At 38.7% G+C, this 72,089-nt stretch overlaps 2 protein-coding genes across 2 annotated transcripts; both read right to left on the bottom strand.

The window, feature by feature from the left end:
* Positions 1 to 17,413: 17,413 nt before the first annotated feature.
* Positions 17,414 to 18,223, bottom strand: LOC120628723. The gene has a single exon (XM_039897302.1). The coding sequence runs from the start codon at positions 18,221 to 18,223 to the stop codon at positions 17,414 to 17,416; it is 810 nt and encodes a 269-aa protein (XP_039753236.1).
* Positions 18,224 to 29,701: 11,478 nt separating this feature from the next.
* LOC120629011 (calcitonin gene-related peptide type 1 receptor) lies at positions 29,702 to 40,030 on the bottom strand. The gene is made up of 6 exons (XM_039897731.1): positions 39,892 to 40,030; positions 38,713 to 38,823; positions 38,172 to 38,272; positions 36,534 to 36,625; positions 35,587 to 36,349; positions 29,702 to 30,300 (listed from the first exon to the last, which is right to left on the bottom strand). Exons 1-6 carry the CDS (start codon positions 39,965 to 39,967, stop codon positions 30,256 to 30,258), a joined length of 1,188 nt encoding a protein of 395 aa, XP_039753665.1. The 5' UTR covers positions 39,968 to 40,030; the 3' UTR covers positions 29,702 to 30,255.
* Positions 40,031 to 72,089: the final 32,059 nt, after the last annotated feature.

The raw sequence follows: 72,089 nt of genomic DNA on the forward strand, positions 1-72,089 counted from the left end.
CTTTTTTCTCTTTTATTTTATTCTATTTTTTTTTTTATTTTATTTAATTTGTTTTTGTTTATTTTTTTTCTGTATGAGTATTTTGATATTTTTTTAATTAGATGCGTATGTGGCTGTATTTATATGCAAATATGTATAAGAACCGCCGATTAGAACATACATTTATTAGTGTTTGATAATTTAATGTGATTTAAGCGATTTCCTATTAGACTTGCTGGTGAATGGAAGAGTACTTATTTGTTTTTTTTTCCTTTTTTTCGCTTGTAAACTTCATATATTTTTTTATTTTTTTTCGTGTATATATATATATTTATTGTAAAATTGTATTTTATTTTATATATACGTATTCTTTTTTTTTTATTATATTTATTATTATATTAAGCATAATTATTATAAGTATGACTTCTTCTAACAATAACTCAGATAGTGAGGGTGTTTATTGTACAGGCTCCTCTTTATCCAGCGACAGCTTCCATAGCACAGATGTTCCACTTGGCTCTGTTTTAGACAATACGTTCACACCATTCCCTAAAAATTTTAATGTAGTTCATATCAATGCGCAGAGCATTCCCTCGCACTATTCAGATTTTTTATCTACGTTTGATAACAAAGCAATTCATGCTATCTTGGTGTCGGAGTCGTTTTTGAAACCTTGCCTTCCATCAACTTCCTATTCTTTGCCTGGCTACCATCTCATTAGAAATGATCGAACAGGCAAGGGAGGGGGTGGTGTCGCCATTTACCTACGTTGTCACATTCCTTTTCGTATTTTAAATAAGTCCCCATCTTTATACTCTGAATCATCTGAACACATACTAATTGAGGTTCAAAGTGGTCAAAAAAAACTTCTACTTGGGGTTTTTTATAGTCCCTCGCTTCATATTGATTATTTTGATACTTTAGAGACTATACTTGAAGAGTATTTAACAACAGTGGACCACTCTATCATTATGGGTGACTTTAATACGTGCCTTATTAAAAATGACTATCGTTCAAAACGTCTATTGTCTATTATTAACAGCTCTAATCTTGAAATATTACCTACGCATGCTACTCATTTTTTCCCCAACTGTTTTCCTTCCCAATTAGATCTCATGATTGTTTCTTCTCCAAATCTTGTAGACGCACATGGACAACTGCCGGCGGAGGCTTTTTCTTATCATGATTTGGTCTATGTTTCCTTTAGAATTCGTCCTCCTAAGGCAAAACCGACTATTGTTATGCGTCGTAGTTTTCGTAATTTTAATAATGATAAATTTATGGAAGATCTTAATAATATTGACTGGGATATTGTTTTTGACACGCCTTCTGTAGATGATAAGCTTAATATATTTAATTCACTTTTGACCCAACTTTTTGATATACACGCTCCGCTCCGGCCAATCAAAATTAAGCATCTTCCTGCACCATGGCTCACTAATGACATCAAGCTGCTTATGTCCAAACGCAATAAAGCAAAAAGTAAATATAAGTTAAATCCGACAGATGCCAACCTGACAAAATATAAAAAGCTACGGAATCGGTGTAGCAGAATTTGTCGAGATGCTCAGCGTGAATATATTCACTCATCAGTGGATCAAAAAAATGCCGACAAAGCTTGGAAATTTCTGGCTTCACTGGGAATCGGTCGTCAGCGTCAGCAAGATTCGCAAAGCATTGACTTGGAGAGCCTTAACAAACACTTTATAGCCAAATGTTCATTCAATGCGCTAATTAAACAAGGGACGCTTAATTATCTTTACTCATTGCCTACACACGAAAGACCTGAATTCCAGTTCAGTGATACAACCGTCGAGGAAGTTAAGAAGCATATTTTTGCTATTAAATCTGATGCGACTGGGGTTGATGGGATAAGTAGGAGAATGATAATTGCAGCGCTTGACGGTGTTTTGCCAGTATTGTCTCACATACTGAACTCATCACTTACTTCAGCTGCATTTCCCACCGTGTGGTGTAAAGCATATGTAGTTCCTATTCCTAAAGTTCGTAACCCTGTAAATCCTTCAAACTTTCGGCCTATCTCCATTCTTCCGTTTCTGTCTAAAGTTCTCGAACGTATTGTCCATCAGCAACTTAGCCTCTATCTTACCAGATATGATATTTTAAGCCCCCTCCAGTCCGGTTTTCGTCGTGGTCATAGCACAACAACAGCCTTGATCAAGGTCTGCGATGATATTCGTTTCGCTGTCGACAATAAACTCCTTACCGTATTAGTTCTCTTAGATTTCAGTAATGCGTTTAACAACGTAGACTTTGATCTACTTTTGGCTGTTCTAAAGACAGTCAGCATTTCACCTCACGTTGTCAACTGGTTCCGGTCTTACTTATGTAATCGTCAGCAATGTATTCGTTCGGACAGTAAACTATCTTCCTTTCTTCCACTTCTTTCCGGAGTACCTCAGGGTGGTGTTCTCTCTCCGCTTCTATTTTCAATTTTTATAAACTCAGTGTCATCTGTTTTATCTTCGTCCTATCATTTTTACGCTGATGATTTGCAGTTTTATGCATCGGCGGCTATTGATAATCTTGCCGTTGCCATTGATAATATTAATACTGATTTAAATAAAATTGCGGCTTGGTGTCGGTCATTTGGTCTCCAAGTAAATCCAGGTAAATCTCAAGTAACTATAATAGGCAGCTCTTATTTCCTTTCCTCTCTATCATATAACAGGTTACCACCTGTTCTATTTGAAGGTACTGTTATACCTTGGAATAGTGCAGTCAGAGACCTTGGGCTAATTTTGGACAATACAATGTCTTGGGTACCTCAAGTTTCTGAAATGAGTCGCAAAATTTTTGCCGCTGTTGGATACTTGAGACGGTGGAAGAAGTTTCTACCGTTAAAAACTAAAATTCTCTTAGCTAATTCTCTTCTATTACCTATTTTAGACTATGCTGATATTTGCTACTTGGATTTATCAGAGACCATGCTCGATAAACTGGAGAGGCTGCAGAACGTATGTATACGGTTTATCTTTGGTATACGTAAGTTTGATCATGTGTCCGAGTATCGTTCTCGGTTAAACTGGCTACCAATTCGATCACGTAGGAACTTGCACGCTCTTTGTCTTTTATATTCTATTTTATTTTATCCTCAGACGCCACCATATTTAAAAGAGCGATTCAACTTTCTTGGTAGCAATGTTCAGTGCTATTTGAGGGCTAAGGATGACAACAGGTTGCACGTTCCTGCCAGTCACTCGCATGCGTATGGAAATTCTTTTACAGTCAAGGTGGTTATACTCTGGAATGGATTGCCAAGAGACATAAGACAGTCTAAATCATTAAGCATCTTCAAAAGTCGTTTAAAAGAATATTATTTATCTACGGAGTCATAAACTAATATATTTGCTCTGTATGTATTTGTGTATATTTATATATATTTGTATATATGTTTATATGTGTATGTATTTATTTCTGTATTATTTGTATTTGTATTAGCTGTTTATGTATTATTGTTATATATAGTAGATGTAGTTTATGTTATATATTTTTAAAATTGCACTATCCCGTTTCCATACTCCTGTTCTTCTTTCATTAAGGGTTGTCTGGAGGAGATCGCTTAAAGCGATAAGACCGCCTTTGCGCATTGTTATTCTTCTTGTATTTATGTTTTCAATTTATATTATAAATTGTGTGCAATAAAGAATTTATCTATCTATCTATCTATGGTACCGGCCTGTGGCCGGGCACCCGTCTTATTCATGTTCTAACCTAACCTAACCTATACAAACCTTTTAAAACTAGTTTGGATTCCTTTAGACCTAAGCCCACCGGCAACTACGACTAACTAAACACTGATCTAGCTATCTGGCTTTCATCAGTGCATCAACAGCAGCATAACTAGTATTAAAATCGTAATGAGTTTTTATTAATGCATATATTCATATTAAAACTTGAATCTAAAGTCTAAAGGAATCAAAACTAGATTTAGGTTAGGTTAGGTTAGAACATGTATATGAGGGGTGGCCGGCCGCAGGCCGGGCACTTGGGTTCAGTTCAGTCAAAAATTATATATTATTTACTATTATTTATATTTGAATGAGAATGAAAAATAGCAATTATTTTGAATAGTTTTCAGAATGAGACAGACGGGTGTGGTAGGGTAAAATCTCCAATTTAAAGTTCCCTTATTGCGTATATGTTATGTGTGTTTGCATAGTACTTTACTATAATGGTAAGCGGTTCGTGTAACGATCTTGCGCGTCTATATTTACAAGTGTGTGGGCAGTTCGTGTATTGATTATTCGATGACGAGAACTCGTAAGAGTCCCGTATCGTTATTTTTCGTCACTACCTACCCGTACCTCCCCCCCCGTGCAGGGAGTGGGTAATTTGCGCGCCTGCTGCCTTCCTTGGAAGCGGTAGCAGTTTCTCAGGCTCCCTCACCGGAATCGAACCCTGATTCCCCGTTACCCGCGACAAACAATGGTAGTCGCAGAAACTCATTCCGATTACGAGACCTCGTAAGAGTCCCGTATCGTTATTTTTCGTCACTACCTACCCGTACCTCCCCCCCGTGCAGGGAGTGGGTAATTTGCGCGCCTGCTGCCTTCCTTGGAAGCGGCAGCAGTTTCTCAGGCTCCCTCACCGGAATCGAACCCTGATTCCCCGTTACCCGCGACAAACAATGGTAGTCGCAGAAACTCATTCCGATTACGAGACCTCGTAAGAGTCCCGTATCGTTATTTTTCGTCACTACCTACCCGTACCTCCCCCCCGTGCGGGGTACAATACTGATAGGTACCATTAATAAATAACATAATAAAAGACCACCACTTTTATAGAGACATAACGCCACTGTGTGGCGCCGCCATCAGACTCCTTAGACTCGGTACTTTGTCGTCGCCGTCGACTTCGCACCTTCGCCCCATATAGTAGTGGCGCGGCGCGACGGGCCTAATGTGTAAGTGAAAAAAAAAAAAAAAAAATTAAATTAATTGTTATTTTACAATATCTTCTAATATGAATAAGAGTACTTTGTATTGGTACGTTTTGTTTTTTGTTATTTTTTTTTTAAACAACGGAACTGAACCTATGGTACCGGCCTGTGGCCGGGCACCCGTCTTATTCATGTTCTAACCTAACCTAACCTATCCAAACCTTTTAAAACTACTACGACTAACTAAACACTGATCTAGCTATCTGGCTTTCATCAGTGCATCAACAGCAGCATAACTAGTATTAAAATAGTAATGAGTTTTTATTAATGCATATATTCATATTAAATCTTGAATCTAAAGTCTAAAGGAATCAAAACTAGATTTAGGTTAGGTTAGGTTAGAACATGTATATGAGGGATGGCCGGCCGCAGGCCGGGCACTTGGGTTCAGTTCAGTCAAAAATTATATATTATTTACTATTATTTATATTTGAATGAGAATGAAAAATAGCAATTATTTTGAATAGTTTTCAGAATGAGACAGACGGGTGTGGTAGGGTAAAATCTCCAATTTAAAGTTCCCTTATTGCGTATATGTTATGTGTGTTTGCATAGTACTTTGCTATAATGGTAAGCGGTTCGTGTAACGATCTTGCGCGTCTATATTTACAAGTGTGTGGGCAGTTCGTGTATTGATTATTCGATGACGAGAACTCGTAAGAGTCCCGTATCGTTATTTTTCGTCACTACCTACCCGTACCTCCCCCCCCGTGCAGGGAGTGGGTAATTTGCGCGCCTGCTGCCTTCCTTGGAAGCGGTAGCAGTTTCTCAGGCTCCCTCACCGGAATCGAACCCTGATTCCCCGTTACCCGCGACAAACAATGGTAGTCGCAGAAACTCATTCCGATTACGAGACCTCGTAAGAGTCCCGTATCGTTATTTTTCGTCACTACCTACCCGTACCTCCCCCCCCGTTCAGGGAGTGGGTAATTTGCGCGCCTGCTGCCTTCCTTGGAAGCGGTAGCAGTTTCTCAGGCTCCCTCACCGGAATCGAACCCTGATTCCCCGTTACCCGCGACAAACAATGGTAGTCGCAGAAACTCATTCCGATTACGAGACCTCGTAAGAGTCCCGTATCGTTATTTTTCGTCACTACCTACCCGTACCTCCCCCCCGTTCAGGGAGTGGGTAATTTGCGCGTGTTAGGAAATAGGGAATTACAGCACTTTATCTATGATAAACACGATGATTATATTAAATATATCAACAAATCATAGTTTGTATACTCATTGATAATGTATTGAAAATAGAATAATGGACTTTAGTAGACTGTCAAATAAAAGTATAGGATCTATGGCGGGAGACGCGAGTTTGACAAGTTAGATTGGCGGCAAAGAAAAGTGAGGACGGATTTAAAATGAATGAATTGAGAAAAGGAGATTAAGTAAAGTATTGTGGATAGAACGTTACAAATTGTGAATAGATGATTTATAATGGAAACGATAAACGTAACGAAATATTGTTGTGGCGGAACAAGAGTCGTATATACTGGTGATGGAGTTGAGATAAGTTGTTAAAAGTTGTTGGTACTATGGTTGTACCTGATGTTGCATCAGATAAGTATATCTCTTATATCCTTTGGGTTATTTAGGTATCATATATGGAGCCCTAGCATTATTTCATACAGATAGCTTATGTAGCAGAGGTTGCTCTGTACAAACAATTTGTTTCAAAAGTCCTGATGTTATAAGTGATCATAGTATTTATGTTTGACCTGTCTTATATGTCTTGTATCAAAGGGCCTAGCGTTATAACATATGATAATGTTGTAATTGTGTTTATAAGTCTTGTTTTAATTGATTGAATAAAAGAGCAACGGTAGAGTTTCTTGCCAGTGGTCTTCTCTGCCGAAGACAGCATTCCGAACTGGTAGTAGAGTCATTTGAAGGTAACAAGTAATATGAATTATAGAGAAGCCTAATATACAGTATTAGAGTCAGTCCAGTTGTTTTATTTCACTCCTTGGGAAGTCAGGTTTATAGAGTACAGACCCACAACACTGCTCTAAAGCAGGTTGGTGGGATTTAATGATGTCTTTTATAAATTTAATACTTTAATAGGAAGGAAGAATAATAGTCATGAGAATAAATAAGTACTGCTAAGAAACTAGGTATTTAGCTTCAATAATACTGTTAATTAATGAAAGATCTAAGTGCCATCCTGAACATTGTGGGTATTATAGTGAATATCTGATTACCTGGGCCTTCCATATCTTTATATTTTTTTAGCACGCGCCTGCTGCCTTCCTTGAAAGCGGTAGCAGTTTCTCAGGCTCCCTCACCGGAATCGAACCCTGATTCCCCGTTACCCGCGACAAACAATGGTAGTCGCAGAAACTCATTCCGATTACGAGACCTCGTAAGAGTCCCGTATCGTTATTTTTCGTCACTACCTACCCGTACCTCCCCCCCGTGCGGGGTACAATACTGATAGGTACCATTAATAAATAACATAATAAAAGACCACCACTTTTATAGAGACATAACGCCACTGTGTGGCGCCGCCATCAGACTCCTTAGACTCGGTACTTTGTCGTCGCCGTCGACTTCGCACCTTCGCCCCATATAGTAGTGGCGCGGCGCGACGGGCCTAATGTGTAAGTGAAAAAAAAAAAAAAAAATTAAATTAATTGTTATTTTACAATATCTTCTAATATGAATAAGAGTACTTTGTATTGGTACGTTTTGTTTTTTGTTATTTTTTTTTTAAACAACGGAACTGAACCTATGGTACCGGCCTGTGGCCGGGCACCCGTCTTATTCATGTTCTAACCTAACCTAACCTATCCAAACCTTTTAAAACTAGTTTGGATTCCTTTAGACCTAAGCCCACCGGCAACTACGACTAACTAAACACTGATCTAGCTATCTGGCTTTCATCAGTGCATCAACAGCAGCATAACTAGTATTAAAATAGTAATGAGTTTTTATTAATGCATATATTCATATTAAATCTTGAATCTAAAGTCTAAAGGAATCAAAACTAGATTTAGGTTAGGTTAGGTTAGAACATGTATATGAGGGGTGCCCGGCCGCAGGCCGGGCACTTGGGTTCAGTTCAGTCAAAAATTATATATTATTTACTATTATTTATATTTGAATGAGAATGAAAAATAGCAATTATTTTGAATAGTTTTCAGAATGAGACAGACGGGTGTGGTAGGGTAAAATCTCCAATTTAAAGTTCCCTTATTGCGTATATGTTATGTGTGTTTGCATAGTACTTTACTATAATGGTAAGCGGTTCGTGTAACGATCTTGCGCGTCTATATTTACAAGTGTGTGGGCAGTTCGTGTATTGATTATTCGATGACGAGAACTCGTAAGAGTCCCGTATCGTTATTTTTCGTCACTACCTACCCGTACCTCCCCCCCCCGTGCAGGGAGTGGGTAATTTGCGCGCCTGCTGCCTTCCTTGGAAGCGGTAGCAGTTTCTCAGGCTCCCTCACCGGAATCGAACCCTGATTCCCCGTTACCCGCGACAAACAATGGTAGTCGCAGAAACTCATTCCGATTACGAGACCTCGTAAGAGTCCCGTATCGTTATTTTTCGTCACTACCTACCCGTACCTCCCCCCCGTTCAGGGAGTGGGTAATTTGCGCGCCTGCTGCCTTCCTTGGAAGCGGTAGCAGTTTCTCAGGCTCCCTCACCGGAATCGAACCCTGATTCCCCGTTACCCGCGACAAACAATGGTAGTCGCAGAAACTCATTCCGATTACGAGACCTCGTAAGAGTCCCGTATCGTTATTTTTCGTCACTACCTACCCGTGCGGGGTACAATACTGATAGGTACCATTAATAAATAACATAATAAAAGACCACCACTTTTATAGAGACATAACGCCACTGTGTGGCGCCGCCATCAGACTCCTTAGACTCGGTACTTTGTCGTCGCCGTCGACTTCGCACCTTCGCCCCATATAGTAGTGGCGCGGCGCGACGGGCCTAATGTGTAAGTGAAAAAAAAAAAAAAAAATTAGATTAATTGTTATTTTACAATATCTTCTAATATGAATAAGAGTACTTTGTATTGGTACGTTTTGTTTTTTGTTATTTTTTTTTTAAACAACGGAACTGAACCTATGGTACCGGCCTGTGGCCGGGCACCCGTCTTATTCATGTTCTAACCTAACCTAACCTATCCAAACCTTTTAAAACTAGTTTGGATTCCTTTAGACCTAAGCCCACCGGCAACTACGACTAACTAAACACTGATCTAGCTATCTGGCTTTCATCAGTGCATCAACAGCAGCATAACTAGTATTAAAATAGTAATGAGTTTTTATTAATGCATATATTCATATTAAATCTTGAATCTAAAGTCTAAAGGAATCAAAACTAGATTTAGGTTAGGTTAGGTTAGAACATGTATATGAGGGGTGCCCGGCCGCAGGCCGGGCACTTGGGTTCAGTTCAGTCAAAAATTATATATTATTTACTATTATTTATATTTGAATGAGAATGAAAAATAGCAATTATTTTGAATAGTTTTCAGAATGAGACAGACGGGTGTGGTAGGGTAAAATCTCCAATTTAAAGTTCCCTTATTGCGTATATGTTATGTGTGTTTGCATAGTACTTTACTATAATGGTAAGCGGTTCGTGTAACGATCTTGCGCGTCTATATTTACAAGTGTGTGGGCAGTTCGTGTTTTGATTATTCGATGACGAGAACTCGTAAGAGTCCCGGTATCGTTATTTTTCGTCACTACCTACCCGTACCTCCCCCCCGTGCAGGGAGTGGGTAATTTGCGCGCCTGCTGCCTTCCTTGGAAGCGGTAGCAGTTTCTCAGGCTCCCTCACCGGAATCGAACCCTGATTCCCCGTTACCCGCGACAAACAATGGTAGTCGCAGAAACTCATTCCGATTACGAGACCTCGTAAGAGTCCCGTATCGTTATTTTTCGTCACTACCTACCCGTACCTCCCCCCCGTGCGGGGTACAATACTGATAGGTACCATTAATAAATAACATAATAAAAGACCACCACTTTTATAGAGACATAACGCCACTGTGTGGCGCCGCCATCAGACTCCTTAGACTCGGTACTTTGTCGTCGCCGTCGACTTCGCACCTTCGCCCCATATAGTAGTGGCGCGGCGCGACGGGCCTAATGTGTAAGTGAAAAAAAAAAAAAAAAATTAAATTAATTGTTATTTTACAATATCTTCTAATATGAATAAGAGTACTTTGTATTGGTACGTTTTGTTTTTTGTTATTTTTTTTTTTAAACAACGGAACTGAACCTATGGTACCGGCCTGTGGCCGGGCACCCGTCTTATTCATGTTCTAACCTAACCTAACCTATCCAAACCTTTTAAAACTAGTTTGGATTCCTTTAGACCTAAGCCCACCGGCAACTACGACTAACTAAACACTGATCTAGCTATCTGGCTTTCATCAGTGCATCAACAGCAGCATAACTAGTATTAAAATAGTAATGAGTTTTTATTAATGCATATATTCATATTAAATCTTGAATCTAAAGTCTAAAGGAATCAAAACTAGATTTAGGTTAGGTTAGGTTAGAACATGTATATGAGGGGTGCCCGGCCGCAGGCCGGGCACTTGGGTTCAGTTCAGTCAAAAATTATATATTATTTACTATTATTTATATTTGAATGAGAATGAAAAATAGCAATTATTTTGAATAGTTTTCAGAATGAGACAGACGGGTGTGGTAGGGTAAAATCTCCAATTTAAAGTTCCCTTATTGCGTATATGTTATGTGTGTTTGCATAGTACTTTACTATAATGGTAAGCGGTTCGTGTAACGATCTTGCGCGTCTATATTTACAAGTGTGTGGGCAGTTCGTGTATTGATTATTCGATGACGAGAACTCGTAAGAGTCCCGTATCGTTATTTTTCGTCACTACCTACCCGTACCTCCCCCCCCGTGCAGGGAGTGGGTAATTTGCGCGCCTGCTGCCTTCCTTGGAAGCGGTAGCAGTTTCTCAGGCTCCCTCACCGGAATCGAACCCTGATTCCCCGTTACCCGCGACAAACAATGGTAGTCGCAGAAACTCATTCCGATTACGAGACCTCGTAAGAGTCCCGTATCGTTATTTTTCGTCACTACCTACCCGTACCTCCCCCCCGTGCAGGGAGTGGGTAATTTGCGCGCCTGCTGCCTTCCTTGGAAGCGGTAGCAGTTTCTCAGGCTCCCTCACCGGAATCGAACCCTGATTCCCCGTTACCCGCGACAAACAATGGTAGTCGCAGAAACTCATTCCGATTACGAGACCTCGTAAGAGTCCCGTATCGTTATTTTTCGTCACTACCTACCCGTGCGGGGTACAATACTGATAGGTACCATTAATAAATAACATAATAAAAGACCACCACTTTTATAGAGACATAACGCCACTGTGTGGCGCCGCCATCAGACTCCTTAGACTCGGTACTTTGTCGTCGCCGTCGACTTCGCACCTTCGCCCCATATAGTAGTGGCGCGGCGCGACGGGCCTAATGTGTAAGTGAAAAAAAAAAAAAAAAAATTAGATTAATTGTTATTTTACAATATCTTCTAATATGAATAAGAGTACTTTGTATTGGTACGTTTTGTTTTTTGTTATTTTTTTTTTAAACAACGGAACTGAACCTATGGTACCGGCCTGTGGCCGGGCACCCGTCTTATTCATGTTCTAACCTAACCTAACCTATCCAAACCTTTTAAAACTAGTTTGGATTCCTTTAGACCTAAGCCCACCGGCAACTACGACTAACTAAACACTGATCTAGCTATCTGGCTTTCATCAGTGCATCAACAGCAGCATAACTAGTATTAAAATAGTAATGAGTTTTTATTAATGCATATATTCATATTAAATCTTGAATCTAAAGTCTAAAGGAATCAAAACTAGATTTAGGTTAGGTTAGGTTAGAACATGTATATGAGGGGTGCCCGGCCGCAGGCCGGGCACTTGGGTTCAGTTCAGTCAAAAATTATATATTATTTACTATTATTTATATTTGAATGAGAATGAAAAATAGCAATTATTTTGAATAGTTTTCAGAATGAGACAGACGGGTGTGGTAGGGTAAAATCTCCAATTTAAAGTTCCCTTATTGCGTATATGTTATGTGTGTTTGCATAGTACTTTACTATAATGGTAAGCGGTTCGTGTAACGATCTTGCGCGTCTATATTTACAAGTGTGTGGGCAGTTCGTGTTTTGATTATTCGATGACGAGAACTCGTAAGAGTCCCGTATCGTTATTTTTCGTCACTACCTACCCGTACCTCCCCCCCGTGCAGGGAGTGGGTAATTTGCGCGCCTGCTGCCTTCCTTGGAAGCGGTAGCAGTTTCTCAGGCTCCCTCACCGGAATCGAACCCTGATTCCCCGTTACCCGCGACAAACAATGGTAGTCGCAGAAACTCATTCCGATTACGAGACCTCGTAAGAGTCCCGTATCGTTATTTTTCGTCACTACCTACCCGTACCTCCCCCCCGTGCGGGGTACAATACTGATAGGTACCATTAATAAATAACATAATAAAAGACCACCACTTTTATAGAGACATAACGCCACTGTGTGGCGCCGCCATCAGACTCCTTAGACTCGGTACTTTGTCGTCGCCGTCGACTTCGCACCTTCGCCCCATATAGTAGTGGCGCGGCGCGACGGGCCTAATGTGTAAGTGAAAAAAAAAAAAAAAAATTAAATTAATTGTTATTTTACAATATCTTCTAATATGAATAAGAGTACTTTGTATTGGTACGTTTTGTTTTTTGTTATTTTTTTTTTAAACAACGGAACTGAACCTATGGTACCGGCCTGTGGCCGGGCACCCGTCTTATTCATGTTCTAACCTAACCTAACCTATCCAAACCTTTTAAAACTAGTTTGGATTCCTTTAGACCTAAGCCCACCGGCAACTACGACTAACTAAACACTGATCTAGCTATCTGGCTTTCATCAGTGCATCAACAGCAGCATAACTAGTATTAAAATAGTAATGAGTTTTTATTAATGCATATATTCATATTAAATCTTGAATCTAAAGTCTAAAGGAATCAAAACTAGATTTAGGTTAGGTTAGGTTAGAACATGTATATGAGGGGTGGCCGGCCGCAGGCCGGGCACTTGGGTTCAGTTCAGTCAAAAATTATATATTATTTACTATTATTTATATTTGAATGAGAATGAAAAATAGCAATTATTTTGAATAGTTTTCAGAATGAGACAGACGGGTGTGGTAGGGTAAAATCTCCAATTTAAAGTTCCCTTATTGCGTATATAGATAGATAGATAGATAGATAAATTCTTTATTGCACACAATTTATAATATAAATTGAAAACATAAATACAAGAAGAATAACAATGCGCAAAGGCGGTCTTATCGCTTTAAGCGATCTCCTCCAGACAACCCTTAATGAAAGAAGAACAGGAGTATGGAAACGGGATAGTGCAATTTTAAAAATATATAACATAAACTACATCTACTATATATAACAATAATACATAAACAGCTAATACAAATACAAATAATACATAAATAAATACATACACATATAAACATATATACAAATATATATATATATATATTTATATATATATAAATAAATATAAATATACACAAATACATACAGAGCAAATATATTAGTTTATGACTCCATAGATAAATAATATTCTTTTAAACGACTTTTGAAGATGCTTAATGATTTAGACTGTCTTATGTCTCTTGGCAATCCATTCCAGAGTATAACCACCTTGACTGTAAAAGAATTTCCATACGCATGCGAGTGACTGGCAGGAACATGCAACCTGTTGTCATCCTTAGCCCTCAAATAGCACTGAACATTGCTACCAAGAAAGTTGAATCGCTCTTTTAAATATGGTGGCGTCTGAGGATAAAATAAAATAGAATATAAAAGACAAAGAGCGTGCAAGTTCCTACGTGATCGAATTGGTAGCCAGTTTAACCGAGAACGATACTCGGACACATGATCAAACTTACGTATACCAAAGATAAACCGTATACATACGTTCTGCAGCCTCTCCAGTTTATCGAGCATGGTCTCTGATAAATCCAAGTAGCAAATATCAGCATAGTCTAAAATAGGTAATAGAAGAGAATTAGCTAAGAGAATTTTAGTTTTTAACGGTAGAAACTTCTTCCACCGTCTCAAGTATCCAACAGCGGCAAAAATTTTGCGACTCATTTCAGAAACTTGAGGTACCCAAGACATTGTATTGTCCAAAATTAGCCCAAGGTCTCTGACTGCACTATTCCAAGGTATAACAGTACCTTCAAATAGAACAGGTGGTAACCTGTTATATGATAGAGAGGAAAGGAAATAAGAGCTGCCTATTATAGTTACTTGAGATTTACCTGGATTTACTTGGAGACCAAATGACCGACACCAAGCCGCAATTTTATTTAAATCAGTATTAATATTATCAATGGCAACGGCAAGATTATCAATAGCCGCCGATGCATAAAACTGCAAATCATCAGCGTAAAAATGATAGGACGAAGATAAAACAGATGACACTGAGTTTATAAAAATTGAAAATAGAAGCGGAGAGAGAACACCACCCTGAGGTACTCCGGAAAGAAGTGGAAGAAAGGAAGATAGTTTACTGTCCGAACGAATACATTGCTGACGATTACATAAGTAAGACCGGAACCAGTTGACAACGTGAGGTGAAATGCTGACTGTCTTTAGAACAGCCAAAAGTAGATCAAAGTCTACGTTGTTAAACGCATTACTGAAATCTAAGAGAACTAATACGGTAAGGAGTTTATTGTCGACAGCGAAACGAATATCATCGCAGACCTTGATCAAGGCTGTTGTTGTGCTATGACCACGACGAAAACCGGACTGGAGGGGGCTTAAAATATCATATCTGGTAAGATAGAGGCTAAGTTGCTGATGGACAATACGTTCGAGAACTTTAGACAGAAACGGAAGAATGGAGATAGGCCGAAAGTTTGAAGGATTTACAGGGTTACGAACTTTAGGAATAGGAACTACATATGCTTTACACCACACGGTGGGAAATGCAGCTGAAGTAAGTGATGAGTTCAGTATGTGAGACAATACTGGCAAAACACCGTCAAGCGCTGCAATTATCATTCTCCTACTTATCCCATCAACCCCAGTCGCATCAGATTTAATAGCAAAAATATGCTTCTTAACTTCATCGACGGTTGTATCACTGAACTGGAATTCAGGTCTTTCGTGTGTAGGCAATGAGTAAAGATAATTAAGCGTCCCTTGTTTAATTAGCGCATTGAATGAACATTTGGCTATAAAGTGTTTGTTAAGGCTCTCCAAGTCAATGCTTTGCGAATCTTGCTGACGCTGACGACCGATTCCCAGTGAAGCCAGAAATTTCCAAGCTTTGTCGGCATTTTTTTGATCCACTGATGAGTGAATATATTCACGCTGAGCATCTCGACAAATTCTGCTACACCGATTCCGTAGCTTTTTATATTTTGTCAGGTTGGCATCTGTCGGATTTAACTTATATTTACTTTTTGCTTTATTGCGTTTGGACATAAGCAGCTTGATGTCATTAGTGAGCCATGGTGCAGGAAGATGCTTAATTTTGATTGGCCGGAGCGGAGCGTGTATATCAAAAAGTTGGGTCAAAAGTGAATTAAATATATTAAGCTTATCATCTACAGAAGGCGTGTCAAAAACAATATCCCAGTCAATATTATTAAGATCTTCCATAAATTTATCATTATTAAAATTACGAAAACTACGACGCATAACAATAGTCGGTTTTGCCTTAGGAGGACGAATTCTAAAGGAAACATAGACCAAATCATGATAAGAAAAAGCCTCCGCCGGCAGTTGTCCATGTGCGTCTACAAGATTTGGAGAAGAAACAATCATGAGATCTAATTGGGAAGGAAAACAGTTGGGGAAAAAATGAGTAGCATGCGTAGGTAATATTTCAAGATTAGAGCTGTTAATAATAGACAATAGACGTTTTGAACGATAGTCATTTTTAATAAGGCACGTATTAAAGTCACCCATAATGATAGAGTGGTCCACTGTTGTTAAATACTCTTCAAGTATAGTCTCTAAAGTATCAAAATAATCAATATGAAGCGAGGGACTATAAAAAACCCCAAGTAGAAGTTTTTTTTGACCACTTTGAACCTCAATTAGTATGTGTTCAGATGATTCAGAGTATAAAGATGGGGACTTATTTAAAATACGAAAAGGAATGTGACAACGTAGGTAAATGGCGACACCACCCCCTCCCTTGCCTGTTCGATCATTTCTAATGAGATGGTAGCCAGGCAAAGAATAGGAAGTTGATGGAAGGCAAGGTTTCAAAAACGACTCCGACACCAAGATAGCATGAATTGCTTTGTTATCAAACGTAGATAAAAAATCTGAATAGTGCGAGGGAATGCTCTGCGCATTGATATGAACTACATTAAAATTTTTAGGGAATGGTGTGAACGTATTGTCTAAAACAGAGCCAAGTGGAACATCTGTGCTATGGAAGCTGTCGCTGGATAAAGAGGAGCCTGTACAATAAACACCCTCACTATCTGAGTTATTGTTAGAAGAAGTCATACTTATAATAATTATGCTTAATATAATAATAAATATAATAAAAAAAAAAGAATACGTATATATAAAATAAAATACAATTTTACAATAAATATATATATATACACGAAAAAAAATAAAAAAATATATGAAGTTTACAAGCGAAAAAAAGGAAAAAAAAACAAATAAGTACTCTTCCATTCACCAGCAAGTCTAATAGGAAATCGCTTAAATCACATTAAATTATCAAACACTAATAAATGTATGTTCTAATCGGCGGTTCTTATACATATTTGCATATAAATACAGCCACATACGCATCTAATTAAAAAAATATCAAAATACTCATACAGAAAAAAAATAAACAAAAACAAATTAAATAAAATAAAAAAAAAAATAGAATAAAATAAAAGAGAAAAAAGCCCAAAAAATTATTTGTAAATCAAAAAATAAAAAAATTAAACTAAACAAGGAAATCAAAAAAAAGAAAAACCAAAATCTTAAAAATAAAAAAAAACTAATAGCTACACAATCAATATTTAAATTAATATGAGCGGTTAGTAATGGTACGCGATCGAACAAACCACAACTTAATGCTCTGCGGTAATGTTTATATACTCTTTGCTTTAAACGCAAACTGGATTGCAAAATCAAAACGTTTAGCTCGTCCTTGTCTGTGGTTGGAAATTGACAAAAAGACAAGATTGACATTGAACATTGTTGTGACTTGTGAATACAAAATGAAAATTGAAATAAAATTTATTGAGGGTACAATAGTCGAAAAAGAGGTTATGTCAAGTTTTAACTAAACGAGACTATAATTATTTAAGTACCTACACCAGTGCAAAATCAGCAAAGCAGACTTTCTGCAAAGGGAAGCAATAGTGAACAATACAATGTTTGAAACCAATTGAAGACTCTGGAAATCTCATAAAAGGCAGGCATTACCTTCTAACAGCTCGCCTAGGCTTTTCGACCTGAGGCTTGACTGTTTTAGACGAGGGAACTGCAGCATAAGAATGCACTGGCACAACACTTGCACTCGCTATAGCACTAGCTTGATCCGAAGCGGCAGACGTGGTTGCCATTGGGATATCACCGGACTTTACTCCAATCAATTTCACCTCTGCAACTGAAAAAACTCGATGGCGCTTACCATCAGCGCCAAGAACAATTATGGACCCATCCCGCGTCCAGCATCGAGAAACTCCAAACTTTTGCCTCGCTGCCTGAAAGGCGTCATGTCGTTCCTTCGTCAAAAACTCGGATAAAGTGACCCCAGTGCCTTTAAACTGTTTTTTTGAAAACCAAACTTGGTTACGGATAGACAAGTCACAAAACTTGATCAATACAACACGAGCCTTGCCATCCTTTAATTGGCCCAAACGCTTGCAATAACTGAGTTTGGCTTCGGTCAGTTCTGGCATGCTAAGATTGCTGGACAATGCCTCCGCAACTGTTGCGGGCAAACTCTCCTTTTGCACTTCAGGTACACCATGCAGCAGCAGCATTTTCCTCCTGGTTCGTGTCTCCATATTATCACACTGCTTAGAGAGCACCTGGACTTGTAATTGAAGGCTTTCAAGTGATGTCAAGACAAATACTCTAAATGCACCAAACTGTGCTGCAACATTGGAATTTGGACTGGTTGCTGGGATGGATGTCTGAATGACGCGCTGAAACTCAGCCATTCGTGCATTAAAGTGCTCAGTTAATGCAGAAATAGAGTGTTCAATGGATGCCAAATTCTCCATTTTCTTGTTGTAAATTCCGATTAGTGTTGATTACAATAAAATGTGAAGTTCTTAAGGATTTTTTATTTGGATTGCTTGCTGGTATGTGGAAGATATGTTAATATAACATTTCTAAGTTTAGATTACCTTTAAATTATATTTTAAACAAAATTAAAATCAGAGAACATTAAAAACACATGTGACGTTTTCTACACCTACCCGCTGCGTATATGTTATGTGTGTTTGCATAGTACTTTACTATAATGGTAAGCGGTTCGTGTAACGATCTTGCGCGTCTATATTTACAAGTGTGTGGGCAGTTCGTGTATTGATTATTCGATGACGAGAACTCGTAAGAGTCCCGTATCGTTATTTTTCGTCACTACCTACCAGTACCTCCCCCCCGTGCAGGGAGTGGGTAATTTGCGCGCCTGCTGCCTTCCTTGGAAGCGGTAGCAGTTTCTCAGGCTCCCTCACCGGAATCGAACCCTGATTCCCCGTTACCCGCGACAAACAATGGTAGTCGCAGAAACTCATTCCGATTACGAGACCTCGTAAGAGTCCCGTATCGTTATTTTTCGTCACTACCTACCCGTACCTCCCCCCCGTTCAGGGAGTGGGTAATTTGCGCGCCTGCTGCCTTCCTTGGAAGCGGTAGCAGTTTCTCAGGCTCCCTCACCGGAATCGAACCCTGATTCCCCGTTACCCGCGACAAACAATGGTAGTCGCAGAAACTCATTCCGATTACGAGACCTCGTAAGAGTCCCGTATCGTTATTTTTCGTCACTACCTACCCGTACCTCCCCCCCGTTCAGGGAGTGGGTAATTTGCGCGCCTGCTGCCTTCCTTGGAAGCGGTAGCAGTTTCTCAGGCTCCCTCACCGGAATCGAACCCTGATTCCCCGTTACCCGCGACAAACAATGGTAGTCGCAGAAACTCATTCCGATTACGAGACCTCGTAAGAGTCCCGTATCGTTATTTTTCGTCACTACCTACCCGTACCTCCCCCCCGTGCGGGGTACAATACTGATAGGTACCATTAATAAATAACATAATAAAAGACCACCACTTTTATAGAGACATAACGCCACTGTGTGGCACCGCCATCAGACTCCTTAGACTCGGTACTTTGTCGTCGCCGTCGACTTCGCACCTTCGCCCCATATAGTAGTGGCGCGGCGCGACGGGCCTAATGTGTAAGTGAAAAAAAAAAAAAAAAATTAAATTAATTGTTATTTTACAATATCTTCTAATATGAATAAGAGTACTTTGTATTGGTACGTTTTGTTTTTTGTTATTTTTTTTTTAAACAACGGAACTGAACCTATGGTACCGGCCTGTGGCCGGGCACCCGTCTTATTCATGTTCTAACCTAACCTAACCTATCCAAACCTTTTAAAACTAGTTTGGATTCCTTTAGACCTAAGCCCACCGGCAACTACGACTAACTAAACACTGATCTAGCTATCTGGCTTTCATCAGTGCATCAACAGCAGCATAACTAGTATTAAAATAGTAATGAGTTTTTATTAATGCATATATTCATATTAAATCTTGAATCTAAAGTCTAAAGGAATCAAAACTAGATTTAGGTTAGGTTAGGTTAGAACATGTATATGAGGGGTGCCCGGCCGCAGGCCGGGCACTTGGGTTCAGTTCAGTCAAAAATTATATATTATTTACTATTATTTATATTTGAATGAGAATGAAAAATAGCAATAATTTTGAATAGTTTTCAGAATGAGACAGACGGGTGTGGTAGGGTAAAATCTCCAATTTAAAGTTCCCTTATTGCGTATATGTTATGTGTGTTTGCATAGTACTTTACTATAATGGTAAGCGGTTCGTGTAACGATCTTGCGCGTCTATATTTACAAGTGTGTGGGCAGTTCGTGTATTGATTATTCGATGACGAGAACTCGTAAGAGTCCCGTATCGTTATTTTTCGTCACTACCTACCTGTACCTCCCCCCCCGTGCAGGGAGTGGGTAATTTGCGCGCCTGCTGCCTTCCTTGGAAGAGGTAGCAGTTTCTCAGGCTCCCTCACCGGAATCGAACCCTGATTCCCCGTTACCCGCGACAAACAATGGTAGTCGCAGAAACTCATTCCGATTACGAGACCTCGTAAGAGTCCCGTATCGTTATTTTTCGTCACTACCTACCCGTACCTCCCCCCCGTTCAGGGAGTGGGTAATTTGCGCGCCTGCTGCCTTCCTTGGAAGCGGTAGCAGTTTCTCAGGCTCCCTCACCGGAATCGAACCCTGATTCCCCGTTACCCGCGACAAACAATGGTAGTCGCAGAAACTCATTCCGATTACGAGACCTCGTAAGAGTCCCGTATCGTTATTTTTCGTCACTACCTACCCGTACCTCCCCCCCGTGCGGGGTACAATACTGATAGGTACCATTAATAAATAACATAATAAAAGACCACCACTTTTATAGAGACATAACGCCACTGTGTGGCGCCGCCATCAGACTCCTTAGACTCGGTACTTTGTCGTCGCCGTCGACTTCGCACCTTCGCCCCATATAGTAGTGGCGCGGCGCGACGGGCCTAATGTGTAAGTGAAAAAAAAAAAAAAAAAATTAGATTAATTGTTATTTTACAATATCTTCTAATATGAATAAGAGTACTTTGTATTGGTACGTTTTGTTTTTTGTTATTTTTTTTTTAAACAACGGAACTGAACCTATGGTACCGGCCTGTGGCCGGGCACCCGTCTTATTCATGTTCTAACCTAACCTAACCTATCCAAACCTTTTAAAACTAGTTTGGATTCCTTTAGACCTAAGCCCACCGGCAACTACGACTAACTAAACACTGATCTAGCTATCTGGCTTTCATCAGTGCATCAACAGCAGCATAACTAGTATTAAAATAGTAATGAGTTTTTATTAATGCATATATTCATATTAAATCTTGAATCTAAAGTCTAAAGGAATCAAAACTAGATTTAGGTTAGGTTAGGTTAGAACATGTATATGAGGGGTGCCCGGCCGCAGGCCGGGCACTTGGGTTCAGTTCAGTCAAAAATTATATATTATTTACTATTATTTATATTTGAATGAGAATGAAAAATAGCAATTATTTTGAATAGTTTTCAGAATGAGACAGACGGGTGTGGTAGGGTAAAATCTCCAATTTAAAGTTCCCTTATTGCGTATATGTTATGTGTGTTTGCATAGTACTTTACTATAATGGTAAGCGGTTCGTGTAACGATCTTGCGCGTCTATATTTACAAGTGTGTGGGCAGTTCGTGTATTGATTATTCGATGACGAGAACTCGTAAGAGTCCCGTATCGTTATTTTTCGTCACTACCTACCCGTACCTCCCCCCCCGTGCAGGGAGTGGGTAATTTGCGCGCCTGCTGCCTTCCTTGGAAGCGGTAGCAGTTTCTCAGGCTCCCTCACCGGAATCGAACCCTGATTCCCCGTTACCCGCGACAAACAATGGTAGTCGCAGAAACTCATTCCGATTACGAGACCTCGTAAGAGTCCCGTATCGTTATTTTTCGTCACTACCTACCCGTACCTCCCCCCCGTGCGGGGTACAATACTGATAGGTACCATTAATAAATAACATAATAAAAGACCACCACTTTTATAGAGACATAACGCCACTGTGTGGCGCCGCCATCAGACTCCTTAGACTCGGTACTTTGTCGTCGCCGTCGACTTCGCACCTTCGCCCCATATAGTAGTGGCGCGGCGCGACGGGCCTAATGTGTAAGTGAAAAAAAAAAAAAAAAAATTAAATTAATTGTTATTTTACAATATCTTCTAATATGAATAAGAGTACTTTGTATTGGTACGTTTTGTTTTTTGTTATTTTTTTTTTAAACAACGGAACTGAACCTATGGTACCGGCCTGTGGCCGGGCACCCGTCTTATTCATGTTCTAACCTAACCTAACCTATCCAAACCTTTTAAAACTAGTTTGGATTCCTTTAGACCTAAGCCCACCGGCAACTACGACTAACTAAACACTGATCTAGCTATCTGGCTTTCATCAGTGCATCAACAGCAGCATAACTAGTATTAAAATAGTAATGAGTTTTTATTAATGCATATATTCATATTAAATCTTGAATCTAAAGTCTAAAGGAATCAAAACTAGATTTAGGTTAGGTTAGGTTAGAACATGTATATGAGGGGTGCCCGGCCGCAGGCCGGGCACTTGGGTTCAGTTCAGTCAAAAATTATATATTATTTACTATTATTTATATTTGAATGAGAATGAAAAATAGCAATTATTTTGAATAGTTTTCAGAATGAGACAGACGGGTGTGGTAGGGTAAAATCTCCAATTTAAAGTTCCCTTATTGCGTATATGTTATGTGTGTTTGCATAGTACTTTACTATAATGGTAAGCGGTTCGTGTAACGATCTTGCGCGTCTATATTTACAAGTGTGTGGGCAGTTCGTGTATTGATTATTCGATGACGAGAACTCGTAAGAGTCCCGTATCGTTATTTTTCGTCACTACCTACCTGTACCTCCCCCCCCGTGCAGGGAGTGGGTAATTTGCGCGCCTGCTGCCTTCCTTGGAAGCGGTAGCAGTTTCTCAGGCTCCCTCACCGGAATCGAACCCTGATTCCCCGTTACCCGCGACAAACAATGGTAGTCGCAGAAACTCATTCCGATTACGAGACCTCGTAAGAGTCCCGTATCGTTATTTTTCGTCACTACCTACCCGTACCTCCCCCCCGTGCAGGGAGTGGGTAATTTGCGCGCCTGCTGCCTTCCTTGGAAGCGGTAGCAGTTTCTCAGGCTCCCTCACCGGAATCGAACCCTGATTCCCCGTTACCCGCGACAAACAATGGTAGTCGCAGAAACTCATTCCGATTACGAGACCTCGTAAGAGTCCCGTATCGTTATTTTTCGTCACTACCTACCCGTACCTCCCCCCCGTGCGGGGTACAATACTGATAGGTACCATTAATAAATAACATAATAAAAGACCACCACTTTTATAGAGACATAACGCCACTGTGTGGCGCCGCCATCAGACTCCTTAGACTCGGTACTTTGTCGTCGCCGTCGACTTCGCACCTTCGCCCCATATAGTAGTGGCGCGGCGCGACGGGCCTAATGTGTAAGTGAAAAAAAAAAAAAAAAAATTAGATTAATTGTTATTTTACAATATCTTCTAATATGAATAAGAGTACTTTGTATTGGTACGTTTTGTTTTTTGTTATTTTTTTTTTAAACAACGGAACTGAACCTATGGTACCGGCCTGTGGCCGGGCACCCGTCTTATTCATGTTCTAACCTAACCTAACCTATCCAAACCTTTTAAAACTAGTTTGGATTCCTTTAGACCTAAGCCCACCGGCAACTACGACTAACTAAACACTGATCTAGCTATCTGGCTTTCATCAGTGCATCAACAGCAGCATAACTAGTATTAAAATAGTAATGAGTTTTTATTAATGCATATATTCATATTAAATCTTGAATCTAAAGTCTAAAGGAATCAAAACTAGATTTAGGTTAGGTTAGGTTAGAACATGTATATGAGGGGTGCCCGGCCGCAGGCCGGGCACTTGGGTTCAGTTCAGTCAAAAATTATATATTATTTACTATTATTTATATTTGAATGAGAATGAAAAATAGCAATTATTTTGAATAGTTTTCAGAATGAGACAGACGGGTGTGGTAGGGTAAAATCTCCAATTTAAAGTTCCCTTATTGCGTATATGTTATGTGTGTTTGCATAGTACTTTACTATAATGGTAAGCGGTTCGTGTAACGATCTTGCGCGTCTATATTTACAAGTGTGTGGGCAGTTCGTGTATTGATTATTCGATGACGAGAACTCGTAAGAGTCCCGTATCGTTATTTTTCGTCACTACCTACCCGTACCTCCCCCCCCGTGCAGGGAGTGGGTAATTTGCGCGCCTGCTGCCTTCCTTGGAAGCGGTAGCAGTTTCTCAGGCTCCCTCACCGGAATCGAACCCTGATTCCCCGTTACCCGCGACAAACAATGGTAGTCGCAGAAACTCATTCCGATTACGAGACCTCGTAAGAGTCCCGTATCGTTATTTTTCGTCACTACCTACCCGTACCTCCCCCCCGTGCGGGGTACAATACTGATAGGTACCATTAATAAATAACATAATAAAAGACCACCACTTTTATAGAGACATAACGCCACTGTGTGGCGCCGCCATCAGACTCCTTAGACTCGGTACTTTGTCGTCGCCGTCGACTTCGCACCTTCGCCCCATATAGTAGTGGCGCGGCGCGACGGGCCTAATGTGTAAGTGAAAAAAAAAAAAAAAAATTAAATTAATTGTTATTTTACAATATCTTCTAATATGAATAAGAGTACTTTGTATTGGTACGTTTTGTTTTTTGTTATTTTTTTTTTAAACAACGGAACTGAACCTATGGTACCGGCCTGTGGCCGGGCACCCGTCTTATTCATGTTCTAACCTAACCTAACCTATCCAAACCTTTTAAAACTAGTTTGGATTCCTTTAGACCTAAGCCCACCGGCAACTACGACTAACTAAACACTGATCTAGCTATCTGGCTTTCATCAGTGCATCAACAGCAGCATAACTAGTATTAAAATAGTAATGAGTTTTTATTAATGCATATATTCATATTAAATCTTGAATCTAAAGTCTAAAGGAATCAAAACTAGATTTAGGTTAGGTTAGGTTAGAACATGTATATGAGGGGTGCCCGGCCGCAGGCCGGGCACTTGGGTTCAGTTCAGTCAAAAATTATATATTATTTACTATTATTTATATTTGAATGAGAATGAAAAATAGCAATTATTTTGAATAGTTTTCAGAATGAGACAGACGGGTGTGGTAGGGTAAAATCTCCAATTTAAAGTTCCCTTATTGCGTATATGTTATGTGTGTTTGCATAGTACTTTACTATAATGGTAAGCGGTTCGTGTAACGATCTTGCGCGTCTATATTTACAAGTGTGTGGGCAGTTCGTGTATTGATTATTCGATGACGAGAACTCGTAAGAGTCCCGTATCGTTATTTTTCGTCACTACCTACCCGTACCTCCCCCCCCGTGCAGGGAGTGGGTAATTTGCGCGCCTGCTGCCTTCCTTGGAAGCGGTAGCAGTTTCTCAGGCTCCCTCACCGGAATCGAACCCTGATTCCCCGTTACCCGCGACAAACAATGGTAGTCGCAGAAACTCATTCCGATTACGAGACCTCGTAAGAGTCCCGTATCGTTATTTTTCGTCACTACCTACCCGTACCTCCCCCCCGTGCGGGGTACAATACTGATAGGTACCATTAATAAATAACATAATAAAAGACCACCACTTTTATAGAGACATAACGCCACTGTGTGGCGCCGCCATCAGACTCCTTAGACTCGGTACTTTGTCGTCGCCGTCGACTTCGCACCTTCGCCCCATATAGTAGTGGCGCGGCGCGACGGGCCTAATGTGTAAGTGAAAAAAAAAAAAAAAAAATTAAATTAATTGTTATTTTACAATATCTTCTAATATGAATAAGAGTACTTTGTATTGGTACGTTTTGTTTTTTGTTATTTTTTTTTTAAACAACGGAACTGAACCTATGGTACCGGCCTGTGGCCGGGCACCCGTCTTATTCATGTTCTAACCTAACCTAACCTATCCAAACCTTTTAAAACTAGTTTGGATTCCTTTAGACCTAAGCCCACCGGTAACTACGACTAACTAAACAATGATCTAGCTATCTGGCTTTATTAAAATAGTAATGAGTTTTTATTAATGCATATATTCACATTAAATCTTGAATCTAAAGTCTAAAGGAATCCAAACTAGATTTAGGTTAGGTTAGAACATGTATATGAGGGGTGGCCGGCCGCAGGCCGGGCACTTGGGTTCAGTTCAGTCAAAAATTATATATTATTTACTATTATTTATATTTGAATGAGAATGAAAAATAGCAATTATTTTGAATAGTTTTCAGAATGAGACAGACGGGTGTGGTAGGGTAAAATCTCCAATTTAAAGGTCCCTCATTGCGTATATGTTATATGTGTTTGCATAGTACTTTACTATAATGGTAAGCGGTTCGTGTAACGACCTTGCGCGTCTAATAGTTATTTTACAACGAAACGAATGGACTACTATTCTTCTGATTGAAGTAATAATTAAACCCAAATTAAATGAGATAAAAATAAAACAAGGAACACTCCGTTAAAGTATGATGGTAATATATTTCACATTAATCCTCCCGTTAATATTTTCTTTTTAAACTACTACCACTTCGGAAGGGGCGGAAGAAACTCCAGAGCAACCCTTCTTTTTAAATATCACATTTACAATATTTCATTATAATTATTTCTTATATATCTTTAAATTTATAACACATATTTTATCGTATGAAAAGTAATTAAATGATATGCAAAGTACTTAACTTTAGTATTTCGGCCAGTGGTGGCCTCAGTAACCAGTAACCAGTAACCCACGTGAAGGACCAACTGTTTGCTGGCAAAACAGAGACTGCCCCTTTTTTGACAAGGCACATTAGTTTTATACTTTTCGACATCACGTGTTTTACTAATATCCATTTCCGGAAAGCTTTAATTTTAAAGTATAGTGACACAATTGTATAATGACAATTGTATGAACAAATATTAATACTTAAAGTATAATAACATCATTGTATGATGACTTTAACAACAATGGTTTTATATTAATTTCACTTACTCTAAATATTATTTTTAAAATACAATTACAAAACTGTATAATGACAGTTGTGTATTAACAGCGGTACAATGACACCTTTATTAATTCTTCAAGTATAGTGACATCACTGAATGTTGACTAATAAAAATGGTCTTTATATTTAATGTGTGGATATTAATATTAACTTTGAAATATATTTTTACAATAAATCATAATTAAATATGATTAATATCAAGTTGTTATTTTATGATATTCTAACACGTCTATATTGTGTGTGGGCAGTTCGTGTATTGATTCTTCGATACTTTTAAAATATTTTTATATTGTCAAACTCAACTCTATGTCATTACTAGTACTTGTACTTGTACTTGTACTTAAATAAAAGTATAGTGTATGCATCTAATCAACCACTGGCACCAGACTTGCCCTCAAATTGTACCTCGTTAAAATATTTAAAGTGTACTCATTCCGATTACGAGGCCTCGTAAGAGTACCGTATCGTTATTTTTCGTCACTACCTACCCCTACCTCCCCGTGCCGGGAGGGGGTAATTTGCGCGCCTGCTGCCTTCCTTAGATGTGGTAGCAGTTTCTCAGGCTCCCTCTCTGCGGAATCGAACCCTGATTCCTCGTTACCCGTGACAAACAATGGTAGTCGCAGAAACTACCATCGAAAGTTGATAAATTGATGGGTGAACAATCCAACGTTTGTCGAATTTTTCTTCGCAATGACTATACATACTGAGAAATAAAATAAAAGTATACAATAAAAGTACAACATGATTAAATTAGTCATTATTACCTACAAAATCCGTGAGGGAATATATCTAACTATCATAGTTAAGTGGCTATAAGCGACTTTAATGTTTTAAAATTTTGTTAAATAGCCGCTACAAACAAAATTGGGTTACATCATACATTAGTATCGCCCTATATATTAACCCTAATGCAAATAAATAGTTTTATCATCGAGGGTACTTCGTGGGGATGCCAGGTCGCGAAGTCCCGGACATACGGGAAGGCTGGCGGGTCCGGTTGCACGAATCTTTATTTTACGCACTTTGGGATATATACTGCCTGGAGAAAAATTTCACTCAGCTGTTAATGTGACGAAAAATAAAACACGTAGATGGTAATCACCGTTTATTTTCAAATTTACAAAATTATTTACATATTATTTATAATACATTATTCTGTCATTGTCAAGGTACTCCGTACAGTTTTTTATTCTGGATACCTTACGTTATTACGTTTTACCGACATAGGCAGTATACCAATACGTTGCTTGATGAGGTAGGAATTTACAAATCCAAAAAAAAGCGGTAAAGCTATTGCATAGCATTTTTATCAACTTATGCAATTATAATTATTTATTTATGCAGTATTTTATTCGTTGATATTAATTCAAGTTTTTTCTTTGATATTAATAAAGTTACACTTTTTGAGCGTGGTGACCGATAAGAACACTTAACAATAACTTCTTATCGTTATCTATATCGTTTAAAATAAATTGTATTATCTTGCAATAGATGTAGGTTATTCAGGAATTTAACAGTAACTGTTGCTGTCAATAGTAACAGTAAAATTCCTGAAATAATATAAAACTTACAATATATAGTTTATACGCTAATTATATAAAACAAAGCCGTGATAAAGCCAATTTATATTCAGGGTATGCGAAAATAATAAGTTGGAGAAAAAGTTGTAATAAAATCTCTGGCTATACTATTTGTATCTGGCTGGTTTTGATATCATTAAAAGTTTAAATTTTAAAGAAGATTATTCCAAATTCCAATTAGGAAAATGTGTGAATTTTATTTATTTTTCCTGATTTACTTTTAAGGTTAATGAATGTAATGCAGAAATTCGATACATTTTAAAATTTTACTACAAAAAAGGTAAAAATGCAACGCAAGCCGCGAAAAAATTTGCGATGTTTACGGGCCTAGTGCAGCGTCTGTGAGTGTAGCACAAATTTGGTTTAAGCGTTTTCAATTCGGAAATTTTGATGTCAAAGATGCACCTCGCTCTGGTCACCCTTTTACGGATAAAATGGATGCCATTTTTGAAAAAGTGGAGCAAGATCGGCGTATCAGTAGTTACAACGTAGCAGAAGAACTGGGAATTGAACACAAAACCGTTTTGGCGTATTTGAAAAAACTGAGTAAACAAAAAAGCTGGATATTTATGTACCTTACGAGCTCACTGAAAGAAACCTAATGAACCGTGTACACATTTGTGATTCTTTATTACGACGTAATAAAATCGAACCATTTTTGAAGATGCAGATAACTGGTGATAGGTAGTGGATCATGTACGACAAGAACGTGCAAAAAAGGTCGTGGTCAAAGGCCGGTCAGGCTTCACAGACTGTGGTGAAATCTGGGTTAACTCGCAACAAGGTGATGCTGTGAGTGTGGTGGGTTTTGAAGGGCATTATTCATTATGAGCTGTTACTACTAGGCAGGACCATCGATTTTTAACTCTTCTGCGAACAAATGATGCGATTAAGCAAAAAGAGAGAAAGCGGCCGGAATTAATCAACAGAAGGGGTGTGGTTTTTCATCGTGATAAAGCTAGACCTCACACATCTATAGCTACTCAGCAAAAATTAAGAGAGTTTGGCTGGGAGGTGTTAATGCATCCGCTGTATAGTCCTGACCTTGCACCTTCAGATTTCCACCTGTTTCGGTCTCTTCAGAATTCTTTAGGCAGTGTCAGGTTAACATCACGAGAGGAGTGCCAAAACTACTTGTTGCGGTTTTTTGATCAGAAGCCCCAAAATTTCTATAGCAATTTGATTATGTCCCTACCTACAAGTTGGCATAAAGTTATCGAACAAAATGGTACCTACATACTCTAATTAAATGTAAATAAACTATATTACAAAATGTCTGAACGCTCGGCCGAGTTACATGGTAGGCATGGGATGTTAGGATTTATATTTGTTACGGAATTTCTTGATTCGGTCGCCGCACTCAAAGCCCGCGATAAAAGCTATGCAATAGCTAAAAAACGCGTGTTTTCTAACGGCGCTAAAGAAGTATAACTTCTAATATATCCAAAATAAGCTAATATATTGTTGTAATTTTATATTATTAAAACATAATATCTTGTGGGTCAGGAAATAATATTATTGATATGATGTAACAAAGAAGTCCGAATGATTAGCGGAAACTTTAACAGTGTCGCATCGCAGGCGGTATGCGCTCTCCGTCGCACACCGCGCGGCTAGCGGCCGCAGAGCCGCGCGGCTCACAGCAGGCGTGAGTGAGGTGGCGCGTCGTCGTCGCTGTCGCCGCACTCGAAGCGGATGCGCCGCTCGCGCGCCGCGTCGCCTGCGCCTCCCGCCCCGCCTTCCCCCGCCGCGTCACCCGCGGCCGCCGCTAGTCAAACCTTCTCCTCCCCCGCGCCCGGCGCTGCCGACCGCACGAACTGTGAAAGAGAACCGCAATCCTAAATTATCCTTGCTTGCGAATATAATTACACGAGTCGTTATCTACACAATAGTTGAGGTTCGTCATATCTTCTTAGATTCTTAATTTATTAAGTCTAGTCAATCAATGACCTCCCATTCTTACCATCAGGGGCAACTCCAAATGCAATTCATTCATTAAAATGCATACAGATTCTTTTTAAATACATTAAATAGACTATTTCATTCTACATTTATGAGTACTAGTAAGTCTGTTGTGATTACTGATGCATTAGTTTTTAGTGAGTCGGCTACAGTTGAAGTACATAAAAATAGGTAAATGCTGTACGAATTGTAGAACGTCAATATAACACTAGTGATGAGTTAAGGAATTATGTTAAATTATTATCCAAGAATTTTAAACGCAATGCTACTCGCAAAAGACGCGATACATCCAAAATTAAATTAAAAATAGCAGCAATGCAATCAAAACTACTTGGAACATAATAAATGAGGAGACAGGAAGAGTAACTCCGCGAAATAATAACTTTAAACATAATAATATAATATACTCATATACTACGACAATACACACATCGCCATCTAGTTCTAAAGTAAGCGTAGCTTGTGTTATGGATACTAAGATAACTGATGAATATTTTTTTTAATGAATAATGAACATAAATACGTATAATATATATAAACACCCAGACACTGAAAACATTTATGTTCATCACACTTACATTTTGGTAATAAGCAGCAGGTTTATGTCACGGAACATTTGTCCCCAAATAATAAACGTCTGCATGCAACTACTAGAATTGCGGCTCAGGAAAAAAAGTATAGATACGTATGGGTTCGAGGAGGCCGTATCTTTGTGCGTAAGAATGATGAGTCTCCGTCAATCTTAGTTAGAAAGATTGCTTAAACGTAATTCTGACTTGGCTCAGATTAATTGGGAAGTGATACTCAATTCGGTTGCAGTAGATACATTCTATGGTTTACTGATGCCAATTATCTATTTGCATACACCGATGTCGAAAAGTAAAACTAATAACTATCCTTTTTGGTTTTCGCGCAGCTTGATTAGATAGTCTTAAAGAGAAACGAAGTATCACTCCAGATACAAAAAATATAAAAACAATAGAGATAAACTTTCATTTGAAATAATTAGAGACCGTTGTGATTTATTAATCAAACAATGCTATACAAAGTTTAAAAAATCTGCAGCGAATCATTTACGTAGTAATCCTAAATATTTCTGGCGATTTTGTAATCATCATAAGACCAATTCTACTCCAATTCCAAATAAAATGGTTTTTAAAAATGAATCTGCTAAAGGCGGTCAGGAAATATGTAATTTATTTTCTAAATATTTTCAATCAGTTTATGATGAACGCACTCTTACTTCTCAAAACTCTCTTATGTACGATTGCAACCTATACTGCAGAGAAACAATTACAACGTCTCATGTTAGAGTGAACACAGATGAGGTTTATAAATATTTGCTCTCTATTGAATAAGGGCAGTTGTCCCGATATGGTTCCTCCGATTTTAATTAAGAAATGTGCTAAATATCTTGTGTATCCCTTGTCTTTCATATTTAACCTGTCATTAAGATCTGGTGTATTTCCGACTAAAGGGAAAACTGCTCATGTCACTCCAATACTCAAATCTGGCGCGATTGATAACGTTGGTAATTATAGGCCGATTTCAATATTGTCATCTTCTGCCAAAGTTTTCGAAGCGCTTATACAAAAAAAACTTATTTTTCTTCTGAGAAAATATATTAATACTAATCAACACGGCTTCCTGCCGCGTAGATCTACGACTACTAACCTCATTGGGTATGTAGCTGATATCGCTGAAGCATTGGATAATAAAATGGAAGTTCATGCAGTTTATACTGATTTTAAAAAAGCCTTTGATTTGGTTAATCATGATTAATTATTACTTAAACTTAATCATATGGGTATAGATGGCTCCCTATTAAGGTGGTAAGGAAGGTGTGAATCATATTTAAAAAACCGATCTCAACTGATGTCTCTTTTCGGTCACAAGTCTAACATTAAATCAATTCCATCCGGAGTTCCACAAGGGTCTCATTTGGGTCCACTTCTCTTCTTGATTTTTATTAATGACCTTAGTCTTACACTCACATCAAATTTTCGTTTTTACGCTGATGATCTAAAAATTTATCGCGCCGTTAGAAATAAAAATGATTCTGCATTACTTCAACGAGATATTAAAAATATTGTTAACTGGTGTACTAATAATTTAATGACATTAAACTCCGATAAATTCTTACACATTAAATTCACTAGAAAAAAATAACAAATAATAAATATTATGCGTATAACGACATTCCGTTACGGGAAGTAGAAGTTGTCCGTGATTTGGGCGTACTTTTTGATTGTTCACTATCTTTTCGATACCATTTTGACTCAATTGTGAAAAAAGCTTCAAAATTGTCAGGTTTTATATCCCGTCAGATGAAATTGTTCCGAGACCCTTTTTTATCAATTACTATCTATTATTCTTTGGTACGTAGTATACTAGAATACTGCAGTCCAGTTTGGTGCCCCACATATAACGTACATAGTGTCCGATTGGAACGCGTTCAAAAACGGTTTATCTACCACCTAGCGTATAACGATAACAAAAATCGTGAGTTGGACTCGTACGAATCAAGCTTACGTTCGTACAATATAATGTCACTAAAGAACAGACGTAAAATGCTAGACATGATTTTTTTTTACAAAGTCATCAATGGAGACATTGAGTCAACGGAAATATTGGAGAGGTTGAACTTTTGTGTACCGCGTTCGGGTAGTCGCCTGCAAAATCGGAAACCGTTTCATTTACCTTTTTGTCGGACCAAGGCAGGACAACATGCGCCTGTCTTTCGAATTTGTTCACTTTTAAATGCTTACAGAAATAACTGTGACATTTTTAGTAGTTCTTTGACCTCATTCAAAAAACATGTCAAACATTTACTTACATAACTTAAATTAATTTATTTTCCGTTTTAATTTTATATCATCACTATTCATTGTATAGTATTGCAGGTATTCAGTTTTAAATTTTGCTTTATTTGATTAGCTTTTAGATTATCTTAATTAAGCATGCTGTGGTCATTTCTAGAAGGTTTCAATCTCCTGTCTTTCTCTTTTATTTATGTTATTCTCATGATAACGTCATTGGTTGTTACCAGTTTTATGATCCAATAAAATAAATAAAATAACATTTTCCAGTTGTGGCAATCGAACCACGGCCTTGGACTCAGAAAGCAGGTTCGCTGCCCACTGCGCCAATCGGCCGTCATACTTAATGTGGATAATAAAGAATTAACAACAGAGGTGGCTACTGCTTTTGAAACCTTCTTTACCAACATTCCGGTCTCCACAACAGAATCATTGAACTCTTCACAAGATATTGCTTCTCTCTGTTAAAGAAAACGCGCTTGAGTGTAACCATTCTTTTAAGTTCAGTCGCGTTACCAGTTCTGACGTTATTATGGCCTTTAAACTATCTATACTAATGTTATAAAGAGGTAACGTTTGTGAGTTTGTGACGTTCTAAGGGGTAATCTCTGGATCAACTGAAGCGATTTTCAAAATTATTTCACTAATAGAAAGCTACGTTATTTTGAGTGTTATAGGTTTTTTTATTAACCTAAAACTGAAAATAACTTTTTGTGTGAGTCGGATTTAAAAAGTACACGGGGTCGCTCAACAATCGGCGCAGGTGCTGAGCTAATACAAAACATATCTGAAGCTTGGGAGAAGTCAAGTGACGCACTAGGCGTGTTCTGTGATTTGTCCAAGGCGTTTGATTGTGTTCAACACTTTAGTCAGAAAACTACATTACTACGGAATTCAGGGTACACCCTGGTACAGCTCTAGACTTATGTAATTTAGAAAGTCGTGAATGGACGGTCTAACGGTCTAATGGTCTAACGGTCTAATGTCAGTTGTGACAAAAGGTGTCCCACAGGGGTCTGTATTAGCACCATTTCTGTTCCTTATTTACATTAATGCCCTTCCTTGCCTTGTCAAGGAAAACATGGGATAGTTCTGTTTGCCGATGATACATTACTAATTTTTAAAATAAATCGACCTGAATTGGCTTTTGACGACGTAAACAATTCTCTCGCTAAAGTGGTACGATTCAGTGGTTTCAAGCAAATAATTTGGTTCTTAACGAAAAAAAATTTTTACTACGGGGTAGCTGCTGATATTAGCACTATTTTTGTGCTGAAGAGGAGGGCATTCGATCTCCTCTACATTCGATCTACAAAATGGATCTGAGAGAGCCATTGAGAGATATATTTAAAGATTTTAAAATATTGACAGTGTATGGTCTACAATAAACTACCCATTGACATCTTGGAGATGTCTCTTAAAAAGTTCATAGTTTGTATTGAACGTAAGCTTATAGAAAAGTCCTATTATAGTATAAAGGACTACGTTATCGATAAAAACGCTTGGTTGTGAATTATTGCTCTAGCCAGGTTGCTCTTCTAATAATTTTAAATGATAAAATGTTTGCACCAGGGCAAGTTTGAAACCCTCGTAGCTTAAGTTTCAAGTTTACGAATATGGTTATCGCCATCGTCTCACTACCGTGTAATTTTCATGTAATGTACGCATCAAATGTGCCACCTTTGGGCCTACTTGAATAAAGATATTTTGACTTTGACTTTGACCTCAGAGGGACGAAATTAAGTTAAACCATTTAAGCCATCTATCAACTAACACGAGTAACATACATAGTTCCACTGTTTACAACGATAAAATTCTTGCCATAATATCTCCATATGTGATAGTACCCCTTCTAGCTAGAAGCATATTCAAGCTAAAGAAATCTACCTAAATTAATTACGAGTATATATACTAACATTCAAATTCAAAATTCATTTATTTCAAGTAGGCCTAGTTTATAAGCACTTTTTAAACGTCTAGTCAGCCTGTTTGTTGTTGTTGTTGTTCAATCTTTAAAAAAAATTCTGTTTTGTGCGGGATGAGAGCGGAGTGGCCTGCTTCTAAGGAGCCTTGTCGTTAAGGAATTTATCAATAGTTTAGAAACCACGATGGGTTAAATGTGTCTTAATATATTGTTTAAACTTGGGTAAAGTTAGATCTAACTCTTTTCATTGAAATAGGAAGTGCTAGTTATAAACTAGTCTAAAACATAAATCTCATTTTACTCAATGTTCTAATTTTCCCATTCGCAACCCAAAAAACAAGAAGAAGCGACCCGGTTCGAATTCCTCTAAAAGTAAACCGAAGGACTCTCGCACTCACGGACACGGTGGTGTTGGTGGTGGAGTTGGCGCGCGGGCGGAAGGTGAGCACGCGCCAGCGGCGCCGCAGCTGCGCCAGCACCTCCCCGTTGCAGAAGCAGTAGAGCACGGCCACGCACAGGCCCTGCAGCGACGTGCTGAGCGCCGTCACGTACTCATACAGCAGCCAGTAGGGGTGGCTGCGCGGCGGCGCGCACGGCGTCAGCAGGAACTGCAGGCCCAGCAGCGGCGCCAGCAGGCACGTGGCGCGCAGCGCGTGCAGCGCCGTGGCCGACGGGCGCGCGCGCCCCGCGCCGCCGCCCGCGCGCAGCTTGGTGCACAGCACGCGCACGATGTTGCACAGGAAGCCCAGGTTGAGCAGCACGGCGCCGCACACCAGCAGCGCCAGCTCGAGGCGCGGCGCCGCGTCGTCGGCCCAGCACAGCGGCTCGGCGGCCGCCGCGCGCCGCGCCGCGTTCACGGCGGCGGCGGGCGCCGGCAGCAGCCAGCCCGCCGCCAGCAGCGCGCGCACGAGGCGCCGCTCCGACACGAAGGCGCTGACCAGCACGGTGTGCAGGTACAGTCCCTCGCACAGCATCCACGTGTAGTTGGTGAGCATGGCGTACTGCAGGCCCGCGTTGAGCGCGCGGCACCAGGCGGGCGACGCGCGCAGCGTGGCGGGCTGGCGCACCACCAGCGCGTACCACGCCAGCCACGCCGCGTTGTTGAGCGCGAACGACGCGAACAGGTTCATGTGCACCGTGATGCGCGCGCAGCGCAGGCTCCTGCGGCGGGCGGGGAGCGAACGTGTATAATATTACGTATTCGGTCGGCATACCATACAAGAATTATTGCATCTTCGAACACTTGAGTTGCTAAAAGGAAGCCGACAATACACAATTACTAAAATCGGCTTAAAAAGAGAGATAATACTCCGCGAAAGTAGAGTACTAGCGACGAGGTACTCACTTGAAATACAGCAGGATGCCCAGAGATAGCAGCAGCGCCACGAGCGACACGCTGTAGCCCGCCTCGTATACCGCGATGATGTCGCTCAGGTCCTACGCGCGAGCGCATTTAACATTTAATAATATATATAAATATTTTATTGTATACTAGCTGGCGACTTCCTCCGCGTAGATTAAGGTTTTTATTCCCCCGGGAACTCTCATATTTCCTTTTCAGACTACAATATATCTCTGTAACAAATTTTAGCCAAATCGGTTCAATCGTAGCGACGTGAATGAGTACATACAAACTTCCGCATTAATAACATTCCAGCTACTACCCGCAACTTCGTCTGCGTGGACTCTTGAAAAGGATCCAAAAACAAAATCAAAAATGTGACAGGAATAAAGATAGGAATAAAATTTACACCCTTACTGTCGCTTGCACTGTAATAGAGAAAAATAGCTGAAATTTTGCATTTCAGCTATTATTACGTATTTAATATGGTAGAGTCACAAACTTTATATTTTTGTTTAATTTAAATTAAAACGCGTGTAATTCGGTTATCACGCTCTAAACGTTTTTCCCCGTAGGAAAAAGATGTTTGCTTAATCAAATAGGCACATATATAGATACAGCACACGGAATGTTTTTTCCGTTCGCTGCATAGATAGCACTTTTGAAGCGTTCATTACATACAAAATATGTAAGTACATTGCAGTGAGATGATGGCGAAAACTATATTTGTACACTTATAACGAAACGGAGAACGGGTGTTCTAGTTTTTATCACCATCTCAAAGCTATTTTTAGCCCAATAATCAATAGGGTTCCTGCGTGATTCGAGTTGAAAGACTTAGACGATTTTACACCATAACTCTGACATATTTACAACATTAATATTTACATAAAATATAAGCCGTATAGCCGTTGGGCTAAATTCAGATTCAAAATTTCTTTATTCAGGCAGGCCTATCACGGTATCACAGCGTTCATAATCATACATATATGTTTACATAATTGTAAGGGGATGCTGATAACTGCGTTCGCCAACTTAAACCTAAAGCTACGAGGGTTTCAAACGCGCCCTGGTCTAAGAAGAGCCCAACGCGTAAACTTCACGAGTTTTAATAATCCAGCTCGAGGGTCACCAGACGTCAAGAACAATTTCTGGGACACGATGTTAATAAATTTTCTCGGGTCCGAAGACCATGGGGCCAGATTCTAAATCGCAAGCGCCGCAAAACGAAGTCATTACAAAAATAATGGAGTTTTAACGGTGCTTAAGCATTTGAGCAGATTCGGCAGCTGCTGTCGCTTTTTGGGACGTACTCGGCAAGTGAGCAACTGCCAACGTATCAACGCAGGTCGCATCCAAAACCAGCGCGCGCTCCATCGACCACGGTACTACAGTCGAACCGTCTGGTCGGTCGGGATGTTCCAATTGTGCAGTGATAGACGCAGAGGCCAGAGCGCGACGGGCTATATGGTATAAAGGGAATATACACTTATATTAGAAAATAAGGATTATTTGATTATGATTTTAGGATTATGGGTTTAGTCCTCTCTGCGCGCCTCCCTGAGCCTGATGCTCGGCTACATGAAGTCCCATTGTCTTAAGACTGGTGAAGGTGATAAATATATCCGCGAAATGACTTACATCTTCCTCCCGAACGCAGGTGGTGTAGTTAGACCAGGGCCGGCCCGAGTCTGGGTGGTGCCACCAGGTTCCATTTTCCGTGCAGAGCTTATGTGCCATAACTGTTGTAAAAATATATTTGTTCAAATCTTTTGCTTCGCTGAAACATTCTAAATAAGATAATACAGAGTTGGGTAGAATACATTGTTAAGTTTTGCCTGAACAATAGGAATGCAAAACTATTTAAATAACGATGACAAAATAAATCACTTCGTTATTATGGATATACCATTGAAATTTAAATTACAGTCAAAGCGTAGGTGAAGTAAAATTATTATTAGTATTTTTATGTCAGATTTAAATAATAATATGATCTAACATATTTTTTATATTTATCACTGCAACTATCCACTGTGGGAAATAAGACTGCCTGATTGTCAGGCTGTGAGAGTAACTATTGTGAGAACAAACACACACAGAATAATTTTTCACTCTCTAATGCCCCCTCACGGGAGGGGGCCTGCCCGTGCCGTTGGGCATGCGGGGTCATGGAGGGGCTTACGCTCGGGCGCGAAGCCGGGCACGAAGTCGGGGCATGCCGCGTAAGCTGTGCTGTTGGCCGGCGTGTGCGGCCAGCAGCGCCACGTGTCGAAGGTGCCCGCGCAGTACACGCCTGAAACATCGGGCCAACTAAGCTTCATAACATTCAAACTTGTAAATTTACAAAATGCATATCCAAATTTCGGACACGACAGGATTCGAACCTGCGACTATCAGGCAATCGGGGCCAGAGCGCTTTATGACTGAGCTACGGCTTTCATACCAGCTGTATGAAAGCCGTAGCTCAGTGATAAAGCCAAGTTGAAGCGAAAATGACGAAGTTAATATAAGCCTTTTCAGTCTTATAGTGACTGTAGCGCCATCTAGTTCGAAACATTGCTGTTATGCTACTTTTCAAAGGCCCATATTACAATGAGACAGTTTATAAAAGACATTGCTTTTTTACTATAAATCTTGAGACCTACTATTGGAAACTTCATTAGCACAGGCTATTTGGAGTTTTTTATAGTCCTTCTCCCTTAATGAATTATTTCTCCTCCTACGAAACTATACCAAAACGTATTGAACATTTTCTGTTGTTACTGATAATCTAAACTAATTATTGGCATATTCTACTGCTATCTACTACACACTATTGCCCTAACTGCTCTCCCTTTCTTCTGAGCCCGATAATAGTCTTATCCCCGATCTTGTTTTTAACCATGGTCAATGTTCTGCTGATGCTTTTTCTTACCACGACTTGATGTTTCTTTCGTGTAACCTCCGGGCTCTACTTCTGCGGATTAGAAGTCTTCAAAGTGGCATATTAAAAAAAACAGCTAAATCCAAACTAAAGTCCAATAAATGTGATAAAAATTAAAGAAAGTACATATAAATTAGAAAAGGTGAATATCGTCACCTTTTTCCTCGGGCGACTTTTGAGAATCTCTCAGAAGCCGCTGCTAATATGCATAGAGATCTAGACCCTAAATAAGGAGTATACTAATTTTGGCATTCAGCGATAGTTTTGATTAGTGCTAAAGCGCTCAGGCTGCGATGGCGAGAGAGTCGCAAGTTGATTAATATTTTATATATTTGATATTTCCTCTAAGTGCAGATAAAAAAGTTAAAAAAAGCGGCCTCAGCACTGTTACTGTCGGCCTGCGTAGCTGGTCTCCGCAGGGTGCGGGCGCGTACGAACCGTCGGGCGGCGCGGACTGGTTGACGGCGAGCTCGCAGGCCAGCTGGTCGCGCGCGATGCGCTCGGGGTCGTCCATGGCGCCGCCTCACGAGCTGCTGCGCGGCGCCGGCATCGCCGCACTCGCCGCACTCGCCGCACTCGCCGCACTCGCCGCACTCGCCGCACTCGCCGCACTCGCCGCACTCGCCGCACTCGCCGCACTCGCCGCACTCGCCGCACTCGCCGCACTCGCCGCACTCGCCGCACTCGCCGCACTCGCCGCACTCGCCGCACTCGCCGCCTGCAGACAAAGTGCCTTCCTTATTTGCTGCACGTCTCTCCACTATGCTAACAGTGTCGCAGCAAGAGGACAAGTACGTGGAATAACAATTTGAAGGGAGTCGAGAAGGCGGCCCGGGAACACGCCACGGGCAAGTACCGGGCGCCCTCCCGCGATTGGGCCCATATAACCGCTAGGTTGGACTATGGGAAATGGTGGATTGTATTTCACTCCCCTGTTTGTACGCTAAGATCTTAATTATTAAGAGTTTATCATTAATATTGAAAGAGAACCTCTTACAAGCTTTCAAAAATTATAATAGGGAACACCGAGGGACTGATCGGTTAAGCACTAAAACTCTTCGTATTGATATACCTTCTCAGCCCATATTTATCTCAGAAGCTCTTACGTATAAATGCAAGAAGCTGTTCTTTCAAGCTCGGGAATTTCCCAAAGCCAATGGCTATGCTTTTTGCTGGACAACACATGGAAAAGTCTATCTACGTAAGAAAGAAGGGGCCCCTTTTATTCACATCAAGAATGAACATACCCTTATTAATCTAGTTACCGACGCTAAGAAATGACTAGTTATATGAGCACTTATATTTTGTAAAACTTTTTATTTTAATTTTTTAAGCATGTTTTGCATGCTGTTTTTTACAAAACTTTTACTTTATATTAACAACCGCTATAATTCATACTTGTACCTTATACTCTTATTTTATACGACACACATCACACAATTTAAATTTACTCGAGTTTACACAATTTCATTTAAAATATTATTAAAAGATATTAATTTGCTTTCTAAAATATTTATAAGCATTGGGGATATTCTGATTGGACCCTTCTGTAGATCACTAATAGCAAATGATATTGAATCTTTACAGATTTCTAATTCTTATAACTGCAGCCCTGAAGAATGTTTACACCATGAAGGCTTTATGTTAAAATCTACTAAGATATTACATATCAATATACGTAGTCTTAACTGTAATTTCTCAGAATTTCAAATTTTATTGAATAGGATGGCCTTTGAATGTGACATTTTGATCTTAACAGAATGCTGGCTTTCCAAGTTACCTTTAATTCCATCAATTACTGGGTATATATCTTACATGTCCAAATTTAATAATCAGAATGATGGTGTCGTGATATTTACTCGCAATAATCTTAATTTTATTTTAAATGAGCCCTATTTTATGGATGCCAATTGCCTTGTTATTAAACAGTCAAGTAACACTGCAATGGTGGCTATTTATCGTTCCCCATCATTTTCCGTTATTGATAATTTTGTAAAAAGTCTAAACGATATTCCAACAGATTTTAAAGCTTATAAAACAATAGTCTTAATTGGTGATATAAATATAAATATATCTCCAGGCAACAAAGACCCACATTCTGATATCTATTTGGATATAATTACTTCACATGGATTATACCCAGCCCATTTTCTGTCAACCAGGGAGAACAGTTGTCTGGATCATGTTTTACTTAGGACTAAAAGCGAAGCATCTGTATTTGTGATTAGTTCTTACATAACTGACCATGCCCCGATTCTGCTATGCTTAGGAAATAGAAAATCGATGATTAAACGATCAGTTAGTAAGCGCACACACATCGATATACCATCCATTATGAATGAACTAAACAATTTTGATTTTTCGCATATTTTTTCATTGGTGAATGCCAATGAGGTAGCGGAGTTATTGGTTAATACCATTCCCACCCTAGTTAAGAAGTATACAACAGTTAAAAGAGTTTCAAGCAGTAAAAGGCTCATCAAGCCATGGATCACTCCTGGCCTTCTTAGGTGTATTCGAAATCGGGATAGCCTACATAAAAGAGCTAAAACCTCTCTGGAAAACCCTATAATACAAATCACATATAAGAGGTACAGAAACTTTTGTAATAATCTGCTAAAAAAAAATTAAAATTAGTTATGAAAAAACTGAACTCGAGAAAGCCACGAATGATTCAAGATCGACTTGGAATATTATTAAGAAAATTTCGAATTTGAATCAAATTCCCCAATGTGCTACTGACCTGCTTAACTTAAAACAAGACCCCATTAAATCGGTTAATGAAGTAAACTCGTTTTTTTCTGCTGTAGGTGCCAATCTGGCTGAAAATATTGATAAATGTAGTGTTACTCTGGAAAACTCTTTGATTTCTTATCTTTCTTCTCCCAATAAGCTCCGTGTTTTAAGCTCAATGGTTCTTCTGGATGTTGAGGAAAAAGAGGTAGACACTATCATTGTTGCCTTGCGATCAAACTGTGCTGTAGGCTGGGATGATATTCCTGCATCCGTAATTAAAGCTGCTCGAAACGTTCTAGTAAAGCCACTTACTTTCTTATGTAACCTTTGGTGATAAAAAAACGTCACCAATTATCGACAAATTTCTATCCTTCCAGCGTGCTCAAAAATTATAGAAAAGATCTTAAATATTAGGCTAAATAACTACCTTGAAAATAATCAAATTATCCATAATCATCAGTCAGGCTTTAAAAAGGGAGTATCCACTGAGGATGCAATACTTAAGCTAACTGAACCTATAGTTAGAGCACTTGATTCCAAGAGAAAGGTTCTTGGTATTTTTTTTGGACTTATGCAAAGCTTTTGATAGCGTGTCAATCCCTCATCTGCTAAGTAAAATGGAGCATTTGGGAATTCGTGGTCCAGCTCTTGCCATCTTTCAAAGCTATTTGATGGGGCGCACTTAGTGTGTTACAATTGATAACTTTACTAGCAAAGATAATCACATTACTTTTACTGTTCCTCAGGGTAGTATTCTTGGCCCAACACTATTCCTCATTTATATAAATGAACTTTGTCACATTAATATGACTAACTGTAAAGTACTGTCTTACGCTGATGACATTGTCTTGCTTATTGAGGGTAGTGACTGGGATACTGTGAGGAATGCTGCCCAGGCCCTTCTAGCAGTTGTTTCCAAATGGTTTGCTACAAATCTCTTAACTCTGAACATTTCGAAAACTCAATATGTTCCCTTCCCACTTCGCTTAAACTCTCAGCCCAGGCAGGATTTTGTAGTAAAAACCCATAGCTGCGGATCCATTGACTCCATTGCATGTGATTGTTTACCAATAGCTCGCACAAATAGTGCTAAATATTTGGGAGTTGTAATTGATTGTACACTGAGTTGGCACCGACAAATCGACGCTACTTTATCTAGGACTCGAAAGTTAAATTTTATATTTAAACAACTGAGACGTGTATTAGACTTTCATAACGGTGTACTATGCTTTGGTACAATCTATTTTTTCCTACTGTATAATGGTTTGGGGTGGAGTAGGTTCTTCCATTAGACTACGACTGGAACAAGGTCAATTCTGAAAATTATGTCAGGAAAACCATATTGGTTTAGCACGGAACTATTGTACAGGGATAGATTGGTACTGACAGTAAGGCAAATTTTTATTCTAAAGATAATTTTACGGAAGCATAAATCATTACCATTCAAAATTCCTAATGCTGAAGAGACACGAAGGAAGCAAAAAGTCTGCTCATTTGAATCGTATAGAACAACTCTTGCTGGTAATCAGTACTATATTCTTGGGTCTAAATAAACAATGCACTCAACATTTATCCACTAAAATTAAGCGTATGTAAAAAAACGGTTAAAGATTACCTTCATAAAATGTGGTATGACCAAACTGAGGAACTTCTTAAAACAATTTATCTATAAGGTTTCGCACATAATCACTCACTTTTTTGCATACTTTTACTACACAACCTTCATGCATACATATACATAACACCACTATACACATACTTGCAGGTTATAATTATAAGTTTTACTTTTAATGTCAAACATGCACTCCTACCACACTACACACATTACTTTGCATACTTTCACTACACTTATCTACATATACACAGCACCACTATGAACATACTTGCATGCCATAATTATAAATTTTATTTTAAATGTCCTTTTGTTAAAATTTCTCACTATTTGCTCGTTGTGTAATTTTTCCTGTATAATTGAGGAAGGCTGACTACTGAAACACAGTTTATACTAGTTCAGTAGTCAATGAACAATTGGATTGTTTTTACAATTGCACATAGGTATTTTGCGATGTAAATGTACCTTCCTAATAACCATAACCTATAAATATTATACATCTAAATAATTTGTGAAGTTTTTCAATTTTGTATTTTGTAGTTGCTATGTGTACAATATGTAATGAAAAATTAAAATCAATAGCTTAGAGTATAGTGTCCGTCTTGTGGGCAGCGGTCGGCGGCGCGCAGGGTGTGCCCATGAAAGCCACGGCCCCACATGCAGTAGTAGTATGAAGAAAATCTCAAGTACGAGTTATAAATACTTAAGGATAGGCTTTTTATAGCTCTTACAATACCTATCCCAATTTTTTTCATAACTCTTACTGGAGATTTTGTTCTCCTCATATATCATCTGCATACCCTGTGCATACCCTCTATGCACGCCACTGGTGCTAAGCCATGAAGTATTAACTGCACCGGAAATAATAAATTATTCTTGAAGTATTGTTGTGTTGCTCTTTGGGAAAACACTATTTAATTAACCTTGGACTGAAGAGCTGATTGACACAAAAGAGTCACTTAAAGACAACATATACTAAACAAAAATAAAATAAAACAAACAAACCAACAGTCTGTCTCGTTCTGGCGCAGGCAGTGACATTTCAGCTTTGGATAGAAGAGGAATATGAATATACATTTCTCCTAGAATTGTCATCTGAATATTATTATTATTGAAATGTACTCCCAAGCCCGAGTACAAGATAAATATATATGCCAAATGGATAGCCAAAAGAACACAAATATTATCGCACTCTGATACATATAGATTAATACGTTTAAGTATACATTACATAACTACATATTAGTACCGGGCGTAGGATTACACCCCGCCAGGGTAACCCACAAAAACTATTTTTACGTTTTACATATAAAAAAATGCAAATTGTTGGCATTTTTTTTTTATTATCATCGTGGGAGTGAAATTATCGTATTGTGTAACGATATCGACCACCAGAAGTTGGCTATAGTCGCCATTTTAGTTTTAAAAAAAAGGTTTGACAGCGCACATGTCAAAGTCTGCGGGCTCATTCCTGTGATTTAATTGATTCAATTGTACAAAAATCTAAATTTTGACTGTTCGATAATCTTATATATAATATGATAATCCGTTATAATAAATCTTTTAATGCATTAAATACCTTTTTCTATTGTTTGTTTCGTTTTCTCTACAAACGTAGAAAATAACGCGTAAGATAGTTTAAAAGTGGCTGTAATTTTAGAAAAGATTTTTATCTTGTTACGCCAAAGAAGTATAACTTCTTACGCGTGTATATAAGAACACACACGTTTTTTTTATCCAAGTTAGAGTTAAGTTTCATTTGATCTACATTCAAAGAATTGTATGTATCTTTGAGCGTGGATAACAAAACATGTTTTAGTTGAATAACTTACAACAATAAAAGAAAGGCTGTTAACAGGATGTATTAAGGATGTTAAAGGCAAATAGACATATTATGATAAAACAGTTGCTACGGGAAGTAGCTAGGGATATAATACGAGTAGGCAGTATGAGGCAGCGCAAACGGCTACGGGCGGCGGGCAGGTGTTCCTCGTAACGAGCTCTGTACAGATCGCACTGGAGTTGTTGGGAGCCGCTTCGGAGCACTCCGCAACACGCAAGATACACAAACTAACCACCCAAGTCACAGTAATGTTACACGTGTTTAAAAACACGTTACATTTGAAGCAATGCAACTATGCCGGCTTTTCCGCTTTAAAGAGGAATCTCACGGATATTTTGAATAGAACATTTTTAACTTTAATTAGATACACTCCTGCCATTGGGTAATCTGTGTAAAGCCAGAAGAAAAACTGAATTTCACAATCAAGCATCAATGTCTTAAGCGATACAAAATAAAATTTAAAAACTAAGGCTTAAATACTGCTTAATAAAATAAAACTTAAAATATTGGAATAACTGTGTTTGGACAAAGCGATACGTCTCTAGCATGTTGAGGTCATCGGTGACGCGAAGCCGGAAGTTTTTCTGCGTCGGGTCGACTATTTATAAAAGTTTTACTTGGATCAAACAAACGGGGTGTACGATATTTATTTACTCGTGATTTCGTATGATGATTATGCAGTAATAAGGCATCTTTAATATGTACATACATATGTTTCCACTGTGCTGAGGTGATAATCATTTTCCATATTTGATAACTTAAAGCTTAAGCTACGAGGGTCCCATATGTGCTGTAGTCCCAGCCTGGCTGGTTTAAACTATTTCATATCAATCGCGGTGCATAAACATCGTGAAAAAATCTGCATACCTGAGGGTTTTCCATTAGGTTCTTTGAAGGAGGTGAACCAAACCAATCCGCACTTGGCTAGCGTAGCGTGGTGGACTGCGGCCAAAACCTTGCTCATTCAGGGAGGAGATCCGTGCCCTGCAGGGGACTGGTTATGGATTGACTATTATTATTGAGCTTGCAGCCTGGAGATGACTAGTATAGAATTTTTTGTCCCAGAAAACCAATCGAGAAACATTCCCACGCGATTAAGAAACATCCTTCGTTATCTATGAACGGCTTTACAGCGAAACCAACCTCGGCATAACTTTGCGTAGGGATAGCTTGCCAGAAGACAAGCCTAGAACCTTTTTAAATAGACTGGTCGTTCAGCAAAATAAAATATAAACACACTAACAAAAAACGTGTGAGCCGTCACGGGACGCCTGGCAGATGTGAAACATCGAAATTGAAGTAATTGCAGATATTGCATAATGGAAAGATAAAGCATTATAAATTTGTTCCACAAATTTAAAAAAAAATAACCAATTCGATAACAACTCCTTTTTGTAAGTCGGTTAATAATGACTATTTTATTACAAAATTAATATTCATTTTTACATACGAAATACAAAAATTCAATGATATAACGTGGCGATGCGTGGCCACGGCCTGTGTCGCAACGCCAAAAATCAGGTTTACCCTCTAATAAATGATAGATATATGTTTCACATCAAAAACAGCAACTCTTCTTTACTGTTGCACTATTGGATCCTGAGCATTACGAGACGCTCCAATGCTCAGTTGTTGGTGACGTGAGGAGAGGACTCGACAAAGGCCTCAAGTACTTTTAGCTCGCCGGAGGCTGGCGCGGTGTAAGCACGCGTTCTCGACTAAATTAACGAGGAAAATGTTACAAAAAGATATTAACGTCAGAAGAAAAGATCTTGATATTTTTAAACATATTCTTGTTCACTGTAATCTGTATTTTTCTTTGTAATAATGAATACCACGATGCGCGGAGCTTGATATAATGAAAATGGAATTCTTGTGGGATCAGTCGTTTGTAAGTCTGTCTATTTGTGGGTCTTTTCTTTTTTCTCCGAATTTGCTCGACCAAAAACAGTCATAGATACAAAGTTCAGTTTCCGCCTCCTCGGTCTAGTTACTGGGATCCTACGGAGTAGGTACTAAAGAACTGTAGAGCACCTGTGCTTTGGACAGCACGTTAAAACGACCGTCGCTTTTACTAAAGTTTGCCAACTCGCATTGAGGGTCCAGGGTCAATGCTCTGATTCCTCTACTCTTGTAACATCATTTAAAATCTGAAAAATCGATTGGATGGATATGCATAAAATTGTCTTTGTATCTCGTTTCGGCGAGGGTTTTTGTTTACCGCCAGCCTATCTTAACCTGGATAGAAGCTCTCTACTCACGAACATGGCATCACGAAAACCTCCCCTACCTACTCGTGACCTGGACGTAGTACTTCAGTTAAATGTTTATCTTCATTAAAAACGAAACCCAGCGCGCGTCGGGTGACCGCCACCTGACCCGCGCGTGCAGGCGACTCGGGCCAATTAGTTCGCTCGTAAATTGTTGCCGGGCGGGCGCGGGGCGGAGGCCAGAAGGCGTCGTTAGATTGTATACTTCTTCAAGTGCCTCTCCATTACTGATGGTCAACAGTCAACCTTTTATACTTCTCCGTGTCCGTGGCTACACGGAATATTTCTCCGATGGTCGTGATTCCGGTCCGCTCCCGTATATTTCGTAACCAGGACTTCTTTCGACTGGTTCGTACCTATCGTGTCGCAATATACTTACGCTGCTTGATGGTTCGGACAAACTCTGTTCGCATCATTTGCATCTGCCTTTCCCTACATTCATTTACAGTGTAGTATACGCCATTGGTAAAAGCACAGCAACGTACGGCCGCCTTCCACTTTATCGCGTGGACTTCACTGTGGGCGCTTTATCGGGGAACTAGGTTTATTATGGTTTTTTACAAATACCGCGGGACCCGTTTGTTTTCCTGGATATAAAGTAGCCGTTAGTTACTATCTGTAAGGAGTTGTGTGTCCGGAACCTGACCTTTTACAGAAGTCCTTCCCACATTAGGTACTCGTCCGCCGCAAGCCATCCTTTCGTTACATAGACTATTTCTGTTATTTTTGATATTCGTATTTTTAACCCCCGTCGCAAAAACCTCTGTGGTACTGTGTGTGTGTGTGTGTGTCTGGTGTCGTATCATATTTCCCAAACGGATGAACTGATTTTGATTTTGTTTTTTTACTTTAAAAGGTATATAAGTCGGGAGTGTTCTAAGTTATGTATGATGAAAATCTGTCCAAGATGGCCGCCGAAACAAAATGGCAAATTAGATTTCTTTTCTAAACTGCCTCAATATGGGATTTTTGAGATGGGACGGGATCAGTGCGTTACCACATAATCATCATTTCCTAAATTATCATCATGTGTGAAGAAAGTTGGGCCATCAGTATAATTTTTAGAGTGGCTGTAGTCGCACAATTAGATCTGTTTTACAAAAGACAAAACGTTTTATTCGACATAGTCCCAGACTTTGTACATTAATTTAACTTGCATATTGCATTTCGTTTAACTCTTATGTCATTACCTTCTCTTTTGTATTTTGTTTATCTTTACATTGCATACACAATAATTAAATTAATTAATCTCTCTCGCTGTTTATACGCTAGATCTTGATATATATTAAAATGGAGAAAAGCCAAGAATTTCAGACATTTGATTTGTTTTAATTGTTATGATGTCATAACAAACATTTATTTTTGTGTTCTTACATGCTGGCTAAACCTTAACAAATAGATCAAATTAATGTACCATGGATTTGTGTAGGAGTAGAAACATAATACTTGGTCTTGCCAAAGTCTTTTGAGGCTCTCTCTCTTGTAGGCGCTCATTCGGTTTTATCGAATAACTTCTGTCCTCAGGTATTCAAATTAATTCAAATCAATCTTTCTTTATTCCAATAGGTCTATAGAAACAACTTCAGAACTTTAACTCACCGAGTCAGATCTCGGGAAACCTTAATGGTAATCTGACTCGGTGAGTTTAAGTCTTATGCTTCACTAAGAATTATATCAATAAGCATAATGTCACGGAACGACTACTCGACTGACATCTTGAACCATTATCTTGTTTATAATTGTCTTGTCTTTGCTAACGTATCATCCATTTCATCCAACTGGTTTTAGAAAATATATTCTATAGGAAGGATCTTAGTATCATATAATCATATAGGTATAAACTATACTCAAATATCGTGAGATCTAGTGAATATCGTTTGAGATAGGGGATTTGGAGCTAGCGGACCGAAATCCACTTACTGACTTCAGCCAGCGACGCTTCGACTTCAACCATCATTTGTGATCGGAAATGAAAGTATAATTGGTATGAACCCTAATAGTTTCTCAGGACGGTAATTTGCGATTGACAATTGCGCTTGTTTGTGCGTTATATATTTGGTTTAACCTTTACCGCTAATGATGGAATTTGGAATTTGGACATGATACTTTGTATCTCGGAATACACAGCAGTACTGTTTCCACGTAGCTAAGAAACATTGTGACCTTCACACTAGCAGTAGTATTATATATACTAGTGCAAATACGGCTTAGCAGCAACCCCGACAAAATGTTGCAACGAAATCCAGCATCCTGGAGATAAAACAATACTTGAAGCTCGGGCAACTAAACTGTAGCGGAATTCTTTAAAACCCAACAAACAAGGAAGAAGTCGCGGGCTACAGCTTTATAAAATTCTCGTAGAGGGTATTTTTAATACGAGATTATTAAAGACAAGGAAGAGGAGACTAGAAAATGAGAGAATTGTTAATGACAAGGAAGTTTCCGTTTAATTAATAAGTAATGACTAATAATATAAGACAAGGAAAAAGAGCTCTTCGGAAATAAAATCTGAAACATGAACCACTCGTTGAAAGTGGAAAGCTCCAGGTGTCTAACACTACGTTTTCCTTTCGAAGCACCAACATACATTTTTAGATGTGCTTTGTTTTTGAGAGTCATACTATTTTATTTTATATAAAGTTGTTTTACATACACTGGAGGAAATATATAATTTTAAAGTATAATTAACAGTTCTGACGACGGAGGTAGAAGCAGTCCAAATAAAAACGAATTGGAATGAAATCACAATCTGCAATAAGCAATTTTAATTTTAATATTTGAAATATGACTCGCGTAACATAAACATAACTTCAAATTCAAAAAATCTTTATTCTTGTAGGCCTATTACAGGCACTTATGAAGCGTTCATACATTCATGTTTACGTTATTGTATGGTGATAATGACTACTGTGTTTCCTAAAGCAACGCATTTTCCTGCTATCACCATATCACAGTCAATTTATTTAGTTATGTTATAATAGGATTTTTCTATAAGTTTACGTTTTACATTAACTTTGAACTTATTAAGAGACATCTCAAAGATTTCCTTTAGTAATTTATCGAATTACTTATTTAGTCTAGTAAACTGCACAAGTTACAATTCATTTTCGTTTCAAATTTCGTTATACTAACAAGCACTACCATATTTTCTCTCATAAGATTAGTTCTGTACAAAGTAAAATGATCTTATGCAGACTCACAGGAATTCCTTCCTTTAGCCGGTTGACCGGGACCGAGGATGGAGGGCGGAGCTCAATCCACTTGCAAGGAACTTTACATAAATAAGCCTAAATTAGAAACGTTTATTACTTCAGACGCAAATATTCTTACGGGAGGGTGTGTGAGTTTAGTATGTGGTTTTGTCAAACGCGGCGGGGACTTGGGTTTAATGAGAGGAGACGATAGCAATCTTGTTCGATAAATTGTCATCAATATAGCATTTGAAATTTCATTGGTAGTGTTTATATTCGTTGCTATATATCCTCATAACATATAAAATACATATTGATTACATTTATAGTTGCTCACGTTTATTAAGATTTTTTACAAATCCCGTGGGAACCGTTTGTTTCCTGGATTAAATGCCTGCGTTCTTTCAGCTAAATCTATGCCTGTGTAAACACAGTGCGTAAAGGAAGGACAAACGAACAAATAAACACGCTTTCGTATTTATATTATATTAATTTATAGAATTAATCGACCTTTGAAGTGTAGTAGGTCACAGGCAAATAGCTAAGCTAGAACAATGTGTGCACGCAGCGACGTCCGCGCCACGCATCACGCATGCTCCGCGGTTAATTTCCACGCGCGCATTAATCTCTGCGAAGGCCAAGACTCTGCGCAGTTCAATTGCTAGCAGATGCACGCCGCCCGACATGACGCTGGATTGTGTCGGATTGACAGCTACTCAGTACCGGAGCCGGCTGGAAACACGCGTGAGAAACTGAAGTGTTTATTGCCCCACATGACGGCACAGCCTTATAAACTGGGGTAAATTCCCGGCTCGAAGAACATTCAGAATCTGTAACGTCACTAAAGGCTCGTTGGTTTAGTTTCTATTGGTTAGTTAGAGCGACCTTGGATTTCGGGATCGATTTTTAATCCAACGGTAACGGTATTTGGTCATAAAAAAGACCACCATTAGATTAAAACTAATGGACGTCGCGTTATTCAGGTCGCATCGCGAGTGGAAATAGTTTTCCTACTTGACCGGCATTTGGCCTTAGTAAAAGTAGATAACAACAGCATAGTGAGCATAAAGTCAAAATATGTTTGCATGCCCATATTTGCTGTTCGCCTCACACCTCCGTCAGCTCGCGGAAGGTGTGAGGCGAACAGGATTTGTGCTGGGCGCCACCGCACTCGTCATAAGAGTACAAATGGTTGATTGACTTTCGTTTATGATGAAAGAAGTAATTGCAGAATAAAGGTATTTTGGAACTGAAATGTGAACTGTAACTTAATATCAAAAAATTTACTTAAGAAGCAGGCGTTATTTTGCGGAATCTACGAAGAGCAGGAAAATCTGTATGGTGTAATTTATCATTTGGTGTGGAGTATAAATACTTAAGAAATTATAAATTACGCCACACGGATTTTCCTGCTTTTCACGGAGTATAGCAAATTAAGTACAATTTTCATAATATATCAAAAATGTATGTTTCATTTATCTCAAGTAATATAATCAGACTCTACCACCTATTCGGAAGGCAAATTCTATGGAGCAAAACGGAAATTAATAGCTCTGCTTAAAAATGTTTGCCGGAGATTTGTTTTTGGGTTTTTCGCAGATAAGATTGACATGTTATTTTGCACAGCAGTAGTTCAGGGGTCACGAAAAAATAGCAGTACTCATGAACACATCCACGCGAACTAAAGGAGGTAGAAGCGGACATCAACAAGTAAAATATATCTTTCATGGCCGACTGAGCCCTACGCACATAAAGCCAGGAAGACAGGACATAGGTAAGTTGTTCAGCAGTTGAATGATGCGCACCCGGTCGCAGCAACTGGTCGAGGTTACCACATTCATCCGTATCAACCGGAGGACATAGGTCTCCTCAGAACGATACGAGTGTAGTCCACCACGCTGTGAAATGGTAGACTTCACACACCTATGCTTACAGTATAGAAAAGTTACAGTCATGATTATTAGTAACGATGCTTTACTTTACCGTAAACTCCAGTGATATTAAATTGCTTAAAACTCTTATTACTCCAGAAAATAAGAGGTGCATGCTGAGAATCCAACTCGTTTCCCCCTAAATCCCTTCCCTTTCGGCCAAAATTGTATCCACTAGGCTATCATAGCTTCACAATATTATTGTAGTGTAATTAAGTTTACATAGTGTACCGAATTTCTGACCAATATAATAAAACGAGTGAATATAATATTTAAAAACACTGACAGTATTTCAGCTGATACTTCTCAAACAGCAAATACAAACACGCAGTCATATATGTTTATTTATTTTACCCTACCTCAATATATATATCTAATCGTATCTTGGTACCTATATTATATAAATATTCAGATCATGAAAGGAAGTCTCCTAGTCTTATGTTAATCTAAATGAGAATTCATTCATGGTCTCCACGATACAGGCCACCTAGTGTGGAGACCACTAGCAATTGATTTTTGTCTTTATAATATTATTAGTATGTAATTGATCTTTTTTAAAAATAAAGATATTTGATTTTATTTATTTAGTCCATCTGTTTGAGTTTAACATTGACATTGACACAGATGCGGACAGATACACAACCAAGCGGTCAAATTAGGACACACTTGCGTCGGACGTTCATATTAATAAACTTTATTTATTAATTTACAAGGCTTTATTGCACATACTTTGAAACAATACAAGAAACAAAGCTAAGCCATGGGCAGACAGCTCTGAAATTTGGTATCCATGTCGCCTTTTCTATGGAAAAGGACATATACTTTCTCTTTCATATACTTTGATCTCTGAAATATTTCCCGTGGTAAGATTGAAAATTGTTAAAAAGCGAAGCTTTTCATAACTCTGAAGTCCACGCATACGAATTCATGGGCAGAAGCTAGTATATAATAAACAAAAGTATGTACTCTGTATCTTAAACCGGGTGGAACAAATATTGTAATAATACTTCTCATAATCACAACGATATTATACGATAGATAATATTTAAACAATCTGCTTTTGGTCATTGGTAGAGATTTGGAATTGCGAATTTCAGATTGAAGGCTATACAACAATTTGATGGATTTACAGGTAAATGAATTACTATAGTATCGTGTGTGACTATATACAATGATTGTCAGAACACGATCGTAGATTTTGTTATTCTATTTTAGAGCCAAGAAAGGAAAAACGCTCCTTTAAATAAGATGGCGCAGGGGAGTTATATTGAACGGAATAAATAAATGAAAGTAAGTGTTAATTACGGCGCAGCCTGATCGGAAGCCATTTCCACCAGGTTCTGTACTCGGACACGTGGTCAAACTTACATAGTCCGAAGATAAACCTTATACAAAGGTTCTGCGGACGTTCAAGCTTCTTGAGGTACTCCTCAGACAAGTCAGGATAGGAAGAGTCTGCGTAGTCCAAAATTGGTAAGAAAAGAGAATAAGCTATGGAGATTTTGGTTTTGGTCGGAAGAAAGATTTCCCAACACCTTAGAAATCCAATTGTTGCAAATAACTTTCGACTTACTTCAGCTATGTGAGAGCCCCAAGTTAGAGAGCTATCAATATGTGTGCCAAGGTTTTGAACAGTCGAACCAGAATTGTGGGACCACGCCGGATCCAAGGTTACTTGCCACCATCTTCTCTACTTGCTTAGGACCACCCAATCCCTTCTTTTCCCATTTTAAGACGCTGGCGACCACGCAAGTAGCTGTCAAACCAATAAACTGCTTCTGGAGAAACATTAATCGATTGGAGAACGCCTAATAGCAGATCTAAATCATTAAAGGCATTTCTAAAAGTTAAGTAGAACTATAATGCTTAAATGCTTATGATCCGTATTGTATCTGATGTCATACTGTGACCGGCACAAGGATTGGTATGGTCTAAGAACATTGTAATTTGCTAGATAAAGTTGAAATTGATGATGAACTAATCGTTCCAAGACTTTAGAGAAGAAGAAGGGAAGGAAAGAGTTAAATAAATGGCAGATATTTGGCGCAACGTTATCAAGAAGGGACTTCTCCTTCTCCATTTCCTTTTGTCTGTTTGTATGTTTTATAGAAAGGCTTAGGTTAGCTAGATTCTGTTGCTGAGCTATGAAGCCCTGGTGACTAGCCTTCTAATATTTCGTCCAATAAGCCCGCGTTCATTGTTTTGACGCGTTAAAAACGACGGCATCACAATATTCGGCTCGTCATCGACACCATTAAATAAAGCGCGGCTCATGATCAAAGTTGGTGCGAGCCGCCGCCTGCAAAACAATACGATTGAGTGCTTTGCGGAGGGCTCGCTGGGAAAATATGGAAACCGTTAAAGTGAATCTCCTCCTCGCTTTAAAATACAATTTCCCTGAATTTGGGACTTGTTGCGTGACACCCGTGGGCGTGGAAACTTTAACCTCTTAGAGTAGTATTATTTTTAATTATGAGCTTTGAAAGGAAACTAATCCAGGCACCAGACACTCAGCAGTAGTTATACAATAAGCCATATGAAAAGAAAATTATGCATAATTATTTTACTCTCACATTTACACAGAAGCGGACATAGCGTCAACAAAACCTGAGGGGTGACAGAGTAGTGCATAAAACAATCTTCTTTATCTGAGACATTTATCCCGCGACCCGGAAGCGTTAGTAGAATTTAAGTCGAGGAAAAATTGGTTTTATGACAAAAATATTCACGCAATCAATCAATATCAATTTAATTTAACGTAAGTAGTGCGTTTCTTTAAATCATGCTTAATATAACGTTATTCTAAGACTACTTAAGTAAAACCTAAAATACTTTTGTACATATTGTGTGACTGTACTGTAACTGTAACCAGCTCTTGGTTCCTGTTGTAAATAAAAAGATAGAGATATTTGTGTTTCTACAACTATGCGAGAATCGGTTTGATTATAGTGAATATTATTTATATAGAGACCTAAAAGGCCGTGAAATTCGCAACTCTTGTGTTTTTTTATTGAAACCATATTTGAGTTTTTTGATTGAATCGACCATCTTGTGAGCACCATCATTGTGCAAACTATTAGGCCGTCTTCTCGTGGACCTACTAATACCTACTAAGTCCGTGACCGCCAGTTACTTTGTTTTTTTTCTTTGCTTTGTCTTGATTCGGGAATGTGGATACTTGGTACAGGATAAAATGTAGTATTCTTGCTTTATAGCATCATTTAAGTTTATACGAAAAGATTTAAATTTAAATTCGTAATTATAGGATCTAAATAAAGTAGAAATCTATTATTTCCAACAATATTCTGCAAGCATGTGTCAAGTCAGCACAATTGATTAAATGTATTATTTATACTAACGCGGAATAATATTTTACATACTACTTTTCAATGAGAGCCCCATCTCTTCTTCGGATGAACTACCGGGCGTCGGGTTACGGTGACGATGAAAAGGTCATCTATTTACCTATCTTTTTAATTAGTAAAGAGTAATATCATATTCTTAAACTTATAACAGTACCAAAAGCCACATTTAGACTTGCACAGCATCAAGGTAAGTTTAACTTCATAGCAAAGTGACTATACCTATTCCGCATTATGAATTAGTTATATGTATCGATCTTGAAACTTACAATTTTCTAGTTATTTGATATAACTAAATACAGTTTCAGACAAAAAGACTTGTTTATTCTTTTCAGTTGTTATTTAAGGTTTACACTAAGCAAAGAAAGTTGAGTTTTTTGTTTATTATATTTACCGTTTCAGTTTAACTTTAAAGCTATGTAAGCGGCAGGAAAGTATAGTTGATACATAAAATTAAATATGCTCAGTAAGGACAGTTTTGGGGTAATAGGTACGTCACGGAACACACGTTCCGACGGCCGGCGGTAAATAAAGTTTATATCGCAAATAAAGTTTTGTGCGTGTACACGCTCAGTGTTTTACACAGGCACATATTATTTCGATTTGAAATTGAATAATCACTAGAAAAAATAATATAAAAAAAAATGTCGCAATGGCAAAGTTAACGTTTTTTAATAATTAATCTTAAAATACAATTGTCTTCAAAACTAAACTGAAATCACAAACCTTATTAGATCTGCCACCAGCAGTCGTGTGTTCCAAACAATCAAACAATATTTATTTTTTAACTTCACTAAACACAATAAAAAATGATCACGCTTGATTTGATTGAAGTGAACGCAACCAATGAATAGGTTTCCGGTGTAAAAAATCTCAAATAGGTGAGCTAATAATGATTGTTAAACAATGTTCGTGTAGCGCGTCGCTCGCCGGCCTCTACAGTTCCCGCCTCACACGTGTACTCCTGCTCGCGGGCGCGCGCTCACTGCCGCGCGGCGCGAGAAAATCATCTCGCCGAAACATCGCACACTCAGCCTCCGCTGAAACGGTTCGAAGGGAATAATTTGATTCGATGCGTTTTAATCACGAGGAACGATAACGTTTATGAGCCCGGCGCTCTGCCCGACGTTGCTTCTGTTGTTTTTAGAGACTGGAAACGTGGGCATTGGATGCTTTGTATTCCGAAATCCACAAAATTCTAAATTCATTTATTTCAAGTAGGCTTACGCACTTATAAGCACTTTTGAAACGTCAAGTCGTTTGTAGTGACTGTACGACCACAGCCCGATATACCATCTCCGCATGGCTGCTCAAGCCTTAACGATCTTAACAAAATTTTGCGTTGAATCCTGGATACAGACATTGCAAAACTATACGCCCGGACAAATAAACTGTTCATAAATAATTCTTCAAAACTCTTAACCAACGTGGACGTAGTCGCGATCAACAGCCAGTAAATAATGTAATAGTTTTTATATCAGCAGCTTTGCCTCCTAACAAGATCCCGTAGGACATTATACTATGAAAAGAAAAAGGCTTAGCAGGTTCAGCGTCGCTAACCTGTCTAATTGCCCCGGCTGCGTGCTCGCAGCTGAGCCGAGCCTGCCCGCGCGTGGGGACAGTGCGCTCACAAATACAACTATTGTGTATGTAAAAGGACCCGCCGTCGCAGGTAATTAAATGGGTTTTTTAATATATAAAATGCACTCGGGAAACAATAAATCCTTGAATTGTTAAAATGGATCTGTGAGGTTCCTTCGCTCGAATTAAATTGAATGTTATAAATTATGAACATAACCGCTTGTCGGGAGGCTTGTACCAAACCGTACCGATATCTGCTGTTTGTCAGTACAATAAAGGTTGTAATCGTCGGTAAGAGGATTACGGAGGTTTAGCTGAAGGCATTAAAAGTTTCTTAGAGTCGACTTCGGGACACTTACCGGTTCATTCAAACAAGCGCTAAGGATATTCAGTGAGGTTTTAATTAATGTAACTAACTTTTTTAAATATATTATAGATTTTGCAAACCGTTTGTTTTCTCGCGATATAAAGTAGCATTTGTTCATGTCCGTCCTTTAAATTAACACTATGCCAAAAATTAAGTCGAAGTTAAACGAATACACTTTCATATTCATAAGTCCACATATACAACATTAGTAAGATGGGATCATCTACTAGTCAGGGCATATCATATAAAAAAGCTTCATTTGCATATTGAAGCTATGATTAGCCTTTAAGGTGAAAAGTTTCATTTCTATATAACAATGTTCCAGCTGGCGACATCGCCCATAAGTCACGGCGCTCACGAGCCCGTGGCCGCTGTGACGGGCGCGTGCTCGGTGGGCAAACTTGGGCTCTACCGGCGGCCGACACCCGACTTCTCTAAGCTCAATATATTCCGACCTCTCCAAATCGCGTGCCCCGCGCTTGGGCGGCTGACAAATGTTAGGATATTCACTTACACACACTTCAGCCTAATTCGGTTTTGTGTCGCGCACCGAACTGTGAAAACGAAAAGTGCTTTTTGTTATTAAACTTTTTTGACTATATCTTCTCACACTTTAAAATATCTACCTATTTTTTTTAAATAGAGGTATGTTTCACCGCAACATTTTGGCCCAGTGCTAAGCATTGTGGCCTTATAAGTCTAATAAGAGGTCCGGGTTTGATCCGTGTCAAGGGTATTTCGGGAATTCATAATTTCAGAACTTCTGTTGCAAAATTTCGGTCGTGGCTAGTTATTAACCTACTGACAAATCCGTGTCGCCAAGCGAATTAGCGTTCCGGTAAGATGCAGCAAAGAAACCGAGAAGGATCTTCTTCTTCTTTGATTCCTTTAACAACATCGGTTTAGTTTTCCGTTCAAAACCATACCAATGTTGGCAAATTTGTGCATGCATTCTGGAGTAAGAATTATAATATTTATCAGCATTACTCGGCACTCTCACTAATTTTTCTATCACCAATTCTTCTATCACCGCCACACCTGGCCCCGCGCCAGTGCCCACACACGAGAGTCGGGAATTTTTCAACTCAAATTATGTAATCAAAATATACGCCTTTATAATATTAATATCCCGAAGGTAATGTTAGCCTGCTTCATTTTACATAACGCCTGCAAACACATTCCACACGTCGATATTGTTATACAGTTCATGATTTTGAGGCTTAGGATCCCACCAGTGGCAAACCACTGCGGTGCTATCTCCAACTTCGCGCGGCGTGAAATGGACACGATATTTAATTTATCAGAAACTAGCTGCTTCTTATTCCGCGTTTTTTACGCTTTTTATACTTCCCATGGGAACTATTTGTGATCCGGGATAAAAGTGGCCAATGTTATATATCAAGTTGATTGTCAAAGTCAAAAATATCTTTATTTATTTATTAAATTTTGCTTGAACACGGTACAAAAAAAAAATAGATGTTATGCGTAATTCATGATCTTCATATTCAGCCAAAATTGTCGTGCAAAAATCATTAACATTATTTTAAAACTAATAATAATTATAACATTACGATGATAACGCAATTAATTTCAAATACAATTTGGTTCCCAAAGTTATAACTAAATTTAATATTAAAGCATGTCCTCAAATGTCAGCCAATACCAAAATGTTTAGTCAAGTTGACATTCTCATTGTTAATGTTATATAATCTTTATTAAAGTGGGCCCATAGATGGCCCTTATGATGCGTACACTACATGAGAAATGTGTACACTGTAGCTAGATGGTGGCGATAACCATATTCGTAGACTTAAAACTAAACGCGCTTTGGTCTAAGAAGAAGCCCACAACAAACTTAGCCGGGTGTTCCTTCTTTATTATCACCATCTCACATTGTCATTTAAAATTATAAGAAGAGCAGATTCGGTGTGAGTCTACGTTTAATGCAAACTTTGAACTTTTTAAGAGTCATCTCTAAGATGTCAATGGGTAGTTTGTTGTAAAATTGTATGTACGCGTTCGTTTTTTTTATTTCCATTAAACGAATTATGAATTTTATGTAACCTAGTATATGCTCTGCAAGCTCATACTTCCTTCTAATATTCAAATGACACATTTTTTCTTAAATTTAGAAATATTTTTTAGAACATACATTAAATTTTCAAATATTAGTTGAAATTAATTGCTTAGATAAAGCGTCAAGAAAGAACAAACAAACAACACACATGTTCGCATTTTTACTCGTAATTATGTAGAAGTAAGTAGTAACTTCTGCCTGCAACTTTGTTTTATTTGACTTCAGGATTGGGTTCAAACATATACACAAGTAGTATGTTCTAGATATAGTAGTAATATGTACGTAGATGATAATTGTTAATTTTCAGCACACAAGCGGCATTTTATCCGGTAAAATTGAACTGGCTATTTCAGGAATCCCGTCTGTGTCGAGGAATACGCTAGTTCCATTAAACATTTCTGTGCCATCAGCGAGCTATGTATGTGGGTCTAGCTCATCATCCAGGTGAAATTCGGCTAAAGTTTTTACTACGTACAAAAACTTTTTAATTTCCTGAAGAAGTAAAAATATCATTTTCAGTTCAAATATTAGAAAGGTATTTTTTTTGCAAAGGGTTTGCCCGTTTGTCTTTGTTTTTAAATATGTATACCTATTATACATTTTCCTATTATAATTCGCGCACCACTAGCCAATGTGTTTGAGATTATTATATTTATTAATAATGCCTATTTTATATTATTATACTATTATAAAACCAATTTTCAATCGTCTATCGTCGATCAAAAAAAGCTTCGTCGGAGCTTTAAACATGATCGACTGCCTTTTTTTTTGGCCTATTCTGCTTTCAAGCGGGAAGGTAGAGTCGCTAAAAACAGACCTACTTCAAGTTCCAAAAGGACGTGAAAAATGGCCTAAATCAAATACACTTTATTGTACACCAAAGACAAAGCAATAAAAAAAACACAATTGAAAGTAAGAAAGATAGGCGACCTAATCGCTTAAAAGCAATCTCTACCAGGCAAACTACTATAACAAAATAATATTTACATACTTTCTTCATATACGTGTACATAAAATATAAAAAATATAATAGAATAATATAAAGAAGCCAGTAAGGAAAAAACTAAAAAAAAGAGACCTTGCAAGAAAGCAAGTGGGGAAAAAAGTCCAATAAAATAAAAAGGAAATGATAAATAGATGCACATACTGCTGAGGTGTGTGAAGTGTTTATAAGTAACTGTTTGACAACGGAAGAGACTGTGCACGCCGGATGTGGACAGGGAGAGCATTCCATAATCGAACAGCTTCCATTGAGAAAGAATTGGAATAGAAAGAAGTATTATGAGGAGGTATCTTTAAAATAAGATTATCTTTTGAACGCAGAGAGCGACAGTGTGAATCGTTGAGGAACTGAAACCGCTCTTTAAGATAAGTATTACTGCTGGATGTAAGTAACATATATTAAATCGAGTTAGCCACATAATATATTAAAGTTTCTTGGTAAAGTCATCTTGTTAGTTTAGGTTAGAAGTGAATTTATGTGATACGTACCTCAAGTTCACAAAACTACACGGAACAATGTTTGCAATTGTTTTTGTCAAACGATCTGAACCGTCGCATCCACCACGGTGAGACATTTTCTCAGGCCACTTTAAGAAATAGGAAAAGTTTTCATCTCAATAAAGATGTAATTGAAATGTTTTCTTGGAACTATATATTTTGCTTACAGCAAAATATATAATTGTTTCGATAGTTTCATCTAACAATTAAGTATTTAGCTGTTAGTTAGGAATTTAAAATAATAGTCATCAGACCCGTTATAGTATCCAGCCTATTGGAGTTCCATAACTTTCAGTTTCCTACAGTGTGTCGGGACGTACTCGCCGCCCCCGCCCTCGCCCTGAGGCTACAATTTATTGGTTCACGCCAAGTTATTAGCACACAGCGGAACGGTCAATTAGCAACATCAAAATCTCTAGATTATAATTAAATCAGATGATATTTATTATACTATCGAAAATGGATTGTAAGATCCTTTTGGAAGCTCCATGTGTTAAATAGTATTAATACAGTAAGCTGTATAATTAATTGATTTCATCCGGCAAAATAATAATAATGTCTAGCGTAATTTTCCTCTAATTATATTATTTACGTAAAACTGATTTACGATTTATCACTTATAAATAATTAACTTGTATGTAAAGATCAATTTCATTTCATTCTAACCTAATCCATGTAAAGTACAACATGCATTGCTTCCGCAGTTACGCTATTAAGGGCAATTTTATGGCAATTGTGAATGTTATGTAGGTATGTGAAACTTGAAATACTTATTATTGATATGATGATATTTATTATTGTTTTTTCCACAGACTAATTATACCACTGGTATAGACCGAGTCATTACGTAAACAAAGTGCCTACAAGTTATTAGTGTTCAAAAGTTAAAAGAGCACCCGACTCCCGGCCCATGTTGTTCATTACTATTATAAGAGATTGATTTATTGATTTATGCGATGGTCGAATTAGTGATAAATATTGCCATGATCATTTCTATTCTCTTATTTTTATCGATAGTCCACCAATCCGCACTGAGCCAGCGTGGTGGACTACGAAACCGTTCTCAAAAAGGGAGGAGATCAGTGCCCTGTTGTATACCAGTAATGGGTTGATATGATGATGATTTTATCAATGGCTATTCCAAATATTGGATAGAAACAGACGTACCTCTGTAGAATTCCATAATACGCAATAAGTATGAAGCTTTATTTGCTACACTCCGCTCATTTATCGCTATATGGCGTTCGTATCATTAATCGAATGTCAAACAAAGCGTCGCTTTTTTTCCTATGTATATAAAGAGGCTTGCTTTCTTTCGCTATAAGCCCTCAGCCGAAAAGAGCTGCAACAATAAGCATCTGCTGAGTCCGCGGGGCGCGCGCCGGTGCGGGGCGGGCGGCGGCGGAATTCAATTACAAGCCGTGCGGCCTGACGACTATAGCGACACGGTAGTCATCAAACGCGTGCTCGGGGCGCACACTTCGTTACTGCATACTCGATACATACTTCGTTTGTTTAGTTGTCCTTCCTGCCAAAACTAAGCAACCAATCAACTTGATTTAGCTGAAAGGACGGAGAGTAACGTAGGCTGTTGATCCCAGTAATTTGTAAAAAACTGTTATAAACGCGGAAGAACAACGCGGGCAACAGCTAGTAATATTATAAATGCGAATGTAGGAGTTTGTTTGTTGTACTAATTTCATCTCCTAAAAAACCAATTCACATGATTTTTAGCGAGAGGTCGTTGACAGAACAGCGAGCAACATAGGCTCCTTTTGGTCGTCGAAAATCATAAAATTCCAAACGTTGGTTTACCACTGTAAACCTGCACTGCAGTGTGTTTAATATGAGCAGTATTTTACGTATACCGTCCTTCATCCGTCCTAACAAAGCAATAAAACGACTTGTTCACCACCTTAACTTAACTTAACACGGCGGGGCGCAGCTAGTTCACATATAAAATTATAAAGTTAACGATGTTCGAAGTGTTTTTATTTCAAAATAAGCGAAAACAAGTCTTACGATTTATTGTTTACTTATTCGCTATACATAATTGGTGAAAAGTAGCAACACTGCTTTTATATACCAATAAATCTTATTTCTTTAAACGAGCAATTCTTGTATATATATAACAGGAATCTCGGAATCGGCTCCAACGATTTTCATAAAATGTAGTATACAGGGGGTTTCGGGGGCATTAAATCGATCTGCCTAGGATTCATTTATATTGGAATCACGGAATCATTTATATTGGACATACGACAATTTTTTTAAGTCGACTCATTCGCGGACGAAGTCGCGCGGGTCCGCTAGTAACAATTAAACAAGCCACTTCAACAAAACTAGAAAGACAAAACTTGTTTCCCGCAAATGTATTTTTTGTGAACCTTTCATTATTCTACTCACGTTTCACACTGCCTGACGCGCAGAGTTTGTATCTTTAGCCTAAACGAAATTATCTGTGAGATTACAAGAGTTTGGTCGAATATCTACACACTGATAGTTATTAAAGAGCGACGTAAAAATCTATTTCCGCAATTTTTTTGACGAAAATTTTCCGAGTAAAATATCGCAGCCGATAAAAATTTTCGCTTTTAGTGTTGTTTGAAAAATGCCCGGTGACATACTGATAAGATAACAAAAAGGAACGGAAGAAAGTGGGTAAGATTGGCTGTAATATCGAACCATTTCCAAAGTGGTTGCTAGCCCAGGTCGCCGTGTTTCTTAATTGTTTTTCTTCTACGATTAAAGCCCTTGACCGCTAGCTTACCTGCTGGTAAGCCGGTGCAGTCTAAAATGGTGTCGGGCGAACCTTGGTAACATGTAAAAATATAATCATCAATAACAGCCCATAATCACCAAGCTTAGCAGACGACTTGGTGGGCGGAGTAGATGGTACTAGTAGTAGTAGTAGTACAGAGGACGCTCGCCGACCACCCCTTACCCCCCCGAAGAGGAGGGATATTGACAACTGTATCCTTATATTTGCCGCACGGCAGATGAAATAATAGGAAACTTCTATTGAGACTATCGTACAAGTACCCGTAATAGTATCTCTATTCTATTGGAGTCGTTAGCTATTACTGCCGACAGCCGCTAATGGTCGCCAAGGTCACGGTGTGCAGATTCTGTGCCGCCGACGCGTCCGCGGCCGCAGCTCATCAACAACCCGGACACGTCCAGCGCATTACATTCGATTAGCTCTATACGTTTGGATCGCACAACACATTGTGTCCCGTGTTATATGATAACTGTTCTGAGAGCTCTCGAACAATAATGTGGGGGTGTTAGAGTGCTGAAATATGCTAGGGTAGTTTTTCTGCGTTACTCTAATCTGCCAGAAGCTAGCCTGTGATTGAGGGTTTGGGTGCAACTTATTATGGGTGAGTTTAACTTAACTTTAAGTAATTTGAAATTAAAGTGCGAGCAAGCTCACAACTAAGACTCCCAAATGGGTCCGAGTTCAGCCGCCAATTATAACATATGTTGGAAAATCAACTTAATAAATATATGTGCAATCTTCAAAAATGAGCGAGCCATAAGACAACTCTAAGGGCCATACTCAGGGAAAGTAAGGCCACAAACTTAACTCTTCAATCAAACATCTCTCGGGCTATGACGCGCCACATTCTGTAAACCCGTTGATCTGCACATGGTTGTTCCTAAGTAGTCCAGTACTGTGCTACGGGAGCCGCTAATCTATTATAGCGAGCTACTCGATCTTGCGATAACCGCTTGCCGCGTCGCTCTCACTGGGTACGTGGCACTCGCGCCAGCACACTCGCACGAGTGCGGGGGACCGCCGGAGCACGTTAAGAGTTATTGTTGTCGAGTGACAATTGAATGACTTCCGGAGCCTTGGCAGGCGGCACACGGGTCAAGTACGCTTTACGTTTGATTTACTTATGACTAGTTTGGCACGGGCGAATATGATATGCTTTCGATCAATCTCCTGACCCCTATTTTAACGACAGATATACGGAATAATAAAGTATAATACACCTGTCTGAAAAATCTGTCATTGAAAAGATTAACCCTGAAATATGTTCAAATGTCTTTGGGTCATGTTATTGTTCGATTAGTGTCTCAAAATAAATGCCTCTCATACGACTCTTTTGGCCCGAATAAAAGGCATTTGTTTTGCAATAACATAGAATCTGCATTCTACAATTTCATTTATTTGAATAGTTTCTTACATCTGTCCAGAAGCACTCTGAATAGTTCATTAACAAGTGTGCACGTGTCGCTTCACCAGTAGCTACCAAGCCGCAAGACTCGTACAACAAGAAGTCAGCACAACATACGGCGCTCGAGTCGGCGGCTTGCTGCCAGCGAATACTGCACGCTGCTCTGTCACAGTTGGCGACTTGTTCGTGGAACAGGAAAGCGTTATTAGTTGAAGTTGGAAGGAGTAGTTTGGGAGTGGAGCGTGCGGCCGACGGCTGCGGCTTGAGAACACTTGATACTACAGTGAATACCTTCGATATTGTACCTCAAGTCTAGTCACCTTGGGTTCTATAGCCATGGTTAATCGGTGTAATATTACATCGGAGTTACTCTCCCAATGGAATTACAAATAAATGGCGGCGTGCCGCGGTAGTCACGCCAGCTCGCGTGACTCGCGCAACCTGTTGATATCCTCGAGGCTTTGCACCCCTGGTACCAGTTTCTCATCAAAAGCGCAATAAAATGTACTGTATTTAATATAATTGCGCTTTTATTTTCTTTTATTTCATAGGCATAACAAAAAAGTCCAATAAAAGTCATTAAACTCTTTTAATAAAGGCATTAAACAAAAATAAGTGCTTATAATGAGGTCATTATATGCATTAAATACATAAAACAATCAATTGAATACATTTTAAATCATTACTAATATTAAAAATGCGAATGTTTGATTATTTAATTGTTTGTCCTTCACGCTCTTACCAAGCAACCAATTATATTTTATTTTTGGCGTAGAGTTAGTCCAAAGGACGGAGAGTAAGTAACATAGGCAAGGAAAACAGGAAAATATACTTTAACCTAACCTAAACTATTATTCTTCCGATTGAAGTAATAATGTAACCCAATTAAATAACTTAAAAATAAAACAAGCAAAGCTCTGTTTAATATGTTGGTCATATATTTCACTTTAATCTTTTCTTGATATTTTATTTTCAAACTAGGGCATAGAGAAGAAGTGGCGGATGAAACTCCAGAGCAACCCCTGATTTAAATAACATGTTTTACAACATAGCATTACAATAGTTTCTTTGATGCTTTATAAACATACTCGTAAACATAATATATGTCAATTAATTACCATTGAATCAATTGACTACCAAATTATAAACAGACTTTAACTGCAGAATTGAAAATTATTATTGGTAATGCAGAGACAGCCCTACTTTGGCACACCAGTTTCATACTTTTCGACGTCACGTGTAAACACTTATACCCATGTCCGCAAAGCGTTAATTTTAAAGTATAATGATTGTATAATGACAATTGTGGTTACAGATATTAATATTTCAAGTCAACATCATTGTATGATGACTTTAACAACAATGGTTTTATATTGATTCAACTTACTCTAAATATTATTTGTAAAATATAATTATATACATAAAAGACATAATTAAATATGTTAACTATCATAAGTTGTTACTGTCATCATACCTATTATTACACGGCCATACTGACACGTTCTTCGTCCCAAAGTACATAGGGCAACCTAACACGGGCAACAGTTTTTAATAATAAAAACTGAAATAATGAAAAAATTATGCCCTAAACTCAATAATCTCCCGAGAAGGTCGAACTCGCTCTAAGACTCTCGTAACCAAGCCCATTCGACACTCCCTATATTTCATCGAGTTGTGTTGAGAATGTTGAATAATGGGAAGGTATCACTTACCTGACAGGCTGTAGGGAAATAAGTGGAGTGCGATTTTATCGTCTGTTTAGTAACTTTAGCTGATTGTATTGCCATAATGTTGTCAGGAGAACCCTTGCTGCGTGCAATAAGTAGTAACAAATCGAGCTGCATGGAAAGTATGTATGCTTTACAATTCTATAATAGGTGCATCAGATTGACGTCACATTTTTCCCGAAAAATAGACGGTTTTGATAGGTTTATAATTCAAAGTTCGCGCTTCTGTTATAAAATCTTCAGCCTAAAATTTCCAAAGGAAGCTGATGTATTTTTGTGAATATTTCTCAAAACCTAAATAAATAACAAAAACACATGAAAAACTAACTGCTTCAGCTTAACTATTACTATACATTGCGAACCTTCAGCAATGGAATCATTTTATATCAACTGTACTTGTTTTCTTTGTGCATTCACGGATAACTAGAACGTTATTAATCTTTTGGAAACTCTGCTGAAAATGTATTGTTTTGAGGAAGATGAAAAATACTTTTTAATGGAAGTTGTACCACGATTTGAAGACGTCACAGTGGCGACTTGACAAGCGACAAGCGACTGTCGCCGTAATAAGCCTCAGATAAAGGATCTGTCGTTGTCAGTTTATGGCGGATAACGAATTCGTAGCCAAATTGTTATCTTTTAACCATTCTTAACGACTTTGAACTTATGACCTTACAAAAGTGTATTTTTTATTCCACCACAAGTTAGCCTTTGACTGCAATCTCACCTGCTGGTAAGATGCAGTCAAAAATGGTAACGAGCTCACCTGTTCGGAGCAGCCAGTTTTATTAAATCCATACCTTTAATCGTTTTCTACACGACATCGTTCCGCAACTTTAAATCGCTTAGCGGCGCGGCTTTGTCGGTAGGGTCGCAACTAGCCACGGCCAAAGCCTGCAGGCCAGATCAGAGACTATTCAGAAATGTTTTTTTCATTTGACGAATTGCTTCTTGCCGGAGATCGGGACCTCCCACTTCGCTCACTGTTGTGCAAGGTTTTCAGGCTTAAAAAAATCATTATTATGGTGGTTTGGTCAGCACCGTCATCAGCCAACTTCTGTTCATTTTTTTTATCGTTAAGTTTCAGAGCTTACGATGCTACAATTAAAGCGAATTTTCCTGGGTTAGTGATTCATTGCTATGGAGTCCATAGCTCTGAATTTGTACTTTCAGGACCATCTTAACCTTGAAGGTGCAAACCTATTTTTAGCAGCTTTCATTTCTCGTAATTGAGATTAATGATAAAGTTTGTATTCATTCATTCCGTTTGCTAACAGATTAATAACTGGAAATAGCCTAGGAGCTACCACATCGAGAAGCATAATATTATAGTGTAATCCCAATTTTTTCGAAGGTGTACACCATGGGTACCAACTTACCAAGTCACTGTAATTCATAATGTTAATTGCATTAAATGATAAGCAGATACTTTAATTTAGATAAGATCTGTGGAAGCAATTAATTTTTTCTCCGCTCATTACAGAAAACGTCCAGCTGTTTTATAATTATAAAATTTGGGTAGAACAGGCGTCACGGTGCGAGGCTCCGGCATCCGCAACAGGGCGGCGGCTCCGAGTGGGTCGCTGATAACAGCCTCATTACCCTTAACTCGAGAGCAATTGTTCCCGGCGGCTCGGCGCACTCGGCCGCGCTCGCTCCTGACGTTTTCCTCAATTCAGAAGCAGATGAAAACGCTTTTGAGGTATTTTCGTTTGTTGCGTCAGCGTTCATTTCACTTGTATGCGGGACTGTTTGCGCGGAGCGAGCGAAACGTTTTATTTTTGTGGATTTGTTTACGGTGCGGCTCAAGCAGGTAGGCGGCGGTCGAAATTAAAATTGTACGCTCGAATCGTCAACATTCCGTGTTTACTAAAAGGTGGAGGTTATTATTTCGATACGTACTTGTTTTGAAGATTGCTTTCCATATCTCCGTCAAATTCAAACCCATGTCTTTTATCTATACATATATAGTTTAAAGTCCTGATCAACTTATAATAATCAAAGCACGACCTACACCGTTATAATTGCAGCTTGGAATTTTGATGGAAGTTTTCTGTTATGACGTATCCGAGAAGTAAGAAAGGATTTTTTATAAATCCACAGTGGATATAAACAAGTTAAATAGGACCATCTCTCATCTCTTTATCACAATAGAGACGACGACTATTATTGGGATATTTTTACCCGTAAGTAGTTGTAAATATCACTGCGACACTTTTAATGTCCTCTGTTAGCCTGATCCGTAGAAGAACTAGAGTTACCGACATAGTTCAACGAGTTGCAAAGTGGAAGTGGCGATCAGCCTCGAGAACCGATGGTCGTTGTGTTGATGGTCCCAAGGTGCTGGAATTGTAACCCCGCGTCCGTAAAAGCTGCTTCGATCGGTCGGTGTGTAACCACTGGAAGTCGTTTCTATGCGATAATTATAAAGATGATCCCACTTTTGTTTTTGTTTTTAGTTTCCCTATTCCTAAGGTTGCCTGACAGAGCTATTAAGCGATATTTTGTCTAATCTGTCTTGTATAACTTCTTACATTTCTTGTTGAACATCCTTGACATATTGTGATGTGTACACAAAGAGTAAATATAATTTAATAATAGTAGTTGGATAACATATTCAGCGTGTGGCACTCCGGAGAGGCTACGACGTGACACTCGACCGCATCCCACAGTGCGGCGGTGCGGTTTGGCGAGCTCTCGAGCGGGCGTCTTTAACGCAAATACATTTGCTACACATCGCTTATGAGGCAGTTAAACAATACCCCGGCGCTACTTGAACTAACACCTTAACACCACCTCATTGCAACGACTGCGTAATGCGACATCCGAGTGCTCCGAATGTTAAGTGCCCTGGTCGGCTGCAATAGTGCTGCTATATCCAACCAAATGACGTAGCTACTAATGTTAATAGCAATTTGTAAGAAGCTCGTGCGGTTACACGTAGGAAATCCGTGCTTTTCCTATTACAGGAACGTATAACTAAAGAAGTATAAAAACTATAACTATCTTCGCGAAAATTAAAAAAAAATATAACATTAACTAAACGTGTAGATTGCCTTAAAGTGGAATCTACGACGACGATGTTACAACATGCCGTATCAACTTGAATCTATACTAATATTATAAATGTGAGTGTGTTTGTTTGTTTGTTTGTCCTTCCTTCTCATCCTAACTAAGACACCCATCCAACTGATTTTTTGCATGGCGTTATTTGTAAGGACGGAGATTAACAATTAACATAGAGTAATTCTTTTCCCAAGAAAACAAACGGTTCCCACGGGATATGTAGTACGTTTACCATAAAATAGAGAAAAGTTTGTGAGCTCGCAACACTCCGCAGATGTGGAGTCAGAGGGGCGCGGGGCATTTTCACTGTTTTGGGTCATAATGCACTTCACGCAATAATGACTGAATCCCTCATTCTGTTTGTTTTAAATTCTATGAGAATACCTTTAGAAACGCGGAAGAAGAACGCGGCAACAGCTATTAAACTATATAATATTAGGTTTGGGAAAAATTTTCTTCGCATTATTTAAGAAAATTCAAAACATTTTCTTAAAAAGTTATCGAACAAAATAGTATGTACATACTCTAGTTTAATATAGTTTATTTACATTAAACTAGAGTATGTAGGTACCATTTTTTTGTAGGAAGGGACATAATCCCATTGCTATAGACATTTTGGGGCTTCTGATCAAAAAACCGCGACAAGTTGTTTTGGCAGTCCTCTCGTGATGTTAACCTGACACTGCCTAAAGAATTCTGAAGAGACCGAAACAGGTGGAAATCTGAAGGTGCAAGGTCAGGACTATACGGCGGATGAATTAACACCTCCCAGCCAAACTCACTTAATTTTTGCTGAGTGGCTAAAGATGTGTGGAAAACATGATGAAAAACCACACCAACTCTGTTGATTCATTCCGGCCGCTTTCTCTCAACTTCTTTCTCATCAGTTGTTCGCAGTAGAGTTCATAATCGATGGTCCTGCCTGGTGGTATAAACTCATAACATCAAAATTTCCGGAATGAAAACGCTTAAACCAAATTTGTGCTACTCTCACAGACGATGCACTAGGTCCATAAATTTTTTTACCTTAACTCCATAAACATTTTTACCTTTTTTGTAGTAAGATTTTAAAATGTATCGTATGTAATAATGTTTTCTTCAGTAGATTCACAATACCAAAAACAAATAAAAGTCACACATTTTCCTAATATGAATTTGGAATTATCTTCTTTAAAATTTAAACTTA

This window comes from Pararge aegeria, chromosome 13, assembly GCF_905163445.1.
Source record: "Pararge aegeria chromosome 13, ilParAegt1.1, whole genome shotgun sequence".
NCBI classification, from domain to species: Eukaryota; Metazoa; Arthropoda; class Insecta; order Lepidoptera; family Nymphalidae; genus Pararge; species Pararge aegeria.

What these genes read in the sequence shown, in the direction of transcription:
- LOC120628723 (XM_039897302.1), bottom strand. Translation starts at nt 18,223, where the DNA reads ATGGAGAATTTGGCATCCATTGAACACTCTATTTCTGCATTAACTGAG.
- LOC120629011 (XM_039897731.1), bottom strand. Translation starts at nt 39,967, where the DNA reads ATGGACGACCCCGAGCGCATCGCGCGCGACCAGCTGGCCTGCGAGCTC. An exon ending in GCCCGGCTTCGCGCCCGAGC is followed by an intron (nt 38,273 to 38,712) that starts GTAAGCCCCTCC and finishes TTTTTACAACAG; the next exon opens with TTATGGCACATAAGCTCTGC. An exon ending in CCACCAACACCACCGTGTCC is followed by an intron (nt 30,301 to 35,586) that starts GTGAGTGCGAGA and finishes TCTCTTTCACAG; the next exon opens with TTCGTGCGGTCGGCAGCGCC.